At 41.4% G+C, this 72,089-nt stretch overlaps 1 long non-coding RNA gene across 1 annotated transcript; it reads left to right on the top strand.

Moving 5' to 3' along the window:
• Positions 1–27,502: 27,502 nt before the first annotated feature.
• LOC149870586 (uncharacterized) lies at positions 27,503–45,531 on the top strand. The gene is made up of 3 exons (XR_016440466.1): positions 27,503–27,632; positions 41,674–41,724; positions 44,828–45,531. It is a non-coding gene; the product is annotated as an uncharacterized LOC149870586 (long non-coding RNA).
• The last annotated feature ends 26,558 nt before the right edge of the window (positions 45,532–72,089 follow it).

The raw sequence follows: 72,089 nt of genomic DNA on the forward strand, positions 1-72,089 counted from the left end.
AAAATTGGATTAATTTCTTTTTTAAGTCAATTAATTTAAGTACTTTCTTTGATTTTATAGGAATTAATATCCTTTACCTTTGCCCATTAATAAAATATTATCTTACTCATGATAAACCAAGAGAAGTCACTGAAATCCTTTGTCCATGTATAAACAGTTTATTTTCTATGATGCACTAAACTATTTATAATATAATATAATATAATGGAATAATAATGCTATTATAAAATAATAATTATAGAATATCATTATAATATAGTATGTGATATATTATGATATCACATTATATAAACAACATAAATATTATATAATGTATTATATTGATCTTGATTTATATAAAAAAAAGAGTGCCTCCAGCAAGGTGGAGAAACCCTCAATGTATTATTTTGCTAACTGCCTTATATAGGAAGTTATATGAAAAAGGTTAGCTGAAATAACCAGTATTTTTTATTTCCTTTTTATTTTTCTTTGTTTTTATTTGCTTCTTCTTTCTTTAATAATGAAGTACTCATTTTAGTTAATATCTTTATCTTTAACCATGATGTACCCTAAGAAATGACAAAGAACCTTTCTGACTAAAATGACAAGAATAATGGGCATTAATGAAACATATTAAATTTTGGCCTGGCAATACTTCTTTCTCCTAACATGATGAACAATCATTAAAGCATTTCTTTCTACTATATGGGCATTTCCCGCATTCAGGGCACAAATACCAGTTCCATGTGTTTGTGCTGCTGCTTTGTGCTGCAGGGCACACCCCTGTATGCACACTCTGGTGTGTGCCAAATTATCCCAGGTGGGGTAGAGGAGGCTGGGGCCAGCACAATACAAGTGCTGGACCCATCAGTCTTACCTGGGACTTGAGAGGCCTCTCAGGGTAGCATCAACACTGATCCAGCTGCATGGAGTCTTCCTAGTGTGTTTCTGGTGGTGCCACTTTTTTTGGCAGATTTTTTTTTTTTACGGTGGGATGTCCCAGTGTCAAATGTTGGCACAGTGCTCTAAATTAGCAGCATGGGGAACAAAGCACATGTGCCACATGCTTTGAGGCATTACAAACCAGACATGCACACTCATCTGGATATGCCCTATATGTCCATTCCATTCACTGAATGAGTCCACAACTTTGTGGGATAATGATATATAATCATGTAATTAAAGGTTGTTTTATAATGGATATGCAGGGGAAGAGTTCTTCTCCTTATTTCTTTTATCCCACAATTATATCTTTTTCCAATATTGGGTGTGTGCTACACTTTGATTTCTGTGACCCAGGCCAAGTCTTCAGTATGCACATAGACTGTACAGATCAACAGGTATTCTATGATCTGTGTTTCTAATATTCACATTTATCTAATGCTATAGTTCTATTTCCATACATTATCCATTGTGCAGCCAATTCTTTTTCAGAGATATTTCAAATTCACTCAGGTTACCCCATCTGTTCCTATACCTGCAGGTAGGTGTTGAGCAACATTATTGTTTGTTGCTAATTCTTTACTGGTTATCTTGAGCCTTGAGTGCCACACTGCTGCTGTTAGCTGCATGGAATTTCAAAAGGCTCTCTTGCTGCAATGGAATTGCTAAAATAAATCTCACCAGTGGCTACGCATAATGAAGGGACTGACTGAAGTTTGCACAGGTAGGTTTAATTCTTGCATCTCATAAATGTTGTGTTTGATTTTGCAACATAAATAATCACTTTTTCATTTGTTTGCTTAGTAATTCCCTATGTTTAAAATAAAGTGTGATGAAAAGGGAATCGGATTGTGTGGCATCATGTTGATACCTATATGCACAGGACTGTAACCCTTAAATCCACCAGAGACCGCTGATACTTAACAGAACAGATGCTTATAGTATCACATTGTTATCCTCAGTGGTGGCTTGCAGAAGAGGGGATGGAGGCATTTTGTCATGGAGTTTTGCAGATAATTTCTCACAGCAGATCAGGAATTTTGAGTTTTATTTCAGGCCCAAAACAGATGTGTGCCTAAAACAGATTTTCTCCACGTTTGACCTTAATTGCATCACCTCCAAACTTTTTCTCTCCTAGCATTGTTAACCTTCCTGATGGCTCCTCCTACTGTCACTTTCACTAGCTAGCTAGTTGCAGGCTTCACTTCTCAACCTACACACCCTCACTCATTCCTTGCTCCAACATTCCTCCTAGTATTCCACTTTCTTGTCCACCCTCAGTCTCGTTTTCTAACATCTGATTTATGGTCCAAGCTCTTTATTCTTGTAGCCTCCATTCTTTATCCTGGAAGACCACCACAGTCTTCATCCCTGACAGTTTCCTTGGCCTCATATAGAAATTATATTTCTCCTGGGAGAGTGGCTCCTCCTTCAGGAGAAACACAAGCATTCAGCTATTCGGGCCATTTCTTCCAGAGTAAAACATGGCTGCTTCAAGAGAAAAATAACCTCGGAACAGCCAGGGTTATTCTTTTTCCCAGAGGGGCTCTTCTGGGAGACTGAATGACTGTACATGCTGCTTACCCTAATCAGCTTTTGTCCTTCTGCATCAGTCTACTCAACTTCCTCCTCTGTGTGCCTGGGCTAAGCTGGAATGGGGCAGGATGGAAACACTGACTGTGCAGACAGAAGTGTAGTTCCCTGCTGTAACTGAGGATGCTTTGCAGGAAGCATTCTGAGTTACAACAATCCCCTGGAATAAACAGAAGTTCATTGTTGGTTCCTGGGTGTAGGGTTATTTAGCTGGCTGTCAGGCTGCAGCCAATTTACCCTACCCTCCTCTCTCCCACTCTGTCCCTGCTTCAAAATGGGAAGTGGGGAAAGGGAGCAGAGGGAGCTTATTCTAGGTGTTCCCCATCTGGCTCTGGAGGAAGGGATGGGTAAATTGGAGCCCCCCCACCACAGGGGGACTCCAATATACCCACCTTACCCCTCAATGGGGGCTGAAAACACCCCCATACTGAACTCTCTCCACTCCCTTTCTTCCCCCCTCCCATTCTGAAAACAACTCCAGGCTGGCAGGCAGCACAGACAGAAGTTACAGAAGAAATGACATTTTGAAACACCTTCATGCAATGATGTAAACAGCCGTTTTTTGAAGCTGTCTTCAGTTGTGCAGCTGTGTATGGTCATGGCTATACATTGTGGCTAGATTGGGCAAAAATTGTCACTTCTGTTTGCACCCGGAAGTCCATGAAAGATAAACTTCCTGCTCTTCCTTCTAGTGCCTAGCCAAAAACTACACAGTCTGGAAGATATAGGAACTTCACTTGAAAAGAAAATGGTCCTCAAGCCTGGGTTAAAGCATCATTTCTGTACTAAAGGCCATTCCTCAAGAGTAATTTCAGATTCATGCTCCAAAAGCATGGGTTTAGAGAAAAGTTTACCAGTTTATTTTTAACAGAGCCAAAGTAATACAATATAATACACAGTAATAATTGTGTCTGAAATTTTCCAAAAATATTCCAAGGAAAGTAGATGCATGGCTTAGAAAATTTCAGCCCAACTCATTAAAATTTGGTGAAACTGTAGGCAGTTATAAAAAAGGTTTTATCATGGGGATTTCCAGAGCATTAATCCTACCTATTAAAAATCCTGCCCAAGTCCACTGAAGTGAATGGAAACGACGCCACAGTTTTATTTGTCTTTGCATCAGGCCTTAGATGCATAGGTCAGGTATGAAAAGGGTCAAAACAAATTTAGGCAAGGAAGAATGTGAGAATGAATGACAGAGTACTGCTCTTAGACTGTTATTTGAAATGAGATTTTTCTTGTATGAGTCTACTCATTTCTCAACTTTGCAGACATTGTTATTTATTTTAATGTCTTTTTTTGCTGTAATATTTGTTACAAATTATTTATAGACATTAATAAAGTTAATCCTTAATATTTTTTATTCTTGAATGCATTTGTGAATGTATTCTGAATACATTTGTTTCCTACCCATGACAGGACACTACTAACAGGAAAATCCTAGATTTCATTAAGTTTTGTTCACTCAGTTTTAAGCTCTTTTGTCCTATACACACTTCTTATAAAAATACAGTTTTGTAACTACATTTTGCCTCATGTTTTCTCTCCCACATACTCAGCAACAGAAATTACATGTTCCTAGATGTTATACAACAGATGTAATTACGGGTTAGTGATTATTTTTAAAGAAAACGTAATTTCTGGAGTGCTTCATCTCAAATTGCACTGAACACAAATGCTAATCTCAGCTAAAACAATAAGTATTTAAAATGATAGATTTCATTTTGTACATGTCCAGTATCTATATATATTGGAAAATTATTTACAATGAACAAATAGAAATAAATTAGAACTACCATACTTTTATTTCTATAATTGCATTCTGTTTTGAATTCACTTTCTAACCCAGTAAAAGGAATTTGTATCACTTTGCTAGTATTAACCAGGTGTAGAATTAACATGTGAAAAGATTCTGCTACTGAACTATAGTATAATGAATATATAGGAAATATGAACTTCCCTGAATTTATATGGGTAATATTTACATTTTTTTTACTTATCCAAATTAATCACAGTGAGTACTGGTTCAAATTATAATAAAATGAATTAATTCCACTAAATAACATTAAAGCTTCCAAGTGAAACACCCAGAAGTCTGAAAATGATATACTTACCACCACCCACACAAACATAACTCTGCCCCTAATGCTGATGTACTGTGACACAGTTTCCAATTACTATTAACTAGTATTGAAACACTTTTAGAACACAGGACCTCTGCCTTATTCAGCATCAAGGCTGAATAATATTTTTGTTCAATATTCAATTTTCATCCTCCCCATTGATTGTGTAGTTCTCTGCCTTCCTATGCCCCTTACATTCTTGAGTAATGCAGTATATGATCTGGCTTTTACAATAAATGAGGCAGTAAACTTTTTGCCACACAAACTACATTTGTAAAATTCTAGAAAACCAAGACTGAGAGACTATTTATTAAGAGATTATTTAGTCAAGCTCTGTGCTTAGTGTAGGTTCATCTTTGTCTAAAGTATTTAACTTGCACTTAAAAATATCCAGTGACAGAGATTCTGCAAATTCTGCTAGGTGATCAGATCCGTTACTTAACCAGTCCAGGTACAGTGCTTCTCAAGTTTTACTTAATATCTAACCTAAATTCCTTAATTCGATAAGATCGGTCACATCCCCAACTAATGCTTAATGCAGTGACCATCTCACAGAAGTATACTTCTAGTACAAGTGAAAAATAAATGTGTGTGTGATGCAGAAGGCACCACAATAGGTTGTTATGAAAGACAACTTAAGTGACATGGAAAGCTGATGAGGCTTGAATTCTTTAAATGACATTGAGAGTTGTTGAGCCCTTCACAGGGGCACACCAAACAGCTCCCATACATAGAGCAACCCCTTTTTCTGAGCCGGTCTTTTATCAGATTATTTAATTTGGATATAAATACCTGTGGATATTTTGTGTAATGTTTGATTGTGTTGGGAGAGGATAGTTTGGTAAGAAGCTGTGTAAGAAAAAGGATAATGAAAGAGACACCTTTGGGGAGCAGAGTGAGGATTAGAGCAGATAATCTGTGGCATATGAAATTTGTGTATTGTCAAAATACATGGCTGTGTATAGAGGGGTAGAAGATAAGTACTACTCTAAATGGTCTAGTACTGACAGAAGCCTTTAGCTAATTTGCTAAAGCTAAATGTGATCTGAAGATCTACCCAAATTCCCTCTAATAATTTTTTACTGAGGACTATGGTAGTGTTTTCAAACATACAATTAATTGATACAATTCTTTTGCCTATTTTGGCACCCTGTGATGTGGGAAATTTCACATCATGAGAGTTTATGTGAAATACTTAACATAGTAAAATGTTCACCAAAATTTTCTGAAGACCTCTATGACAATTGCTATGGAAATTAGGAAAACATGGAAGAACATAGTTCAGGTTCACGTCATCTGGAGGTCTTTTCTCCCTGAAATGAGCTGATTGCTTGAATTAGTATTACATGAATAGTTATAATGTCACTTCGTTTGTCTAGATGAAAGTTAACAAATTCTACATGCTGAAGGAACATCAAAACCAGTTTAACAAAAGTCAGGTGGTTATTATTATCCCATTACAATCCAACTTCAGGTCACACCATTTATGAGTGGAGGATCAAAACAAAAAAATACAACATATATATGGTGCCTGAAAATAGCATATCCAATAAAATACTTCTGGTTGCTGGCCATTGAGGCTAAGTACAGGCATTCAAGAACAAGAACCCTGTGGCAGAAGCATTTGAATTTTCAAGCTTTACTTTAAGCACCCCCATTTAGATGTGGAGGAACCAGAATATGTTAGGCCTGTGGGGGGGGGCAGTAGAGCAGGAGGAAGAGGAGGTTGGAGCCTGTCCTAGTGAAGTAGGTAGGGGGGACTCTCACATGTGCTTCCTAGCATGCCCTATTGGGCTCCCCAGGCTGCCAAAGACTCCTGAGGAGAGCTGAATGTCTGAGCCATCCCTAATTGACTGGCAGGGATGTCACAGCCATGCACCTGGACGTGATGCAGCTGTGGCTCATTATGGCCATGAGCCATCATCCAGCTGATAGATAGGATGTTTAAGAGCAGGCCCAAAGGCCTACAAGATGGGCTGAGCTTGCTGCCTGTGTGCTAGTAAACCACCATATAGATTTGAAATGAAAAAATACTGCTGAGAGGCCACAAACAGGATAATCATGAGCTGTATATGCAGTATGACAATTAGAATGTAAGCTGATAAACAGGGATGATACAAACTGAACCTACCTTGAACTCACTAGCATAAGTAACAGTGCTGAAAAGAAAAGTAGCATGCGTGATGATAAGGAAGATGCTTACGCATAAGAACTGCTCAAAGCCTCTTATTATGTAGCTAGGCATGCACACTAAAAGTTTCTAACTAACCATGGGGGTTGAGTCAATTAAGTGTAGAATCTGTGAACTTACTTACTATTAAGGAGGTGGGGGGCTGGTTCTTAGAGGAAACGGGCTGCTCTTTGTTGTTGTGTGCATGCTTCAATAAAGAGCTTTGAGATAAGACCTTGCTGATGTTGCCTGTCTCTTGCAGTCAGACAACAGACCTGAGAAGTCTGGGTTAGAGTCCCCGACACAGCCATCCCACATATGCCCCACCCAGTGGATCCTGAACCCACCGTGTGTGTGTGTTGGATGCCTGGGTCCTGTATGTGGGTGTGCATGTGCATGTTTCAGACACCTCGGTCCTTTGTGCGTGTCTTTCGGCTCCTATAGACATCCAGCAAGGCTGCTTTGAAGTGCTGTAAATTCAGTGCGTCAGAGCAGACTCAATTAATTGAGTCTGCTGGAACTTGGAAATTAACATTCTCCAGCAGCCTCAGCATCATGTGTATCAATGTCCCTGGGCTGAAAAATGGTGACAGGGCACTTTAAATTAAAACTTGTTTGATGAACATTAGTTCAAAGTATACCACCATCATTTTTCAGTGGGGATGCTGATGTATGTCATGCCTGAGTGCTTTTAATTAGCATGGCTCAGTAATTAAAGTGATGCCCTGCCCCCACCTCTTGGAATATATCTATAAATGTCCTTTTTGTATTGGCATCTATGTGTGTCCTGGATTCCTGGGTCATGTGTGAGTGTGTGGGTGTGTGTCCCACACACACATACGCATACACAAAGAACTCAGGCATCCGGGCACACTCACACACATGCAGACGCTCATGAATAGAACCCAAGCACCTGGGGCATGACTGGGCAACCAACTTTCATGTGGCTGATGAGGACAATGACTGTCTCTTGTGCAAATTTCTGTTCCTCATAACCTCCTAGAGTCCCTGGGCATGTGTAGATGAAATAGGGGCCCTAAATTGAAGTGCAGAAGTCCTGGGGCTGTGGGGGTATGGAGGGGCTGGTGCTTACCTCTGTGGTGGCAGTGCCCACCCCCAGGTGGCAGCTGGATTGGGGAGCACTGCTGCCAAAGAGGAAAGCACTGGGCCTCTGTGCAGCTCAGGCAGGAAGGTAGGCTGGGGGCAGGGGGTGGGGAATAAATCAGGCTCACCACTTTACTTTGGAGCCTGCCTTCTTGGGCTGTCTGCAGGGCTTCCTGCAGAGCTCCTGAGCTGCACGTTGCCCCTTGTTTCATCTACACATTGCCCCTGATTTCATCACTGGTGATGTCATTGCCTCCTCAATCTTCACTGGAGGCTCAGCCTACCCTCTCCTGCCCTGGCTTACGATGCCCTATAGAGGGCATCTGGATCTCTGGAAAGAGAACTTCAACTATGATCTGGGCCTGGCACCTTAATCACACATGGCACAACCATGGGGAAGAGGGCGAGCACCCTGCACTGATGTGTATGGCTCTGGTCCTGCACCGTGGCAGGCTGTCCAAATCTGCAATGCCCTGGCTGGCTGTCTTCTCGCCTACGTGGACCAGGAGCCCTCCCTGGGTAAGTAGGGCCAGAGGGCTTCAAGTGCCAACATCCTGGCACCTGGCCATGGATCTCCTGTCAAGGGTTCCTCTGGCTCTGCATCACAGGCACCACTGCCCACAATGCAGGGCGCTTGGCAATGCCCCCTTCCTCTCTCCTTTCCCAACCTTCCCCAGGGGCAGACTTCAGGATGTGGGGGAATGCAGTATAAGAAAGAGACATGCCTTAGTTTAAAATGTTTCAGTTGCAAAACTTTTAGTGCGTTTATTAAATAAAAACTGTGCAATGTTTCTTGCTCTGACAGGAGGGGAGTGGGCATCTGAGGGGTCAATAAGTGTAACTTCTGTACCTGGCCTGAATGCTTTTCATTGGCTGTTTTACCCACCTCCCCAGAATGATTCTAATGTATATTAAATCAATAATTTTTAAAATGGTCTCTTGAAGTATTTAACTAGCTGCCTAGCTGTTTGGACACCAATTAGTTGAATAAATTGTTCAAAAGGTAATAGCATCATTTGCTGAAAAATGTATGTGAGACACCCTCTTTTTGCAATCCTCACCAGGTCTGCTTAGATGACATAATATCACATTCACTTTAATAGATTTTCTTTTAATTTACAAAACAAAATAAAGTATTAATGGAGGATGCAATCCTGGTTCCCTCTGAGTCAGTGGAACTTTCCACCTTGACTTTATATATTCAACTTCCCCATAATATTTAAAAGACGGCTTTGAAATATGGCATAAAATGTCACTGTACATAAGTTTCTCTGCAGTTAAAGTACTGAATATATATCAGTTCCCTACAAGTGCTGGAAACAGTTGTGTAGTCTAGGAATCAAATTTTCTGTATGTGATTGATATAGAGGTAGACTAATTACCAACATGAACATTGCTGTCTGGCTTAAAGAGTCACAGCCATTAAAAGTGATTCTATGAACTCACATCAGTCTGTAAATCAGAGAAACTATGAAAATTACAGAATATGAGGAGAATGATGATTCTGGCACACTTTTTGAATAAGTAATAAATATATAAAGGAGAAACACTGCAAATGTTATATTGTTTCTCAGCTTCATAAGAAATCAGAGTCAGAGGTGACATACAATAAGCAGGTTTCCAGAAGCCTGTTTGCTGAGAATTCCCTGCATGCTGGAGATGAAGTGACAATGATGAAAGACCCATGCCTGTTGATTACATTAGACAAGACAGGACAAAATAGCACAAGATGTATTAAGGTTGAAGTTAAATTTAAGTCCAGGTATAAATGACTGCAGGCAGAATGAATAAAGCAAGAGAGAGAGAGAGAGAGCTTAAAAATAAAGAACTGTATGTTTGTATAAGATGAGGGGTATATCTGTACAGGGTAATATGAACAAACACATTTTAGCTATGAAGTTGGTAATAACAGTGCTTTGCAGTTCCTCTGCTTATACACTGATCATTTGATTTCTTTTAGCAATTTCACAGGGAACTCGCTATAAAAGACTGGGAGCTCATGTTCAGTTGTTTATATACTATGACCCTTAAGTCACTTTCAGAGGCACTGCTTTTTAAAATATTGTCTACCATCCACTATGTGTGACCTTTATGTTTTATTATAGCTATATCACCTTGCATTTGGCTGTATTAAAATTCATGCTCAAATGAACCCAGCTCACCACATGTTCCAGATCACAGGTCACTTTTTACATCATCCTTATCTACCATTCCACTGTTTTCTTTGTCTTTTTTGGGGGGAGGCGGGGGTGCTTATTAGCTTCCTTGAAATCTTTATATGCAGTGATTTTCTATTTTTCTTCAAATCATGGATAAAGATATTAAATTATTATACACTGAGAAGAGATCCTTGTTGGGCCTCTGACTGAGAATGGATTATGAGCGGTAAGGATTGCCAAAATCTGGAATGGGTTTCCAAGGGAAGTGGTGCTCTCTCCTATCTGGGGGGTCTTTAAGAGGAGGCTAGACATGCACCTTGTTGGGGTCATCTAACCCCAGCACTCTTTCCTGCCTAGGGCAGTGGGTCAGGCTCGATGATCTATTGAGGTTCCTTCCAGCTTTAACATCTATAATCTAAGAGCTTCCATTTACAGTAACTTTTATGATCTTTCAGCTGGCCAGTTATTAATTCATATATTATGTGGTACATTTAATGTATACTAAGTTTAAAAGAAAATGCATAATTTCTATTTAATTTTTCATAAAGTTTCTATTCTTCACTCTGGATCAGTGTAAGTAATGATAAAACAAGAAAGGAAATGATAATAGAAATAGTGAATGGTGGAATGGAAGTTGAAAAAATATGAATCACTTATATGCCTATTTAAAAATTGTCCTGATTTTATCACACCATATGAAGTATAAAAACATTGGCTTCCTTGGTCTTTTACTACTTTGGAACTTTTGCTGCTTTGTCTCATTGAAGACAATGGAAAATTATGCATTGTATTTAATGGAATAGATCCAAACAAATAAGACATGCCTATACCTCAATGGACCATGTTTAGTGCCACAATAAAAACACCCTTACCCACAAACTCCTGCAAAAGGAATGTAACTACCATTAAAATAGAGCTCAGGGTACTTTGTTAATGTGTTTACATGTGCAATTATTGCACCTGAATTTTCTGCTCAGAAAATACAGGCATATTAAACTGTGCCCAGGCATGCATCTCAATGTGCACCCATTAGGAGCAGTTCAATCCAGGGCTGCTCCTTCCCGGCTCTCCCCCCGCTGGGTGTCATCTCTGGAGCTGGCAGGGTACACGTGGGTGGTCCCAGTCTCCACAGGATAGGGAGAACTGTCCCAGCTCTGGGGGTAGCTGCCTCTCAGTCATGAAGACCAGGACTGGTCCCGATCTCCATATAGCTGGGAGGCAGCTGCCCCCAGAGCTGAGATAGCTTCCCCACCTGACAGATATTGGGGCTTAGCCAGGCAACAGTTGTGGCTCTCTAGTTAATGCACCATTTTTCTAGTACCTGCTTGTATTGATACTAGCAAATGGCATATTCAACTAATTTAATGTGCAATAATTGCTGTGCATATGTAAATGGTGATGCCTTACTGTGCATTAGATTAGTCTAATGCACAGTAAAGCAATTTGTGTAGATGCACCCTGTTTCACTTTTATGAACTTACCCATGACTGAGAGCTTGAGAGCAGCTCTGGGCATGCTCTGACATGACTTTTCTTTGTCATTCAGAAAGCTCAGTCCAGCACGCTATAAAATTGCCTTGAGGTTCAGTTTCAGGAAGAGCTGAATGTTCTCACTCACAATGTGAGCTGAGGATATTTTAGTTATTTGAAGAATGCACAAGGCAACGCATGGGATTGGAGTCTTATGATGATGCTTTCCTGTTCACTTTAGTCTAGGCAAATAGGTATTTAAAAAAAAAACATTCAGTATGAAAAATGGATGACTTTGAAGCTATAACTAGCAAAACTGATGTTGTTCAGTTTAAGATGCATCATTTGTTATAGCTGCACAGAGAACTTACCTCCATTTGTTAAAATTGTTTTGTGAAATGGTTGGCATACAAGCATTCTTAGTCCTTCAAAGCACCCACTCAAATGAGAAACTTTATTGCTTTTAAAAATAAAAGTTATTGTACTGGAGATAGAAACAGTGAGCCTGAGAAACCATAATAGAACTAAACTCAGTGGCCACAAGCTTTATGTAAAACACATTCTGTATGGATGCAAATGCATGGCTTCATATTCTACAACTAAATTAAATCTAATATGGGTGAAGCTAAAAAAACTTCGAACATGAGAAAGGGTAGGAAGGGAGAAAAGGGAGAGAGGAAAAGAAAAGGAGAGAGAGGACAGGAATATCATGCCTCAGAGATTCCTAATTAAAATCTCTCCCTCTCCACAGCCTGGATAGATAGGTTCATATTGTTTGTCATATTGTTGTCATATTGTTTCATTTTTTCCTGAGCTTTTTGCTTCTCTGACTATAATCCTATGGAATATTCCTTTGTTTCTGGCAGTCATGCTTCCTGATAAGTTGCCATTTTATGTGATTCTTTAGCTAGTTTTGTATTCCTCTCACTGTATTATTTCAACCTCTCACAACAGAATCATAACACAGGAGCTCAAAGTTTATATCTACCTCCCCACGCTGATAAGTTTTAGTTTTAATACCCTCGTGCCTGTTTAGCCATGTAAGTAGAACACTTACCTTATGGATAGGAATCCAGTATTTCAGTCAATATTTCAAGGACTGTATTTATGTAAAATGCATACAAAATTTGTAGAATTTTAGGCATTCAAGAAACATTAAGATTAAAAACTGAGCTGCAATTTTTCTCAAACAACATTTTCCTTGGGTTGCCAGTATAGCTAGAAAATATAGCTCCTCTCATTGCTATACACAGGCCATAGATGACAAATCTGTAAAGCATACTTAGGTCAGATAAAAGAGAGAAACAAAGACTTCTTCTGGTAGACTGTATCAGGCTAGCTTAAACACAGCATACATTGATGCTCTTTTGTTTGTCTTACGTAAAGGCAAAATGTGTCTTTTTCTCAGAGTAAGCAAATCAATCAATCAAGGGGCAAGTAAAGGAAAGGAATAAAGAAATTCAGAGTTGAGGTTACACACTGGAATAATCCAGGAATTAATTATTTTTTTTAGAAAGCAGTTAAGAGTTTATCTGTAACAACAATGTGGTAGACCTCCATAATTATCAGGCAAGTAAAAAAAAAAATGCTTTTTGCTTTTAGAAAGGAAATAACCCTCATTGGTTGAGGCAAGGCTTAATGAGAACCTACCAATGAGGTCTGGGGAGTGGGGGAGGCATTTTAGTTAGAGAGGCTCTTGGGAGCCACTCTAATTAAAACACCCACACACTCTCATGCATTCAGCATCCTACAGTTCAAAATGGTGGTGGGGATACTTTAACTAAACCTCGGTGAGCTTTTGTTAAAGCACTGCCACTGCCATTTTTAAAGGCGGGGACAATGAATAGATGAGACACTGAAGCATACTGGAGCATTCTGATTAAAACTCTCTGGGAAACTTGATCAATTGAGTCTGCTCTGACATATTCTAATCAGAATGTAATGTAGCATGTGTAAAAGTGCCCTATCAGTTTGGAAACCAATGTTGTGATATAGGTGAAACTCCTTTCTGGGGATACTTTTACATGGGTTTAGTTTATTTAAATTCCTTGTCCATGTTACCTAATTTGATGAAAGGCACTCTTTAACATTATTTGAGACTGCCCAAACAATATATTTTGTGCAGTATGTTTGGAAGGCATTCATAAACAAACAGACTTTTAAGGCTGTTAACTGGCTGTCTGCTAATCTCTTGGTCAAAGTTAAAATACTAGCTGTCACCTAAAGACTCCTAAGTAGCCTGAGACCTGCTTATCTGAAAAAACTGCATTTTCTTCAAGATAAAGTAGTGCTACTTTTTGCAGTTAGTACAGTTGATCTACTTATAAATCTCTTTATCACAGAGAGGTGAACTGCAGACAGAAGATAGTCACAGCCCTGGAACTTGATGTCTAACTTGGTCTGCCGTTGCCTAAACTTGACAACTTTCTTCAGGGCATGTAAAAAAGTAATTTTTTTTTAAAAGGATTGGAAAAAAGATTGAGAATATTAATCATTTTTGAGGGGTTAAGAGGCTTTTCTAATACTTTAATTTATTAGCTGAATGAGTTCTTCATTGCTTCTATTTGATTATGTTGGCCAATCTGATATGATGCTGAAGCTTAATTATTTGGGTGCCTGGAATTTTTTAGTATGGTAATATTTTTTGATTAAAACTAAATAATTAAGCCCAACTGAAGGACTCCATGTTGACTTAATTTAGCATCATTTTCAACTTATTTGAGAAATTCACACACTTAATCTAAGGAAACATTCAGAGTAGGTCATTGATTATTGTTAATGAGTTTCCAAATATTTTTTGCCGAGTGGGACATACTATTCCCAGAAGAATGCAAGAGAATAAGGAGTTTTTCTTTTCCCCCAAAGACCTAAAGCAATGGGATTATTAAGATATTCCACTATTATAACAGATGGCAGACTAAGGCTAACTGCACCTGCACCAACTACACATAGGTGTAATATTCATATTTTCCCCCACTTCACTATACTCTGCAGTTTGCAATAGTTGCAAAAAGTTCAGGAAATAAAAGCTTTGTCAAAGGAACAAAAACGTCCAAACCATGAGGCCACAAGCATAATACAACTTTAAAGAGAAGCATTTTCCCCCAAACATTTCAGTTTTTAAGTAAATGTTGGGAATTACAGAAACACACAAATGCAGACACACACAAATCTTTGTCAGATGTTTATAATGTTGTAGTTTAATCATTTTTTTTCTCTGCATCTGGAGCTTCTGAAACTACATTCTTCTGTCCAAATTCAGAAGCTATGAAAATGCTGATTTAGACATATGCATATGGTTAAAAATTTGATTCGTAACCTGCATTTTGAAGGAGCAGAAGAGGCTGTGCTAGTTGTATTAAATCTTTTCCATTTCTTAAGGCTGTACTCCTACACCTATTTTTACTCATCTGAGTAAACCCATACAAGTCAATAGGAATGTTCATGTCTGTAAAGTAAGCCTGTAAATTGGTAATAGCATGAAAAACTTGGTAGGAAAGTGTCACCATGTAACATCACCACTTAAATCATTCTGTAATTTGGCCCTTCATCGTTAAGTTCTTCACACAATGGGAAAACAAACAAAAAAGGAACAACACATCATGTGCTGACAACTGGATAGGCTGCCTCAAAAGGTCACACTCTTTTCCCTCTGACATTTTGCACTAGAGGTGTTGAATACATTAGCTATCTACTGTCCAGTGCTATCAATTAAGACCAGAGATATGCTCCGAGGAGCAAGAAACATTTTGCAGGTGAGAGCTGCAGAAGAATTACCACAATTCATATTCAAGTAAATGTGCAGTAGGAAGGCATCAATTATTTGAAAGAAATTCACAGCTTTCTATAGTTTTTATGTGGTATATATCATTAGGGTATCTAGATACTATAAATGGATCCAAGATTATCACTAACCAGATCCTACCCACGTCATTCTTTTTGCTAGCCTTTAGATTCTTACATTGTATTCTAGTAACTAATATGCTACAAAGGTGGGTATTTAATAAATCAGGCTGAAATTCTTTGAGACCCTTGAAGAAGATGGTTTCTTTGACAGATGACCTCTACACAGAATGACCTATAAATCCCAGAAATTTAATCTTAGGTAGTGTTTCCCCCAAACAGTAAAGCAGTAGTAGAAGTAGATGAGAGTAGAAAAATCTCATACTTACTAAGCTTTTTATGACCCTAAAAATTAGGACCAGGACTTTGAATTAAGTGCAGATTTATATTGGCAGACAGAAAAAAGTTATGTGCTCTAGTCTGATGAGATGAATGATTGTGTATTTTACTATTTCTGGTTGTCTGCTGCTGGATCTTGAGCCCTAGATAAAAGAATTACTGCAGTCCAGTCTAGAATTAATTAGTATTTAAACTGTAGTAATCAAACACTTTTCTCAAGAGAATGGACACAAGCTTTGGGATGAGATTTGAAGAGGTGTTTTAGGTACATCAAACTGAGGCACTGAGATACCTGAAACATAGGGCTGGGTATGGATATTACACTTTTACCAGTATAAGTGGGCAGAAGCCGGTATATATCCCTAATAGAACAGAAGTTCCACACTCAAGATCAGACTATACCAATAACAGAACAGAAGTTTAGCAAACATAACCTGGTTTTAAAATGGCAGAACCCAGTGTAAGATTTGTCCCCCCACAACAACAAAGGGCAAATGTATGTTATGTTCCCTGCTCATCTAAACTATGCTGCTTACAGAAAACTATGTAACATAGATTGATTCCACCTCAAGTTTTTTGAATGTCTATACTTAGCTTAGGTGTCTGACCTAAACAGCAATTAGGCATGTACGTAATCTGTACAGTCAAAGGGGAGAGAGAAGTGCTTTTAAAGGATGATGCACCACAAGAAAGTAAGCGCTGATCAGGGAGCAGCCTACTACTAGACAATAAGAAAAACTGAGCACAAGGATGTGTCCGAACAACAGTCACTACCTGGATCTTAGATGCCTAAATGAGGGATACATGTCCCTCCTCAGTTTTTTATTGTGGTGAGTGTTTAACTGAGAAGACCTTACTCTTAGAAAAGGGAGAGAAAGAAAGAAAGAAAAAAACTGTCAGATGGAAATAGAGAGGTAGCTAGTTATTTGTCTAAAGTCAGGTAGAAGGAAAAGCAGGGTGACACCTTACAGATTCAGTAGTTCAGAGTCATAAGCATTTGCAGGTAACAGCCTACTTCTGCAAATCCATTTATGGCACCTTGCAAAATAGGCTGTAGCCTAGAAATGTTTATGTTTCTTTGAACCAGTTAGTCTCCACAGTGCCACTTGGCCCTGTCACACAGCCTCAGCTAGTAATAGTGGTGCTTTAACGTAACAGTTAAATGGTTAGACCACTTACCCAGGAAGTGGATGGGAGGATTTTTTTGGTTTGTTTTCTTCAGCCTAAGATAATTGAAAAATATATCTCTAACCTTCCAGGAGAGAGACCTAACAAGCAGACTATAGGTGAACCTGTTTGGTGAAAGAGGAAGGGTTTTATTCCTCATACTGAATCTAAGCCATTGTGCAGCTAAGAATGCAGCGATCATCAGGCCAAAAAAAGAGTAACCAAGAGAAAGTCTGGCTCTGTTTCCTAATGGTTAAGGCACTCAGCTAAGGATAGAGAGTCCTGGGTTGTGGTTCTTGCACCCAGGATTACTTTTGTTTTTTTGTCTAGTGCAAAATACATAGCCAGCCAGTCCATTTTCAAGCTTGTGGATTAAGACACTTACCTAGGAGGTGTAAGATGTGGTCTTGAGCACTCTGACGTTGTGGAGGGTGAAAAGTCTGGGACTCCTATTTGGGTGAAATCCATAACAAGAAAGGAACTGTATAGACAGTCACCAGCATAATGTGTGTGAATGATAACAGTTGTGAAATTCAGTGCTATGTTGTAAGAATGCCTGGACTGGACTGGAGTTGGACTTCTGAATTGTTTTCCTTCATCTCTCCAAATTATTCACACCTTGCCCTGGCTAAACTTGATATTCCATTCAAATGTGTATCTATTTTTCATCTCTTGTAATAAAAAGTGTAGGACAGATGTTCTGGATTGGAGAAAATAAGGTGCTTAGAATAAAGCCCCAGTCACTGCGTACTAATCTGTACAACATTTAATTGAAAGAGTATCAGATGGGTTTACTTGAGTTGCAAGAGCAAGGCTAGAAAGTAAATGCAGAATGGAATGTTTTATGAGTGGAGTATTTTATAGGTCATGAAATGACTAAACTTTAGCTTGACATATTCAGAGCGTTCTGGCCAACTTACAGACCTAATTTGTCCTAAGCAATGATGCAATATGGCATACTTTGTTCAAAATCTTTAAGACAGAATTGTAGCCCACTCAAATCACAAATTCTGCCCTGCTGCTTGAAACATGCTAAGACAATATGAGCTCGAATGTTTAGTTTCTGAAAAAGATGTTAGAAGTCCTTGATCAAAATTTTCAAAATGAAAAGGCTACTGGGGTAGTTTACTTTTTGCCTGGCAAAAGTGATACATCTTAAAAGAGCCTAGTATTTAAAGAGGGTCCTCACTAATATCTAAGGAAAAGGACATGCAAGATCTCTCAAACTGAGACAACAAATTATCAAGTAATTCTGTAATTTTTTTTTTACCAAGATCTGCCCAATTTTCTTTTTTCTATTTTGCCTAATGAATAAAGGCTAAGAGCCATGGGACTCTTCAGCCTGGAAAAGTGCAGGCTCGGGCATGACTGGGTGGCAGCCCATTAGTATATAAGGGGTGTGCATCAGGATATGGGGGAACGCCTGTTCACCAGAGTGCCCCAAGGGATGACAAAGTGCAACAGTCAAAAAATCCTCCAAGACCATTTTAAGCTGCACATAAGGAAAAACTTTTTATTGTCTGAGCCCCCCAAGGCTTGGAATTCCCGCCAGAGATAATGCAAGCACTAGGGTTATGCAAAGCTTCAGGTGGTGATTTGATTTGGAGGAGATTTGGCCTGATTTGATGGATGACTCTATGAATCCAGATTGAATTACAGGATCTTTGGAAAAGATTCAGAGAGCTTTGATGATTTGGGCAGTCCCAGGTGGCTGCAGCAGGGAGCTGCATCTGGACTCTCACCTGGTAAGTAATAAGGTAGAGGAGGTGGGGGCTGGGGAAGGGGGGGGGAACCATGGGGAGACTCCTGCCAGGGCCCATCCCCTCCCTGCTCCCCCAGCCTGCATGGGGGGCTCTGCACAAGCCCTCTGATGCCCCTACACTCCCCCAGCTCCCTTGTGGTGCCCCCAAACTCCCCCACTCCACTTGCTCCACCTCTGGCCCTTTAAGAAAAAAAATGGAGAAAAGCCCCAGGACTCACAACTCCTGCAGCAGCCTTGGGGCTTTGGGGGACTTCTGGAAGAGCCCCTCCATGTGGTGTGCGGCAGTGGGGATCACTCACCGCCAGCAGGAATGGTGAGTGGGGTGTTTTTCTTGTTTTTTTTTTCTTAAAGGGCTGAAGCTGGGGCAGGCAGGGCAGCCATGGCAGGGATGGAGGAGCAAGAGGGAAGGGGTCAGGGGGCTTGTGCAGAGCCCCCTATGCAGTGTGGGTAGCAGGGATGCCCCCCACCCACCCAGCAGCACCCAGTGAGCTGGGGATTTTTTTTTCTAAGTGCCGGGAGCTGGGGTGGCCGGGGAAACCATTGACAGGCTAGGAGAGCAAGAGAATGGGACCTGGCTGATTCAGAGGTTCAGCTGAATCGATTTGGGGCAGTGATTTGAATCGCTGTTCCCCGAATTGGTTGAATCTGAATCCGAAGTGAATACCAGCTGCTTTGCATAGGCCTAGCAAGCACCTGCTCTGGACACTTTTAAGAAATGTTTGGACACTTATCTTGCTGGGATCCTTTGACCCTATCTGACTTCCTGCCCCTGCAGGAAGGTTGGGACAGTGGGTTGGACTAGATAATCTTCCGAGGTTCCTTCCAGCCCTAGTGTCTATGAAATCTATGAAATCTATTTGATGTAAATCAGGAAATAACCTTAGACTGACTTATGAATTTCTCTATGAATGTGCCTGAATTAAAATAATAGAAAATAAGTGTTGCAAGGGACCTCAGAAGCTGATCTAGTCCAACTCTCTGCTGAAAGCAGGACCACCCCCAACTAGATCATCCCAGCTAAGACTTTGTCTAGCCCGCTCTTAAAAACCTCAAAGAATGGAGATTCCACCACCTTTCTCCTTTTCCAGTGTTTTACTCCGATTCTAGTGAGAGAGTTTTTCCTAGTATCTAACCTAAACTTCCATTGCTGCAACTTGAGACCATTGCTCCTTGTCCTATCATCTGCTGCCACTAAGCATGGTCTAGCTCCATCCTCTTTGCAACCCCCCTTCAGGTAGTTGAAGGCTGCTATTAAATCCCCTTTCACTCTTCTCATCTCTAGACTAAATAAGCCCAGTTCCCTTAGCTTCCTCTCCCACATCATGTGCCTGAGCCCCTAAACATTATCGTTTCCCTCTACTGGACTCTCCAGTTTGTTCACATCCTTTCTGTAGTAGGGTGAACAAAGTAAAAGTCCTGTTGTCAGAAGTGGATTGAGGTCATAAAGTTATTTCACTTCACATGCCCAAATGGGTATTTCACCTTCTTTGTCTGTACCTGACTGCTGATTTTGGCTCTTATGTACACTTTATGATCCTATTCCACATGTAGTGTGGATTTGAACAGCTCCTGAGCATGCAGTGTAGGCTGCATTCTCATTTGGCAGGTACATGGCTCTGTACATGCCTAAGTCCCATATTTTAGATGAATAGTCTAGTGCTTAGGACACTCAGCAGTGGAGAGGCCCATTTCTGCTCTTCTTCCTCCTCTAAATGTTTTTGCCAAATAATATTTTCAGGACTTAAGCTCATGCACATATGCATATAAAAGACCACACACCTGCCCAGCCAGAGCACAGACTACTGAGCAACCCTGAGGAAAAGTCATAAATTGCACTTATATGGCTGGGTAAGTGATATTTTAATGCCTAAAGTGAACTAAGATTTGTCCATAAGTGTAACAGGTCCCAAGTCCCCTGTTACTTTAAGGGGAGAGCAACTGACTGCTGCAGCAGAGGAGAGTGGGCTGCTCATTAAGCCCAACTAGAAATCTCTGTGTGTAGCTGGGGAGCCACATGACAGAAAAGTGTGGGGCTTTGGGACACATAAGCCCAGTGCCTAACCCAAGGTGGCAGTCTGACCATGCATGCTGCAGGGAGAGGCGCTTCCAAGAGAGAAGGGCTGCTAGAAACAGGTAAACAGCCACCTAAGCCATCCAAGGGAGCTGAGATGAGAGGGCTCCAAAGAAAGTATGGCTTGTGGGTAATGTGAACCTAGAGTGGAGAAAACTTTTATTTTGTGAAGCAGCTTACTTATGTTTATGTTATGTTTTTGAGCTTAATACCAGAGTACTGGGTTATGGCTATGTGGGAGGGGTGGAAGTCATGGAGGGGTGCCTACACTGTGACAGGAAGCCCAGCAGGGACCCAGAGGCCTGAGAGTTGTTACAGAGAAAGAAGCCTTGCCTGGGGTTGTAGAACCAGAGGGCTGACAGCTGCTCCAGAGCATGAGAGCACACAATGAGGCCAGGAGCCCAGAGCATGAGGCAAGAGTAGGGCTGAAGGGTGAATCCAGAATAAAAGAGCCAAGGCTGGAAAGGCTGAAGTCTGGACAATGGTTTGGAGCCCAAGGGCCGAAAACTACACTGGGGCCAGGTGATCCCCTCCAAATGCACTTGGAGTAACAATTGTGAGGCATGGGCATGACTACAGGGTAGAAGGAGGCCATGAATATAGCCTGTAAGGCAGGTGATGTCCTGATAGAGGCAGGAGGGATATAATTTAGTTCCTGAGGGGCAAGACTGGGACTATCTCATTACAGGAGGTACCAGCTGGCTGGAGTGACCCTGGGGAAGCCTCCTTTAACACAGATATAGTTCCATCGAAACATGACAGGCAGGGAAAAGGGAGGGTACCCTAAGGTGCCAGAAGTAGTTTCATCACCGTTAGGAGATGTCTCGTCTGCCCCTGGAGGGTGGTCCTGCTACAAAAGTGTAGTGCCATCAGTTTTAAAGAAAATATTTTATCACATCAGTTTTGAATGATAGCTGTGTAAAGTGAAGATCGATAACTAGAAAAAAAATAAAGTAAAAGTCTGAATGGTTAACTGAGCAGTATTCAAAGGTGAAAACTCAATGGTTTCTGTTGCTAGATGCATTTACATAAATGGAGTAAGTTTAGAACTGTGTATGGCTATTCTAACAGAATGCAAGTCTGATAACATGACAAAATATACTTGTATCAGTACAGTTCCTGTAAAGTCAGTTGAAATGACAATAATTATAATATTAGCAATAATTAATTACAGTGTGCCATTAAATAAAATAACAGAACGTAATGCAATCTACGTAAACATTTTATTTTAAAGGGGGATCTTGATAATGAAGCAAATGGAATGGAAAACACTTGTATAATAGGTACATGACTTGCTAATCACTTGTCCTTTTCAGATATTTTTGTTTTGACAAAAGCATATTCTCTCCAAGCTTTTCAATCATGTTTCTACTTTAATTTAATGTAGTGGTACTGTTCTGTCCTTGGATGCTGCCACATAAATATTTTTTTGCCACAAATATTTTGGTATAAGTTTGGTAACAGATCAATGATTTGTTAAACACTTAAAACAAATCATCCTATTTGGTACTAATTGGCACTCTTGTTGAAGATTTTCTGTTAGAGACTAAATTATCTAAGGTGGGGTGATGGGGAACATACCTGACATCCTAAGACCCCTTAGGAAGGCTGGTTCTCATGAAAATTGCCCTTTGCCCATGGCTCATGAAGAATTAACAATCACAGGAGGAGTTTCTCTTTATAAAGGATAATCTTAACTTTTTTTACCTGGGTAGGGATGTCTCTAGTACTGACTATTAGAACTACCTGAAACCTATATAAGCACTCTTTTTACTTGAGTTGGTCCAATAATTCTAATCTGCATCTCCCTCTAGCCTTGTAAACCTTGCTGGATGCCTGCAGTTCTGCTTTTATTGACTTGACAAGCAAGAGTAATGCTCTGGATCTCAATATCACACTGTTAGGTAGGAGGGCATGACACAAAATTATATGCAACACACACGATGCACATACAAAAATTACTGATTCATATGCACACACAGGTGAACACCCACTCAGTTTACAGTGTGTTAATGCTTGGGGGTGTGTGGGGTGCTTCGTGACTAGGAGAGAGAGAGAGAGAAATTCTGGGAGTTGGTTGGGAGCAGGGGTTGGAGGTGGCAGAGAGGGAGCTGGGATGGGGGTCAGACAGAGAGAGACAGGATGAAGGTCAGAGGGACAGGGAGAAGAGATTGGAGCAGGGCCAGGGCTGCAGTAAGACAAAACCATCTCAGGGTTCCAAATAACAGTTTTATTAGCTAGAAAAAGGAATAACACAATATTTGGATTGCATATTATTGGCTCCTGCACACACACTTACACTCACGGTCTTACACAATGGTAGCAGGGGAGAAATGGCTTAGTAGAAAGACTGAAATCAAGGGGTATAGAAACAGAGCTAAGGTCCCTTGTTTGGAGGGAAGATGCAGATGATAGCTACCTATCCAGGCCATGAGTTGATTGTCAATGGCCAGTCGGGGTCTTCTCCAGCGAGGTGTTGTCCAGAGGGGGGTGCCAGCAGGGCCTCTGGGTGGATAGGTGGCATCTTGTAGTCCTGGTCTGAATGAAGAGGGTGTCCCAAGGAGGTTACACTCTACAACCCCTTTTATAGGGGTGGGATACCTGTGACTCCAATGGGGAGGACATGCCCAGGCAAGGGCCAGTCCTGCTCAGATGCGGATGTGCAATTCCAGGTGTCCTCATTGTCCGGTGTAGTACAATGGTGAAGTTGCTGATTTCTGTTCTGCCCATTGTTTCCATGTTGCTTGTTTCTCGGAGGGTCTTTATCTTTCAAAGGTTGGGTTTGGTCTCTGGTTCTGGGAGTAGGTCTGTGGTTTCAGGGGCAGTCAATGCAAGGTGGTGGTAGGGTCCTTAAGGTGATGGTCCGGTCATTCAGTAGGAGCTATTTTTAGGCCTGCTACCATTATGTCTCAAGCACTCTCATTCTCTCTCATTCATCCAGGGAACCAGTTTACATAGGAGAGGTAGGTATGAGTCACAGTTACAACACAGTTACAGTAGGGTCTGCCTGGGCATAGGACACAAAATGGAGACTTGACATTACTTTGGCTAACTTACAAAAACAGGCCTGAATCATATAATATCAACATAAGACAGCAAGAATCAATAGTAAGTATAGTGACCACATAATATAAAACAGTAAAAACCAATACCAAAATAACAGAACACTATTTACAGTGATACATGGACAGTATAAAGGGGGCTTGTTACAGTAATGGAATACAACAGCTTATCCTATGTTCTTAACTATGACTTATCAGAACTACTTATAAGGAATAGAGAAGGCAAAGAGAAAGTCAGAAATGGTTTGAGAAGGGAAGGGAATGTATTAAAAGTAAAAAAAAAGAAAAAGAAAGAAAATTTGGGGTTTTGCTACACTTTGGTGCTTGATAGGATTGTTAGTGCAAAACTATATTATTTTTACTGACAATCTGAAAACGGTTTATAAATAACAAAGCATTTTAAAGATACATGTTTTACATAATGTAAATGCAACCCTTCTGCCAGACCTTGGACAATGACTGGGTTTAAACTTAGGGCTTTAACACCAAGTATAGTAAACATATTAGATTGTCAGGAAAAAGTTTGCAGATGGTCAATAACTTTTTTTTGGGTTGCAGCCCTGCTTGACCACAGCAACTTTATACCATGCTTCTCTATTCCCTGTGGGTCCTCTACCTACCCCCAGATCCTGATGCCTCCCCCAACATGCTGCTCCCAGCCTTTCTCTGAGCAGTCCCTTTTTTGGTCCCCCACCATCCCAGCACAGATTTCCGTTGAAGGAATACTGTCTGCCTACCTGTCAGATGAGCAGTGTTACATATAAAGTGGATGCAACAATAGCATATGGGTTAGCTGGGGTGGGTGGAGCAGAGTATTACAGAGTTCTATGAACCAGAAAGCCCTGAAAAGAGCACTCTTCAGGTTGATGCAGGTCCACTCGGATACCTAATGGTGCTGTTGCACTCTGTCTGTGCTTCAACAGTGCCTCCAGCTGTTTTCTACTGAGGAATTTTATTGAAGATTCCCTGATGTCCTCTTTTTATGGATGGCACAACTTTCTTACAGATTTTAGACAGGCATTCAGGCATTTTTCAGCTTGCTTTTTATTTATTTATATATAAATAAATTTACAGACAGGTGGAAATCCTGATGCCCACCTATATTTTAAATCTAGGTGGAGTCATGTTTAAGATGCTAGGGAAGTTGCAGGCAGCCCCCGGGGAAAGGGTGTAATGTCCTAGCCCTGGCCAGGAGACAGCTGGCCCCAGTGCTCCCTGCCAGCCCCTGGGCTAGCACCCAGGGGGAACCTAGAGCTCACCATGGAGGTGGCAGGGGCCCATTGCAGGGCCTCAGGAAGTGGGAGCAGATTGCTACCATTAGCAACAATCTGTTCCTGCTTTCCAGCATGTGTATACCTGCCTGGGAGCATTTACTCACAAGTAGTTTACTCAAGAGTAAACTGGTCCCAGATCAAATGCATGTGTAAATGCACCGGTAGAGAAGTAGGGCTGGAAGGTACATCTAGAGGTCATGTAATCCAGCCCTCTAACTGGGCTAGGATCATCCCTATCCAAACCATCTAATACAATCCACAATCTCAACTCTACACAAGACTACAATCAACCCTAACACAACACAGACCTAACACTAACCTGCAACAGGTAGAGCAGAGGAGACATGGCATGTTTCGTAGTTTGTAGGGTCGGAAGGGACCTGAGCAGATCATCAAGTCTGACCCCCTGCTGTGGCAGGAAAGAGTACTAGGGTCAAACGACCCCAGCAAGGTGATTGTTAAGCCTGGTCCTAAAGACCCCCAGGGTAGGAGCCAGCACCACTTCGCTTGGAAGTTGGTTCCAGATCCTAGCCACTCTGACAGTGAAGTAGCGCCTCCTGATGTTTAATCTGAATTTACCCTCTGCCAGCTTGTGGCCATTATTTCTAGTCACTCCTGTCAGCTCTCGAGGGAACAGGGACTCCCCCAATGCTTGCTGGTCTCCTCTGACTAGTTTGTAACAGGCCACTAGATCTCCCCTCAGCCTTCTCTTGTGGAGGCTGAACAGGTTCAGGTCCCATAGCCTCTCCTCGTAGGGCCTGCCCTGCTGCGCCCTAATTATGCGTGTGGCCCTCCTCTGGACCCTCTCCATGTTGTCCACATCCCTCTTGAAGTGAGGCATCCAGAACTGTAATGTCCTGCTTCTATGAAATGGTGTTAATATAGTCTCAAGAGATCTTAGGGCCATGCTCCCTGTTACAGAGGAAGGCAGAAATCCCTACAATGTCCATACAAATCTGAACATGTATTAAAATTCCTTCCTCACCACAAATATGGTTATTGGTTTGAACCTGAGCAGAAGGGAAAGACGCTCTATCCAGGAACTTCTGACTGTCTTCCCAGAATAAGCATTGGCGCACCCCAGTCAAACTTCTCAGCTTTGGTTGTAGCCAACACCCAATGCCTCTGAGGGAGGCTTAAAAACACCCTGACACATGAAAAAGGTGAGGAGAGGTGAATTAACAAAGCCCGGAAGCATAAGAAATACCCACAGCAGAACATAGGCATAGCTATGCCTAGATCATCCCTGACCAGTGGCTGTCCAACTCTTCTTGAACACCTCCACAACTTCCCTGGGCAGGATATTCCACTGTCTCACTGTTCTAACAGTGAAGAAGTTTTTCTGGATATCCAATCTAAATTTACTTTGTTGCAATTTGAAGCCATTGATCTGCATCCTTCTCTCTGCAGCAAAAGAAAAAAAGGTGCTTTCCTTCTTTATGACAGGTCCTCAAAAAGTGTCTGAAGACTGCTATCGTGTCCCCTCGTAGTCTCATTTCCCCCATAAGTTCCTTTTCTAAAAACTCAACATGCCTATCTCCTTCAGCACCTCCTCATGATGACTTACTTTCCAAGCTCTTTATCATTTCCTGTGTATTGCACCTAACGCTTTTCTTGATGCATCCCAAAACTGCATTTGCCATTTATGAGGCTGCATCAATATTGAGTCTGTGACCTGCTAATTCTCCCAAGTCATTTCCATAGTGCTGCCATCCAGCCAGGTGATACCCATTTTATATTTGTGTTTTTGATTATTCCTCCCAAGGTGGAGGACCTTGTATTTGTCCACATTAAACTTCATGCTGTTAGCTCTAACCCAGCTTTCTAACTTATTGAGATCCTTCTGCGGTATGCTCATATCCTTCAATGTGTTCACAGTCTTTCCCAGTTTTTCGGTTATCTACAAACCTGCTCAAGAAACTTTCTGTGCCAGCATCCAAATTATTAATAAACATGTTGAACAGATGCCTATGGGACTCTACTTGAAACCTTCTCCATTCTGACATGGACCCATTAATAATTTCCCTTTTCTTTCAGATATTGAGCTAGTTATCTATTCACCTTAGTAGTTTTATCTAGCCCACACTTCTCCAGTTGCTTTATGAATCCTACTGTAAAGGACTGAAATCAGAATATTAGTTAAGAGTATGTTATTGCTGGGGGAGAAAATGGCTAATAGCATACCGTAGTGTATTTTCAGGTCAGTGACAAGTCATAGGAAATGATTCTTCTGTTCTCTTCAGCACTGGTTAGGTCACCTGAGGCACAGTTTCCAGTTCCAGGCATCATATTTCAAGGCCATGAGTCCTGGGAGTCTGATTACTGTACACACGGCATGTGCAGGCATTCCTTGCACTGCTAATTTGCAGCACTGGGGAGGGAGGGGGAGTTGCCTCAGGAAATTCCTGTGTCAAAAATCCCCCATGCCTTAAAAAGGAGGGGTGATGCACATGGCGATACCATGGGCCACTGGAAACCAGAGCCTAGCCAGCTGGAGACATGCTGCATCTGCCAGCCAGGCTCCATGCTGCCAGATTACCACAGCTGTAGCCCCTAGAGGCTCTCAGGATGCCAGGTAAGGCTGCTGGGGCTAGCCCGGGTGCTGGTTCTTGCCTCCTCTACCTGACCCAGGACAACATGCCTTGAGTCAGAGTGCATGTGTATGGGCATTTGCTAGAGACAAGCAGCAGTAGCACATACTGTGCATTTCTGCAGGGACAAAAAGCAATGACACATTGTGCCACTGGTGTTTGTACCCAGGGAAATGCAGGCTCCTGCTCATGGGGACTCACCCCTTGGAGCTGATCTGACCTAGAGAATTGTGTGTGGGGAGCCTGGTGGGCTGCTGATTGGAGGGTGGAGTGGAGGGGGAATTCCTGAGAGGCATTGGTGGGCTGAGCTTGCCCAAGAGAGAAAGGGAGAGAGAGAGAGAGACTGAGTAGTTCTTTTGGGGCTTAAGCCTTGTGATTTGAACATTGGGAGAGGGGTAGCTAAGGGTGCCCTGTGATGGAAACTAGAGCCTGTTCCTTTAATAATCCATAATGTGAAAAATCATAGCAGGCAAAGAACTGTTAGATCACTGAGAATTTGATGAGCAGGCAGATAAGGAATGACTAGCAGGGAGTGGCAGACAATCTCAGGACATGTGGGCCAGCTAAAGAGACTTAAACCGAAAAGTACTCCCTCTGTCAGGTAAAGAAGAAATACAAATTAAAAAAAAAACTAATTTGAATTATTTATCAGAGAATTGCCCTTACCACTGGACTACAGTTATTAGGAATGAGTATCCTTCTTTCTATCCTGCTGGTGTTGTTACATTTAGAGAGTGACAAGAATGACTTGGGGCACTCAGCCAAGGGGGTGGGACAAAGGGAACAAGAACAGAAGTAGAGGAATCCATCCTATAATACAATGGCAGAGCATTTTCATGGAAGGGATAAAATGAAGATTATTTTTTTTTAAAGGAAAGATTTGAAGCTGGTTATGCTATATTCCAGGTGTGAGCCCTGCCCTTTGTGGGGGAAAAAAACCCAAACTATTCCCATTGCTTGAGTTGAGCGCCCTATAACAAAATGCCCTAATTTTTTTTTTTAATATATATTTTGCTTGAAACAGAACAACACTGGTTGTTTGCTTGCTGAGAAGTTAAGAAAGAAATGAAAACAAAAACACTTATTTTGTGTCAATATAAATGTTTTTGTCTTTTTTTCCTAAGGTTTGTCAGCTGAAACACACACACGTACATGCACACAAGTCAAATATTCAACCAATGTTATTTAAGACTCCTGTGAAATGGGAAAACAGATTGCAGTTAAGTCACCCTCGACACTTATAAAGAAACCTTACATTATATTAATTCAGGTCACACATAATAAACACATGGTCAAAGCAAGAAACAGAAAAAAAAGTGTGACAATAAAATGAATTAAACAACTATTTATAATTTTATCTCTGCTGAAGTTTTCCATATTCTTACAGCAGTGTCACAACTTATTATACAAGAAATTGCACCTGCATCTTTACAGAGATACTGATAACCCTTTCCAAAGCTGACTTCCTCTCTCCCCCTCACAGGAGCTCTCAGCATGAGATTCCAAATTCTTTTTGATGTTTTGAACATAGAGCGACTTAAACTGTTTTTCATCTTATGTTAACACTCTGAGACATTTTATAATTCATATACTGCTCAAAGTGTGCTAGGCTTTTCAAGACGTGAAGGCAATAAGACAAGTTGCTGCCTAAAAAATTACAAACCCTATGGCTAAGTACAGACATTCAAAAAGCCAGAGGCAGAATCAGTCTAATCACCGTGGGTTTCTCTAAGTTGCGTAGATTGGATTGGGAGCAAATGGAACTTGAGTGTGTGGTGGGGCTGGGGGAGGGAGGGCAAGCAGATATGTGCACTGGATGAAGCCAAAAGGTGGGGGCACTCCTGCGTGCCTCCTAGTGTGCCAGAGATTGCTGAGAGAAGCCAATCAGGGGCCACTGTTGATTCGATGTCAGGCACATACCCCGAGCCAGCTGCTGTCACCACAGACTTTCTCCCACTCCCAGCCCTAGGCCTCTGGGAGAGTCCCAGAGGTGGTCTCCGCAGCCCCCTGCCAGCCTGCCTCCCTACCTTGCCACTGCCAACAGTGGCAGTGTGTAGGGAGTGCATGGGAGTGCATGTGCACCCCCTGAGAGCGCTGTTGCACTCCCGAGAGTGCTGTTACATCCCCTGACAGCCAGCATTACTGAGAACAAGGGGCAGGCAAGAGCACTGGTGTCCCCTCGTGAACACTGGCCAGGGAGTGGGGGTGCCAGCAGAAACAGTCACCCCGCAGCCAATCACACTCACCTAGACATCCCAGTGGCATGCCTGGAAGTCCCAGCGGCTCGCTGCTTCCACTTGTGGGTTGGCAGGATTGGCTGGGAGGGGACCCCCTCCTCCCGGTCTCTGACTATCCAGTTGGGGGGATGAGTCCCTCCACTGACTCAGGAGGCACCAGTTACCTATGACTTCCAACCTTGTCTGGGGCTCTCTTGGAAGCCTAGGGCTGGGCACAGGGAAAGGTTCTATTCTTTTATGGGTTTCAACCAGATTCTGATCACCTAAACCAAAAAAAAGTGTAGTGTCTGCACCTGACCTATTTCAACATGTGGACAAAGGAAAAAGCTTCAGTTTTCTTTTACGTTTTTTCCTATCCCTTTTTATTCCACCTTTGTCTATGTTGTTGTTTTTGACCCTGAGACCTCTGTTTATTGTATTTTGACATAGACTCCAGCCAGTTTTTATACAGCTTCATACCTTTTACTTTCTTGTAAAACTAGCCATTATTTCATAACTACCTGTCCTCATCCTCTTGAACGGTCACCTAAATTTATTTTGGCACATCTTTATGTATTTTCCCCCCTCTTATAACCCCACATTCAACTATCCTCTCCTACTAATAGTTCACTATGTGCTATTTTACTGATTCAGGGCACTCTAACTTGCTGCTCAGAGTTGAAACATTTTCTCATGATTTTTTTTTTAAATTCCCTGTGGTATCTTGGTTTCTCTTACATTAAAGTTGACCTGACAAGATAACTTTATGCCACTTTTCTCTAAAGAAGTATAAAAGATGGCATACTTTCAAAACTCTTTCTGTTTGTTTTGTTACTTCAAAATACCAAGAATGTAAAATCTTGTCTCATCTGATTTGATAGAAATTTGTCATCTCAATCAGACTTTTGGAAGTAAGCTCTTTTTAGCCCTAACCAAAAAGGGAATTGAATCCTGATACAACATTTCTCAATCTTATTTTGTATTGATTTAAAAAAGTAAAAAATATACTTTCTTTTAAGGAAAGTATCCTTATTGGGCCCTTTTATGTAAAGAACGATTAACAAGAAGAGCTCAAACTCAAGTCTTCTCTTTACATGGAAGCCTTAATTACTGTCAGTCAAGAAACTTTTTCATGAACTTACCTGTAGAAGATCTTTAGGTTGAGTAAATAGGGTTGCTATATTTTGTTGTGAAGTCAATAGAGGGAAGGTTGCCCTTTTGCCCATTTTCATAGAGTGCTCATCTTTTAATCTCCCTTTTTTTTATTTCCTTGGCTTTTCTTTTCATGATTTCTGATTTTAAAAGCATAGTAAAAAATGCTGTATGTATTAGCAGATGAATGGAAAAAAGATTTTTTTAAAGGACTATACAAATATCATGTAGGGCATAGTATTACAAATGCTTACTAATAAAACTAGTGCTTACTGCCACGAGTGGTCCCAGTGAAATAATATTAGAAAGGTAGTAAATGTTTGCAATATTACTTGTTCCAGGGAATAAGAATGCTGACCCACCTGAGAATTAATTAGTGCATGGCTGCATAGTGCTTTAAACAAATAAAGTACTAAAATTAAATGATACTCCAATGTGAAGTATTTTTACAGTGTAAGAAGCTTGCAATAAAGCTCTAATAACCCTTCAGTAAATTGAAGAAATAGCAGACTTTTTCCATCTTTGTACTTCTAAGGTAAAAGACAAACCAGAGAATAAATTATGCTTTCTCTTCTTGGAGAGATATCCATTATTCACTCCCATTTTATATAAAAATATATATAAACATAAAGTCAGAAGTCATTACTGAATTTGTTTTTCAAATACTTGTTAGGCTATCATTGCAAATGAGACCTGATTTGTAAATTGTGAAGGGAAATTAGCAAAAGCATAAGCGACTAGAGTGATACAGAGAAAATCATGTAGCTAATAAAAATAAAAGTTTAATCAAGATATAAACTCTAAGATTGAAAAGCTTGTTTTGGTTAATTTTTACTTTGCTTCTTGACAGATCTAATCCAAACAAATGGAAACAATTCCTATAGTGGACTGTTTATTGTACTGAAAATTCTTTGTCAGAGACTATTTTCTATTAATTATAGGAGACTTGATTATGTACTACATAACTCTATGATACAGAAGTTCTACTGAAAGTAATGGATCTACTCAGCTAAGTGAGTGTTACTTATCAAAGCAGAAACAAACCTAGAATAATTATTCTGGTGCTTACAAGCTGAAGGTTGAATGAAAGAGAATCACAGACTAAACTGTCTGAAGAAAAGAACTAGTAGTGAGGTACTAGTCATTCAACCAAAATATAGAACTTCAGTGTGTGTTTTTTTGTTTTTGTGAGGTTTTTTTTAAAATTAGTATAGTTAATACAGTAATACAATAAGAACTGATATAATTCTTTGAAAATAGGTAACGACTGACTACAAGGCTTGAATTTTTTTGCAAATGCAAGTATGAATAAAGTGGACAAATTGACTGCTGGTGTGATTCTGTTTCATCACACTGGATTTATATCAGGAACATATTTGTCCCTAAAACCTAAGCAATATTGAATAATAGCCCATTGCATGCTGCAATGAAGAATAAGAAACCAGGACCTGGAACAAAACTAAGGCATTGGCATGGCAGCTAGAGTCAAAGACCAGTAGCGTAACTATGCATAGATGTGTGGGTTACCAACTTTAGGCATTGATTTAGAGGCAATCCCTCTAAAGCCTGTGCCATGAGGTTGCTAGAACTGGTGTGTAGAGATCATCTACTGCAGCCACAGATGCCATCAGAATGAAGTGAGCTCATGCCACAGCAGGTAAGACTTTCTCCATACCTTCCCCTCTAACTTCTATTCTTTGGGGTCCAACATCCCTAAACTTGAACTACGACACTAAAAATAGCTAGCTGCACCTCTGGAAAAAATAGAATGCTGTAGAACCAAAGAAAATTAATGTCTAGGTCAGCTGAAATTATGTATAGCAATGAGGAATTCTTAGACTTAAGAAATTAGTGTGATATTAAAATTGGGAAAGAAATTAGGGAAAAGACCATGTGAAGCCAGAAATAATAGGCTATGGCTATAAAGTGTTTTTAAACAATGTATTTTCATAGGCCCCAAAAATGTGTTCGTCAATAGAAAGGAAGTTGAGGAGTTATTTGCAGACCCACACTGTTCTGCCTATTTGTGCACTTGTCAGAATTCCCATTCAAATGCACACAGTGTTTGAAGGTCGTGCTAAGCAACCACTCTAAATTCTATTGAAACCTGATCTGCTGGGGGGAAAGTGATATCAGCTACAACATAGAGAAAGGAGCTGATAACATCCCACTGAAAACAAGACAGACCAGAGCTACTTTTAATAGTTATGGGAATGAATAGAAACTGCAGATCTGGCTCTGAATTCAGAGCTTGATTTTGAAACTCCAAGCTGAGATCCTGCCCCAACCAACCCACATTTTTTAACCAGGGGGGGTGCTCTCTCCCAGGGGTTTATTTGGACCACTATTTTTTTAATTCACACTTTTCTTCCTGGACTGAAAGGAGAAAATCTGAAAAATCTATCTGTGTGTATCTATCTGTGTTGTGTAGACAGCTAAATATAAAGACTGATAGAAAGATATCTATTGATATATGTATGTATTTCCCTACACTGCCTCCTCCAGCACTATGTAAACTTCACTGAAAAATCAGTGATTTATAACACTCATACAAAGGAGGTCCTGCCATCATAATAAATTGCCTTCCCACCTATGCTATCACTGAAAACCTTGTATAGCTAATACTGGTCTCCTTCATTTGTGGATGGGAAGACTAAAAAATCTCCAGATATATTTAAATTAATACAGACCACCAAAGATACCCCAACTTAGTTAAAGATGTTCAGCAAGCTAAACGAGTCAGAGGTTCTCTGTCCCTAATCCAGCCCAAACAGCCCTGAGCAACCCAAAGATCCCTTTACAGTCTCTCCAGATTCCCAAAACTGCACTTCTCTCAGTCTCTTGACTCTTCCCATTAGGAGCTAATAGGCTGCTTGCCACAAGTCTGTTCTTTTAGTGTCACATATACCTCCAGCATTTCACCTTTGTTAATACCTGAGACTGTACTGATGCTGAAAGTCCAATGTATTTCTTACATCCCTGCATGTAGCCAGAATGAGCACTCAACCCTTCATTTTTCTGAGCACAGGCTAATGAGGTAAACTGTGTCACAGAATATTATAACAGCACGAACACATTAACGCAGACAAATCACAATAAAACCTGTAGTCTGTCACATTTACATACCTAACTCAGGGTTCTGGATTCTACTTCAAGCACATTTGAATACCTAAATTCTTTTTATGATCTAGACCTGAGAGAGAGAACTAAGAAATATAAGAAAACAGCTATTATATATGATTTAGCAAAGGCTATGTAGAGGAGAAAATGGGAAACAATATTTTATAGAAATGTAATGAATTTAAATATTAAAAATAGTTCCTCACTTGATTTTGACTTTCAAAGGTAGGGGGTTTTTCACCATGAGAAATGGGGTAACAGAAGGATGTTTGTGTAGGCATGTTTATTTTGATATGAATGAGCTGGAGAAAATATAGAAAACAAACTATTAAACACTTATTTTAATGACTGATAGCCAAAGGACGCAGAACATATGCAGAAGAGATATGAATCTTGGATAAGTCAGGGCCATGTATGTAAGTTTTGCCTTTTTCTTCTAAGCTAAACATGCTATGTAGATGTAGCCCAGGTGTACCCAGGATATGTACTCCCCTTTCTGATGGAAGGGGATTGCCAGCAGGCAGAGGTGCTGTGGGAGAGAACTGCAAGCCGAGGAGTCTCCCCACTTTCTATAGAGCCAGGCCAGGACAATATTAAACTATATACAATTTATTAATACAAACAAATAATAAAAGAAGCAGTTATAAATATGAACATATACCAATATATACAGATTTATTTAAATGTAAACATATATATGTGTGCGTATATATACTCTATATATACACAAACACACATATTATACACTTGAACCCTAAAGACGATGTCTACATGATCTTATACCACCACTTGTGATATAGGTGAGGCACAGCTAATAATAGAAAAGAATCCCAACCAGGGTCTTAGAAGGAACACTTAATAAGTAACTCTACAATCACAATTATCTCATAAACAAGAAAGTCAGTGAACAAAATATAAGGTGCTGTGTACATAATGTAAGGCACATGAACCTTAGCCACAACTTCATTCTCAATGGATGGGGGGGCACCCCAAAACCCCTCCCCTGTGGGAAACCTCATCCCCAGTAGCTCACAAGTCTGGGGTCAGGTAAGTGGTTCCTGCCCTTGGATGAATTGCTCCTGGCCTGCTGGAGCCTCTCAGACCTCTGGCTCTATTCTGGGCTGCCTTCCTGCTAGTAGCCCCTCCAGATACTGTCATGTGCCTCCCATGGACTCTGCCCTCTGCTCAGGGTTGGGGCCTGGGCTGCCTTGTGCAATGTCAGGGCCTTGGTTCTGCTTGAACCAGCCATGCAGCAAAGTCTGTACCAAGCCCCCTGGCCACATGCAGGGGTTGGAGATCTGAGCTGCCTTTAGTGGCTCCCAGAGTCTCACTCTGTGTGTTGATCCATGCACCATGTTCTTGGCTGCTTGCAAGGGGATGCAGACCTGAGCTGCCTTAAGTAGCTCCCAGGGTCTGGGCTTTGTGCACTGGTCTGTGTACCTCTGGACCTGGCACCAATGCCTGAGTTTCTCTGATAAAGGGAGATTTGGGGCTTCTTTTGGGCAGCTGGAAACTCCTGGTGGGCAGCTTTCCCCAGCTCTTTGTAGCTCTGCTCAATTCTTTGTCCCTTGACGCATCTCTTTGTGTGCTGGGCACACTGCTCCTTTTATTTTCTCCAGGGGCTCCACTCCCCAAGTCTGTCAGAATCTGAAAAGTGCAATTCACTATCAGGTTCAGACTCATGGGTAGACTCCTCCCCGTCCCTTCCTGATTGGTGGAAATGCTCCACCAATCACATTGGAGATTTCTCAAGCCTAACACACTGGGCTCTGTTGGCGAGTCCACTACATAGAAAAGACTCTCCTATATTGTTGCAAATATCTTCTGGTTGCCTAACTTCCAACAGGATGAGTCTCCAACACGGTACCATTTTGACTCTTTTGGGCTGAAAAAGTGATGCTGAACCCTTATGTTCATTTTTAAGGTAGTGGACTTGTGTGGCCTCTCCTAAAAGTTGGGGCCCCTAGTAGATGCTACCAATAAAAGGAACAAACCCCATAAAACAACTGTATATAAATTGCAGTCAAGCTCATACAGAGAAACCATATAGGAGTTATATAAATAATAATAAAACTTAGTATTTTACTAGAAATTATAAATCATAACAATTAGGATTTTGTTTATAAAACTAATGTGCTAATAAATTCAAAACTCAACTGGACATAAATAACTAGGTCTTAATAATAACTAGGTCTTAATTTTTCAGTGGGAAAAATAAGTTGGTAAAATTATTTATGTTTGTGATCAAGTACTGGGGAAGAACAATACAAGGAAAGAAGCTAACCTGAGTTCAAGTTGCATTTAGTATCTATTTTTCTTTTAAAAAGGCAGTATTTTGTAATTGGTAGGAGTCTGGCTCTTGGCAAATAAACTGTCAGAAAATTATTATATTAGCAGCTTGAAATTCACTTGAATTGGAATTTGTCCAGACCAAACAGCACATTAATGACACAGTCCTTTCCTCCAAGTTATAAATAATGGGGTAGCTCAGATAAATCCTGCTTAAACTGTACATTAGGCAGCTGAAGCTGTTCTGCAACTTTTTAAATACTCAACACAAATGGACATGTTTAAAAGCAAAACAGGCTGCAACATGTCAGTTTTCTCCCCTACCTTTTTCTTCATTCATTCAGAAAACTGGAGAACTAAGGTATTTTAGACCATTTAAAGCAATGACTACAGATTGCAAATTCCAGGAAACATAGTTTGCTAAAACTGAAAAAAAAAAATCTATTTTGTATGTTCAGTTATTTTATCTTTTTAGTTTTTGCTTATGTTGTTAAACTCTAGTGGAAAAAAAACCAAATATCTGTATCTACAACAGCACAGATAATGTATATACTAAAATAGAAAGTAACTTTATTATCTGTTTTAAAATATCTACCTAATGGGCATATGATGATTGAAAAGATATGCAATGAAAGAGGATGCATTAAGAAATGGTATTCATAGGTTGGCAAAGAAATTAATACAAGGAGGAGAATGCTCCTGGACACCCTACATGATTCTGAAATGTTTTGATCACTTAAAGTGGTGATGGCACCGTTTCCAGTCAGTGGAGAACTGAGCTGAGCCGGGAGCACAGGATCAAAGAGACACATGAGAGCAGACCATCAGAAGAACTATTGGCAGGGCTTACTGTTCCTGTGTTCCCTGGTTTCCTGTTTTTCTGACCATGCCTGGCTTTGTTCCTTGAGTTTGACTTTTTGGATTTTCTCTTGCATCTGGTAACTCGGTCTCTGACATCTAAACCTTGACTCAGCCTGTAATTCAGACTCTGTTTTGCTCCTGGATTCCCTGTTGCATCTGATAACTTGATATCTCACTCCTTGACTTAACCTGTGTTTTGGACTCTGCCTAAGGCTTCACCTCTTGGATCTGGTAACTTGGTCCCCATTTCCTGACTCCTGATTTGGCCTGTGTTTTACACTCCATCCCTGTCTCTGGTCCTCCTTTAGTGGCCTGTACCAGACCAACCTCAACTAAGTCTGGACCAGACCATCCACAACTAAGTCTTTATAGCATACATTGACTCCTTCACAGAGCTCTTGGCTAACCCAGTTACTTGCCCCAGTTCCTGAATATGAGAAGGCACCAGGATCCCCCCCTGCTTGGTGTCTTTGCTACAACAGGGGAAGCTCTGCACTGCCCCTAGCTAACCATAGGACTCAGGCACCAAGCATTGTATCTGGGTGGTGGGGTGAAGCAGGGTAAGAACAAGTTTCCCCTGGGGAACCTTTTCCAGAGCAGACAGCCATTCTCTGAGTATGTATGTACTGGGCATGGATGGGGAGACAGGGTAGGAAGGGAGTGAATGAGGCACCAGCATCCACTCCAAGAGCTGATACTATGGACAGAACCCAAGCAGGTAAGACTTTCCTTCCTCTCACCCATGCCACTGTGCCACTCCCTTAGATCTATTGTGATCAGCATACCCCTGCCTCTGCCTCCACCTCAAAAAACTTCCTGCAGACTTTTCTGCAGCCTGCAGCCATTGGTGGAACTAAATGGGGAAGCTGCTGTCCTCAGCATCCAACTAGGAGGCCCAGGAAGCAGCCAGCTGACTTATTAGCTGCCAGGCAGGGTTGCCAAGTAGCTTTGGCATTTTGTCCAGGCTGGGCTGTTAGGGATCATGACAGTAGAAGGTAGTCTTTAGCTCTGAGAGCATTCAGGATTCCTACTTCAGAGCCAAGCACCATACTTCTTTTAGGACCAGAGTTCCTGGCTGAATGGTAGGCAGCCTGGAAGTCTGGGCATTATTGTTTGCCTGTCCCCCACTGTGGGAATACCCATTCTAGGGGAGTCTATTTAGTAAGTGTGCTTTTGAGTTGCCTTGATTTCAATTAATGAAGCCTAACACTTCAAATAGAGCATGTGGGCCTCAACAAATGCTCATTTGCAATGAAAGAAGGAAAAATTGGGAGATTTTATCTAACTGTATAATTAGTACCAGATTACCAGACTTCAGTAATGTTGCCTTGTAGTACTCTTAAAAATATCCAATTAGCAAATAATGCATGCCGTTCCTTTAAAAAATAAGTTGTTTAATATTTTTAATTAATTAAATATGCTAATTAAAAAGCAGAACAGATGTAATTTACTGTTAGATTTTTTTTTTCTTGGAAAACAAGATAACTTATGGAAAAAGTTATGCCATTTTAACTAGATGTGGACTGGGTAACAATTAACCTAGACCCTTACCAGCTTCTGTTCTCAGCTACCTAATGCTTAGCTCCTAACTTGAAATATTAAGACACAATGCGAATGTACAACACATATGATAGGTGTCTAATCAGATATAGAAATGTCTGAATCAATCTTTAAAATATTTCTCTCTCTTCTCTGGAGGGAAATTTGGCTGAGCAGTCAGGGAATAAAAAAGAAACGTTGGTATTCTGGATTGAAAGGGAAAGTTTGCTGTTCTAGAGTCTCTCTCTCTCTTCCCTCTGCCCACAATGTATATGAAGGTCATGAGGAAAAGTGGGTTGGGAGAATCTATTGTTTGGTTGAGCTGTTAGAGCAAATGAAAAAAAAAAATGTTTGTCTCTTGAAATTCTTGCTTCTGGTATGGCCCTTATGGCATGCAGCACCTATTCTTTTGAGGTTGCTACCCTACTGTCCTGGCATTTAATGGATTTATAGTCTGAGCTGTGTTTTCAAGATACTAAGGATTTAACCAATCAGGGATCAGGATGTAATTTTACCCCAGGACAAGATTGGCACATTTTAGACTGAGATTCTAGTTGTTTTTTCATTCTATGTTAAATTCTTCTGAAGGGGACGGGCGTGCTACCTTCCTTGAAGGTAAATGAGATCTAAAAATGATGAATTCAGTAGTGTTTGTAACTTCATCACAACTTGCAGGTGATTTCCATAGTAGGTGAGAGGCTCAAAGAGACCAACTCCCAAAGGTAAATATGAATTTAGCCCTCCTATTAAAATGAAAAGTTTGTAAAGTTGCAATTTAAATCCATCCCTGTGTATCCTTAAAAAATATTTCTAAAATTAATGCTTATATTATTAAGCATATGTGAATAGTCCCATTGACTAAACATTTTGAATTGGGCCTTATACATTTCATCGCAATTTGAAATAAGAAATTTCAGACTTCAGATTGGTTTGATTGATCATATGTTTGCTTTGCTACTATATGGTATATCATTTCAAGAACATGTCAATTTGTTTCTTTTTCATCACTGGTTAAATAACATACTTTAAACAGGATTAGAAATAAATAAAATGTTTCTGTCATTATTTCTTAGGGAAAAATATTTATGTCATTATTTCCTAGGGAAATCATCTTTGTTGGAATTAATTAGACTCTCTTGGATTTATGGATACTTTACCAAATGTCTTGAAATTATTCACAAGTGTTTGGACAATAGATAACGCCCCTATAAATCAAAATGAAATCAAGTTGAGGCTGACTGTCACAAAATACTTATAAATCAGTACTTTACTATACACATTGCTCTCATGGCAAGTAATGCAAGGGTCCTCAAAATCAGAGGTTCCAAATAACTCAAAGATTACACAATGTAAGGTTTTAATCTCCTTTAATAACAAAGCAATTGATAGACACACTGCAAAGATTTTGCAAAAGCTTTTTGCTCTAAAGGCAGCCTACATTTATGCTCAGTTGAAATTTCATCAGCAAGACACAAGAATCACCCACCAAATGAACAAAGCTTTTTTCCTTTTTTTCTCTCTCTCTCTTGCTTGCTGTCTGTCCCTCCCCACCCCCCTTTAAATACATTATTTTTAAAGGTCAAATCTGGTTTCAACCAACAGGTATTCTCTTATCAAAATAAATTCCCTGAGTCATGGTGAATGTTTTTAGATTAAACTGTTGAACTTATGATAAAAAAAGTCAGTTTTCATCAACCATCAACCCCACTGCACAAAAAGACAGGGAAAAGAACATCTGCATCATCCTAACACACTTGGCAAATAACAGATTTTGGCAGGAACTTAAAAATACCACATGCTGCTTTTTTAAACTGAAACATATTATCAAGGCAGTATCTTTAAAGTGTTATGGGATAGACTGTATACATTAAACACATAACTTTAAGGATATAATTGTATTTTTTAAAAAATACCCTTTGGACGATAATGCAAAGTTTCAGAGAAAATGCAATACATATATTTCTACAGCAGACAAATGAATTTATTCCAGGTGGTCATAAAAGGTTCCTCTTCAGACTTCAGTGGTTTTACAGTATGTAAAGCAACACAATATTAAGTCCAAAAGCAAAGTGAATAAGAAACTTACTGAATTTCAGGGTCTGGGAACTGGCTTTAGTTTCTCTGAACTATAATTTACTCATTCTAATTTGTCTTTGATATCAAAATCACAGCTCAGTTTTCTTTTGAATGCAGAAAGTTCTGAGAATACCGTATAAAGTGTAAATATCCTTAGAGCAGCTAATTTCTTGCCATCATCATACTTTTTAGTATCCATCTTCAATAACAGTTATCAAGTTATGATATCACAAATTCCAAGATCAATCCTAACCAATTCATTGCAATATTTTGGGCCCAGAGCCACAATGGGGGCTAAGTGCCTGGCACTCAGTATTGCAATCCCGAAGTTGTAGGACCTGGACTGTGTAACAACTTCTACAACCCTCATTTTGGTGCTTGGGCTCCATATACAAAGCATGTGGTAAGCTAGGTGCCTTAGACTGTGATTTGCAATAGGCAACAATATTTTATAGTAGTAATTAGATAAAATATAGCAGCTAAAATAGGAGTTGAGAGGATCCAAATTTTGGACTATGTATCTATGACCTCTTGTCCGTTTGACTCTGGCTATTATTAAGTATGATCCTGTTCCTCTCCAGCCCTCCCTTTGAAGCTGCATTACTACAACCTTGTGTTTAATAGGTATTGAATGAAAATGGATGGAGAGCAGTGGGAAAGCTTTTGCCCCACTAGAGACAAGGCTCCAGGCAGGATCCATTTCACTGAACCAAACCCCCTGTCTTGTTTGCTGCCTCCAGGACCCATTGTTTCTATTTCTTGCTTGCCCCAGGGACCAGTTTCAAGATGAGAACTGAAGAGGAAACTGCATAGTGCCTAAACTGTAAGTTAGTGGTTAGACAATTATGCTGGGAAGCAGGACATATGAGTTTGACTTTGCTCTATGTGTGGGGGTGCCTAAAACCTGGATCTTGTATTTCCTAGGTGTACTCGCAGATGTTATATTTAGATAGCCCTAACTAAGTTTAGGGTTAATCTAAATTCTGATAGTTTCGTAGTTGGTAGGGTTGGAAGGGACTTGAACAGATTATCAAGTCTGACCCACTGCCCTGGGAAGGAACAGATGCTGAGATCATCATAGCCCAGGCAGATATCTATCCAACCTCCTCTTGAAGACCCCCAAGGTAGGGGAGAGCAGCATCTCCCTTGTGAGTCCATTTCAGAGTCGGGCAGCCCTAACCATAAAGTAATGCCTCCTGATATCAAGCCTGAACCTGCTCTCAATCAATTTGTGGCCATTATTCCTTGTTATCCCAGGTGGTGCCCAGGGGAACAGAACCACCTGGGATGTGGGGATAAGTGGGCATGCTAGAAGGGAGGGACAGGCTGCAATTGTATCTGGACAGGTTACAGGGGTGGGTGGTTGAGAATAAGATGGGATTCAATACTGACAAGTGCAGGGTACTGCACCTAGGGAGAAAGAATCAGCAGCATACCTACAGGCTGTAGAACTCCCTTCTCATCAGTGCAGAGACAGAAAAGGATCTTGGAGTCATTATAGACATATGACATTGGTCAGGTTGCAGCTGGAGTACTGTGTCCAGTTCTGGGCACTACACTTTAGGAGGGATGTGGATAATATCAAGAGGGGGACAGAAGAGGGCCACTCACATGATTGGGGGCAGCAGGGCAGGCCCTACGAGGAGAGGCTATGGGACCTGAACCTGTTCAGCCTCTACAAGAGAAGGCTGAGAGGGGATCTGGCAGCCGTCTATAAACTGGCCAAAGGAAACCAGCAGGCAATGGGAGAGTCCCTGTTCCCCCAAACACTACTGAGAGTAACAAGGAATAATGCCCAGAAGTTGCCGGAGAGTAGATTCAGGCTAGATATCAGGAGGCACTACTTCACAGTGAGGGAGGTTAGGATTTGGAACCAACTTCCAATGGAAGTGGTGCTTGCTCCGACCCTGGGGGTCTTCAAAAGGAGGCTAGATAGACACCTTGCTGGGGTCATTTGACCCCAGCATTCTTTCCTGCCTGTGGCATGGGGTTGGACTTCATGATCTGCTTGGGTCCCTTCTGAACCCACCAACTATGAAACTACGAAGCCTCACCTATTTTCTGCTGGTCCCCCCAGTGAGTTTATAGACAGCCATCAGATCCCCTCTAAGTCTTCTCTTGTGAAGGCTGAATAGATTCAAGTCATTTAGTCTATCTTCATAGGGCCTGGCCTGCTGCCCCCTGACCATGCGAGTGGCCCTCCTCTGGACCTTCTCAAGGTTAGCCACATTCCTCTTGAAGTGTGACCCCCAGAACTGGATGCAGTACTCCAACTGTGGCCTGACCAGCACCGTGTACAAGGGAAGGATCACCTCCCTAGAGCTGCTTGTGATGCATCTGTAGATGCACGACAAGTTGCAGTTAGCCTTACTGACCACTTCCTCACATTGGTGGCTCATATTCATTCTGGAGTCAACAATGACTCCAAGATGCCTTTCAGCCACTGTGTTGTTGAGAAGGGTGTTCTTCAACCTAAAGGTGTGTTGCTGGTTCGTTCTCCCTAGATGCAGCACCTTCCACTTGTCTGTGTTGAATTCCATTCTAGTCTCATCCACCCACCTCTGTAACCTGTCTAGATCTAGTTGGGTTCTGTTCCTCCCCTCCAGTGTGCCTACTTCTCCCCCTTTGTGTCATCAGCAAATTTGGTGATCTATGTAGGTGTTCAGGGAAGTTACATTGGGTGTGGGAGGGGTGGAGTTGGGGGAAATGGCAGTTCTGATCTAAATTAATTCACCTGAGGAAGTGAACTAACTTAGATTGGGAACAGATTAATTTGCACACATTACAAGCACAACCCTAGGGCTGAGAAAGTCAAGCTGCTCACATCAGCCCTAGGGTTGCATTCTTGCTACCCCTTCCCCCCAACTCATCTATATTTGTCCCCCATACTCCCCACTGCAAATAGACAATCACCTGTGGACCTACCACCACCCCCTCCACAGAACTTTTTAATGCAAAAGTTAAGTGCCATTTGGGTACATAGAGTGAAACAGGTTCTAGCCCAAAGTCTCTATCCCAAACTCCTTTCAAGTTTAATGTTACCTTGTGTACTGTGTGCACATCCACTCCTTCACTAAATCTTTGAATAGCAATCTGCCTATGTCATTCTTAATGCCAGATGAAGACATTATTAAGAATATAAAATTGTACTATTTTCCCACATGGAGAATTGAGGAATAGAATGATAAAGTCATCTGTCCAGAGCCACAGAGGGAAAGTGGTGGCAGAGCCAGGAATTACACAATTGTATTTTAAATCCTAGTCCATTACCTTAATTCCAAGACTACTATGTTCTGTATCAATCAATTTTCACTTTTAAGTGTCAGCTACTTTAATGGGATAGTTATTATGCTGTCTGTCAAAGTAAATTTTTAGATATGTATGCTTCCAATACAAGGAGTTAAGTTTGACATGCGCAGACAGCTCAAGGAAGTAGAAAATTCCACAGTGCAGTCAGTTGGAGCTTGCCCCCTGCTCGACCCTTGGGACTGTCAATCAGGTATGACCTACTTTTCAGCCCTGCACATGCTCAATTACCACACAAAGCTTGATCTGACGCATGCTTAGTCCTCTAAGGGCATGACATCATTGAACCAGAAAATTCTAACAGCCAAGCACCCTGATTGGCCAAGGGGTTGCTTAAAAAGCTTATGAGCCCCCACCTTGGTGTGGGCATTTGGAGTTGTGGGTGTTGTTTGGAGTCGTTGGTGTGAGTGTTGTGAGAGACCGTGCTCAATCTGCGAGCAGAGGCTGCTTACGGCAGGGACTGTGAGGCAGAGAGAGAGATCGGGATTCGATCCCCCTGGTTCTCTTCATAACCTCACGCAGCGATTTACCTCCTCAATTTCATTTTCCTCGTGTTGATTCTTTGGATCACCAAACTGTTTTGGCTTCGACCTCAACCTTGATTTCGATCATCCCTACAGCTTCAACTTTGATTCCGGTTTCTGCTTACCTGGCTTTTGACTGACTTCGGCACCGATCATCGTCCATGATTCGGCTCATCCGTACTCACCTCGATTGTATCTCCGCTGCATCCCATCCCGGCTCTTGACCTCGGCTTCGTCTATTGACCACCCGTTGTCCATCACTGGACTGGCGTCACGATGCGTTACAGTTGTTGTTTGTCTGTTGATCCTTATATGAACTGTTGACCAGCCCTGGGACTTAAGGCGTGGGCAGCCGCCCCTATCCCTCGCGGGGTAGAACGCAAGGGCTCACTCTGGAACCCTGTGGGCCAACAGACCCCTTTGTTGTTGTTTATTCGTTCCACCTACTGTAACTGAAGAAGCATCATTGCCTACGCCTCAAAGCATAACTTAATAAAATCCAGTTTGTTTTTGAAACCATATAAGTCTCAGAGCTCCACGCCAATAATCCCACCTGTTTCATTCCAAGCCATCGCCCGGCCCACCGTGACCTTGGGGCCTTCGTTCGGCACTGACACTGTCAACTATTGAAGGAAGACTACTGAAGTTTCAATTGCTACCAGGGACCTGACCAAAATAAAAACCCCCCGAAAGAAATCCCTAAACACTTTTTCCGGAGATCCATTATATACACTTGCTCATTTTGCTGCAGTTTAAAATATATCACTTTAAAAAGAGTTTTAGCAATTCCCTCCATTAGGATCCCATGCTTTCTTTTTTAAATAAATCATAATTTATAGCATGTTACCATAAACAATTACAAGAAGAAACATTCACCTGAAAAAACTAGAAGTTATATCAGCTATATCATGTATTTTATCTAATTACATTACTGTGGAACTTAAAAATTCAGAGAGAAACTATATTGTAAACTTTTTAGTACTTTCCTAAAGATATTTTACTCTCTTGACAGTAGATGTAAATGGCACTAAATGTCAGGTCATAACAACAAAGAAAAAGCAAATACCCTATAATTGTGTATAATAAGTGATATTTCACATCCAAAAGTAGTTTATCTGGAAGTATAAATTGCTGGTACAAAAATAGATCATGTGGAAGAATAGGAGGAAACTATATCAGTGAGGCTAATAACGAGAGATGTATTAGCCCTCACTTTTTAATAAGAGAGAAATAATGGGGAGAAACATGAAAGAAAGGAATACATAGAGGAGCAGGTGGTACAAGAGATAATTGAGAACAAGGGTTAAAAAAGTGTCAAACTGGGTATATCACAGAGACTGACAGGACTAAATGAATATTTTATAATTAACTCATATATTTGAAAATATTTGAAGGGATGATTGAAAACATTCTCTACCTTCCTACAATGCTGAAGCATATGGTAATTGTTCTTACCTCACATTTTGAATCCCCCAAAAGAAAAGAGGGTGAATTAATTAAAACAAACTACAGTATATGCTGTAGAATAGTATTTGAAGTTGTGCTGTTTTTGCTTTGAATACTGAAAGACAGAAGAGCAGTTAATATTAAAAACTATTTTTAAAAATATGAACAGTATTGATTCAGTCTACTCTGTAAACATCTTTTGTAGAAGGCTGAAGTGCCTCCTTGTTTGCATGTAGATGCACACATACATACCTAACCACCTCTTTGGATATTGCACATTTAGGGCATCTTTACACATGTTCTAGGGATGAGGAGGGGGCACTTTAATTAGTGCAGCTCCAAGAGCCATTGTATTCAAAGTGCCTGTCTAGTCTCGTGTATTCAGTGTCCCACACTTCAAAATGGCAGCAGGGGCATTTTTAAGTTAAGTGCCCCCTGTCACCATTTTGAAGCTTGGGGATGCTGAATACATGAGACATGGAGGCTGCTGGAGCACGTTGATTAGAATTAACAATTAATCGATTCTGCTCTGATATGCTGTAATTACAGTGTGTCAGAACAGTGTCCCCACATGTCTACAGGCACCCTTAATGGTTATTGTTACCTTCTGAGTCATCCTCTTTTTTCTGAAAAAATGAAAGGCTCCTCTAAAGAAAAAGAACAACTGTTTTCCCTTACTGCAGAGGACAGAACAGAAAGCAATGGGTTTAACTCATAGTAAAGCAGATTTAGATCAAATCTCAAGGAAAAATACAGACAGATGTTCTCATTTTCAGAAAAGTAGGATGATGGAACAAGCTGCCTAGGGATGTTTTAGAATGTTCCACACTAGAAATTTTAATAAAAGGCTTGATATGCATTTTACAGTGAATGTTTAAGAATAATATATTTTTCCTTTCTGCAGGTGGTTGACTAGAAGCCCCTGTGGGTGTCTATACACGTGCTTCAGAGTGGGAGTGGCCATGCTAATTAGCACACCCCAGAAGACTTGATTAATTGAGTTTGCCCTGACACACGCTAATCAGCACATGTTGGAGCAGAGTTCCATCATGCGTGTAGGTGCCCTATGATTCTGTGTGTTGGTGATCTCTAATGGTGACCATTATTACCTAAACCCTGTTATGGTCAATATTAAAGTAAATTTAAGTTCTTGTGTAAAGGGAGGGAAAATGGCCTGGAGCTCAGTGATTTGCTAACAAGTGTTAAAGGTGGCTTTGAAGTCTATCTTGATGTGAAGTAATAGAAGTGAAAAAAGAAATATGCAGAAAAGAGCCCTCCTATTTAGCTGCTTCTCAGTAAGAATGCAGACACCCATGTACGAAGGCTGGAGTGCAGGCCTGAAGCTCTAGAGACCTGAGTTTTAGTTCTTGTTTTGCCTGGTTTTTGATTTTTTCCACATGGTTAAAGGTATTTCCCAGCTATATAGTAAGGATAATACTCTTTTCTGACTGATAAGCCATAAGTAACTCCCATGTGTGAGAGAGAAATTTAAAAAAAAAGGATTAACTGTAAACACCTTTAACTCTTAATAAGGTCAATTTCCAGTCTCTTAAATATTAGAGAGTACTCTAGTTTATTTTTTTCCTAATAACATGCGTAAAAAGTGTTTGCTCTTATTTTTTTGATAAACAAATCTAATGCTTCAATGTTTACCAAGTCACTTGAAATATATTTCTTGGGGGTAATTTGGCATGATTTCATCATTATTCCATTTTTAGCAGCTGCTTCTATACAGTTCTATAGATTAATCATATTTTAGGTATTCTTATTCTAATTTAAATTATTAACTGTAATAGATTTGCAACTGTAAACCAATATTATTATTTTACAAGATTAGTAGTTGTAATGTCAGCATGGTTAATATTTAGAAATGCTGAAAAGTTTTCCCTCCTTTTTAATTTTCTTTTTTCCCTGTACATATATTAACAAAGCTGCTGAGTGGACAGATTTATGAATTATCTAGGAGGGAATTGGCTCACAGATTTAATTTTCATATGATGTGTTATTTTCACTTTCTCTTTTTTCCTGTTTTATTGTTTTTTATCCTCTTTCATAGTCAGTTTATTTGTATCCATTCTCATCAGATCTTATGTGAATGATTCCTGACTTTATAAGCAACATCTTATAGTTTTCTGGGACAATAAAAATATAAATTATTTAACCAAGTCATGTTTAGCAGAGAAGGAATTTTGTCTGAAAAGGACTTTTTAAACAGTTTATTGATTAAATTGCAATACCATTGGCTTAACGTTCTTTCATACTTTTGTCTTTTGAGTGTAATTCCCATATTATTTATGATCATTATTTGGCATTTGAGCATTCTCTTCATATTCACAACAGTAACAGTATGTGAGAAACAATTCTAACAAGAGATTGCTCTCTACAAGATAATAATTTCACTGCTTTGTTTGTCTTCTGGGATCTGTATTCTCAGTGTTAAGGTCCATATTTTGTCACTGTATGACATTAAAGAGCTTATATTGATTTTAATAGCAACTCTTCAAGTCTATCACCCAGGCATTTTAAGTTGCATTGGGTTTTATTTTATGCGTTATGATTTTTATCTTGCTACACATTGTATATTGTTTGCCTTGTGTTATCATTTATGCTCTTTTTGCTTTCTGTGAGCACTTGATAGAATGGCATTTGAAGCTCAAATTGATGTTAACAATTAAATTACACCTGCTTGAATTCAAACTTCCTTAACAGCCATCTTAGAATTTAAATGTGACATTAGTAGAGGAGGTAAAGAAAAGTGAGATTGAAAAGAGAGGCAACGTAGCAGGACCTATGTAGCTTCTCATATCTTCCTGCTACATTGGCTCCCTTTTCAATCTCACTTTTCTTTACCTCCTCTACTAATGTTACATTTATAGTAGAACCTACCTAGATGGAGGGAAGGACAACCATTTAACACTTCTGTAGACTTTGTGCAAAGGGCCAAGACTTCGGTGAACTGCAACCTCTGTGACAGACAGATGAACCAAAGGACTGAAGTAGATATTGTAGAACTATATTTTCCCCAGAGAGATGGTATAGAAAATATTACCCATCTCCTCTTCTGTAGTAGTTGTGGTAGCTATTGCAAAATCAGTCACTCAGTCATTCTTTGGTCTTTGGCATACTTATTTCTCCTTTGCTTTTGTCTTATCTGCAATGCAAAAATAAACATATGTTCTTAATTTGAATGAATTAAGTCACAGTATAATTCTAGTGAAGTGAAGCCATATGTAGATTTGACATGAGCTGGTCAAGAACTTCTCCACAAAATATTTTTTCTGCAAATTAATTTCAATTATTTGTTAATTGAAATAAAAACAATGATAATGATGATGATGATGATAACATTCTTAAGCAGATGTGTCAGTGTGAACAGAGCTTTCAACTGAAAGATACCTCTGGTTCAGAGCAGAACTTCTGATCAAACTTGGAGACTGAAGGTCCTTACTCTATAGTCCAACTCATTTAGTTATTAGGATATTCTGCTGAGAGACGGGAACACTAATTTATTCAGGTTGGAATGCTTTGAATATGGATTTCTCTATTATGGGTGAGTGACCTAACCACAGATCTCTTTGGATAGTTCTTCCAGGTCAGGAAAAGGAGAGGGGGTTTGTTTTTAAAGTATACTGGCTATGTACAGATATTAAAAATAAATGGAGGTAGAAATCAATCTAAGTTATATGGTTTTCTCTAAGTGACCTAGTTTAGATCAATCACAAACAGTATACACATTCATCCTTGTAGGAAGGGAACACAGGCAGCCTGCACTGGCCAAGGCCCATAGGCAAAACACTACTCCTGCATGCCTCCCAGCATGACTTGCAGGCTCCCCGGGCTGCCAGAGACTGTCGAGGACAACCTAGAGCCCAGGCCACTCCTGTTCAGCTGCCAGGCATGGGCAACCTCAGCCCAACCTCCTGCTGCCTCACTGCAGACTGTCTCCCATGCCCCACACAGAAACTTCCAGAAGAGCACCAGAGCAAGTGCCCTCCATGCCTGTACCCTGCCATGGTGCCCCACTGCCCACACACAAGTGTGAAGACACAAGAGCTGCAGGATGCCCTGTTTGTCACCCTGTGTGACTCTTACTGGAGGCTGCAGCACATCATTTGTGTCCATCTGTACATGATGTGGCAGCTGGTCCTCATAGGATGCAGCTTCCTGCCCTCATAAGCCAGCAGCTGGCTGGCTGGCACATGGCCAATTACTGTACCCTGTGTCTACCAAGCATCCTGAACTGGGGCACCTACTTTTAAATGGCTAATGAGGAACAAAGTCACCCAGCATGCCATGGATGCCTTAGTGCTCTGGCACCACCTCCAAGGTGTTGAGCACCAGTTCTGGGCCTGTTTCACCATCAGTGACTGGTGGGAATGGATTGCCCTGGACACTCGGAAAATCACATTTGGGTCTAGATCTTCTTCGTGTGCTGGGCCACCTTTATGGACATTGTCACTCAGCTGTCCCCCTATATTGTACACCAGGTGAACCGCTGAAAGGAGCACTTCAACTACTGCCTGAGCAGGTGCCACATGACTGTGGACTACACCTTCATTCACCTCAAGGTATGCTGGCATGCTCTCAGTACACCCCTCAGAGTGGAGAAGAACCTACTGATACTCATTGTCACTACTTGCATCCTCCACAACATCTGTAAAACCATGGGGGAGGTCTTTCACAAAGCCTGGGCATAGGAAGCATGGTGCCCAGCTTAGGGTGGCTGGAGAGAGAGTGTCCCCAACTAGTTCTAGAGGCACTGACCCCATATACTGGCAGGGAGCCTGGGTCCATGAAGCCCTAGCTGACTACCTCCCAGCCCATGGGTACAGGGATCACTCCCTGGAGAAGTAGGGCAAGAGGGTTCATAGATTTCATAGACATTAGGGCTGGACTGGACCTCGGAAGAAATTCTTCCTTATGTCCAGCCTGAAATGGTCTTGCAGTAGTTTATAACTGTTCGACCTCATCATCCCTTGGGGTGCTCTGGTGAGCAAACGTTCCCCCAGGTACTGGTGGTCATCCCTGATAAACTTATAGGTGGCCATCAGATCACCCCTAAGCCTGCACTTTTCCAGGCTAAAGAGCCTCATAGATCTCAGCCTGTTGTCATAAGGTCTGTTTTTCTGACCTCTGATCATCTGTGTGGATCTTCTCTGGACTCTCTCAAGCTTCTCCAAATACTTTTTGAATTGTGGGGTCCAAAATTGGACTCAGTACTCCAGCTGTGGCCTCACCAAGGCTGAGTACAAGGGAAGGCTGACATCCCAGGATTTGTTTGAAAAGCATCTATGGATGCTTGCCAGCGTTTTGGTTGCTTTACTAGCGGCATCATTGCATTTCAGGCTCATGTTCATCTTGTGGTCAATGATGACCCCCAAGTCTCTTTCTTCCGTAGTACTAGCCAGCATAGCACTGCCAAGCCTAGCCTATGAGGATGCTGCAGATTTTTCATCCCAAGGTGGAGAACCTTGCATTTTTCAGTGTTAAACACCATCAGGTTCTCATCCACCCATTTTCTGAGCCTCTCCAGGTCAGCCTGGATCGTCCTCCTGTCTTCAGGCGTGGATGCTTTGCCCCAAAGTTTGGTGTCATCGGTGAACTTGGCCAGTCCGCTTCTGACTCCAATGTCCACATCATTAATGACGATGTTGAACAATATGGGTCCAAGGACAGAGCCTTGGGGGACCCCACTAGTCACAGGGCACCATGATGATTGACTTTCATCAATTACCACCCTCTGGATCTGACCACAGAGCTAATTTCCCAGCCAGCAGATTGTGGTGGACCCAAGGCCACCATTGGCCAGTTTCGCCAAGAGGTGATCATGGGATACCAGATCAAAGGCTTTTTTGAAGTCAAGATATATGACATCAATCTCTTCTCCCTTATCCAGGTGATAGGTCACCTGGTCATAGAAGGAAATGAGATTGGTCAAGTAAGACCTACCCGCAACAAACCCGTGCTGGCTATCCCTTAGGATGTTAGCCTGGGCCAGTCCATCAAAGATGGCCTCCTTAATAAACTTTTCTAAGATCTTCCCCAGGATAGAAGTCAGGCTGATGGGCCTATAGTTTGCTGGATCCACTTTTCTCCCTTTCTTGAAGACAGACACCACATTGGCCTTCTTACAGTCTTCAGGCGCTACACCAGAGTGCCAGGAGTTCTCAAAGATCTGTGCCAGAGGCTGGGGTACGATGCTCACCAGCTCCTTGAGTACCCTGGCATGTAGATTGTCAGGGCCAGCTGACTTGAAGGTATCCAGCCTCTCAAGGTGTTCCTTTATGAGGTCAGCATTGATGGAGGGCAGGGGATCTCCCTCACCTGGACCTCCCTGTCCTGTAGCAGGCATGGGCATCCCTTGGGACTACTGAAAGACCGACGCAAAGTACCCATTTAATAGATTGGCTTTTTCCTGGGTGTCAGTTGTCAGTTGCCCCATCTGGTTCAGCGGGGGTCCACATATCTGAAAAAGGACTTTTTATTGTCCTTGATGTTCAAAGCTAGTTGGAGTTCAGTTACAGCCTTGGCTTTCCTGGTTTGCTTCCTGCAGGACCAGACCAGTGCAGAATATTCCTCCTTTGAGGTAAATCCCAACGTCCATCCTTTGTAGGCCTTTCTTTTTAGCTTCAGGAGGTCTGCTAGATCCCTAGAGAGCCAGGGAGGCTGCTGTGCCCTCCTGCTGCCTTTCCTCTGAGATGGAATAGAATTAGCTTGTGCATTGAGGATCACTTCCTTGAGGAGCAACCGCTCTTCTTAGACTCCCCTCTCCCTGGGTCCATGGTCCCTTAGGGCCTCACTGACAAGCCTCCTGAGCTTGTCAAAGTCAGCTTTCCTGAAGTCAAGGACTTCTGTGTTGCTGACTGAATTGCAACAGGGGTTTTGAGTCTTTGAGTGTCCTTACCCTGGAACCAGATGATGACTGTCTTGCTATGGGCTCTCTGCAGAAGGCAGTGCTGATGCCAGTCAGGGGTGATATAGGTGTCCACAAAGCAGTCCAGGCCATGTCCATAAACTCCCCATTCCTGACTCTGGGACTCTTCCAGCTTTGCAAAGGTATGGGTTTCTTCCTCAAAACAGTGGCTGGCCAGGTTGAGCCCCCATTTCTGCCCCTCAGCATCCAGGGTTTTATACATCCCCCAGCCTGAGGATGTCCCCTCTTCAAATCCAGGTCTTACCTCATGCCAGTCCCACAGCTCCTGGCATTAGGAGTCAACTGTGTGTGCCTGTAGCACAGAGGCAGTGACCAAGGCCTGAAGCATCTTCTTCAATGCTTCCTACAGACATCCTACATGAACTCTGCAACTGTGCAGCCTCCTTGTTCTTTGGCTGGCATTGCATTCTCTATTCACTGTCCTCCCTCACACAGATGATGTTTCTGCAGTTCTGAGACAGAGTTTATGTATGAAGTACCTGCCAGCAGTACCTGAAACACAGGGATCACAGGGTCATCTCCATGAAGAATCAGTCCTGATATTCTGTCTTTTGCATCCCAACCCACCAGAGGTGAGCTGCTTGTACCAGCTCCTGTCTATGGTGGCACCCAGGTTGCAGGGTGCCTGGCTCCAGCATCTGAGATGTGATGTGCAATTGCCAGGGTCAGGGTCCATGGGGCTATGCCCAAGTGCAGGGCCATGGGGGTCCCTGACTGTGGGTGTGATTCCCAGAGTCAGGGTTTGTGGGGCTATGCCCAGTCACAGGGCATGGGGGTCCCTGGCTGGGTGTGCAGGCGCCAGGGTTGGGGTCTATAGGAGTGCAGGAGTGTGGATGTTCTTTTTGGCTCTGCATGTACATTGTGGGGTGCATAACAGGGTGTTGGGTATGCAGGGACACAGGCCAGGGACTTGGGTGCCCAGGTTCCAGGGTTCACGTGAGGGGCACAGACACCTCACTGCCTGAGAGGTGGCTGCAGGCAGGATGCAAGGCTTGTGGGAGGGGATAGCACTGAGACAGCCCAGGAGTGGTGCCTACTGGGCACTTAGCTGAGGCAGCTGAGTGCAGGCTGAATGCTGGTGCACCTCCCTGTGAGGGAAGAGTAGGGAAGCCCACAAAGCAGGTTGGGATGCTGGAGAACAGTGATCTAACTTGAATCGATAGGGGGACAGTACAGAAATTCAATACATTGGTCTGACCTGAATTGATCTCAGTTAGATGTATCTTGCTCAAGGTCTATCATAGGACACATGTACAATTTTTACACCAGTCTATGTACACTAAACTTCTGTATGGTTATGGGTTTGGATTGATTTACGTTCACTTACACTGATCAGAATGTATTGTCTGTATATGCCCACTATGTCCAAAATTGCCAAATCATATTGAAAACACTTTAAATATTAGAAATTGTCCTTGTCACCTTCACAGGCCATGAGATGAGATATATAATTCCTTTTATTATTCTAGACTCTACCATTTGTCAGTTGTCTCCAGACTTCCAATAGGAGATGTTATCCATCTTGAGGTGTTTGTGCCCTAAGGAAACAAGTAGAAGATAAAGAATGAAATAGGTAAGGGATAACGTTTTGCATTAACTATCTTCAAATATCTTCATATATTCAAATTCTATTCCAGACATCCATTTTCTTTTATTCTTTTTTTTAAAGAAGTATTCATAAACTCAGACACAATACCTGTAACAATACCTACAACAGAAGTGAAAAAAAAAACACTTAGCATTGAGTGTTTAGGCATTGCTTATTTAAAGTTTATCGGCCGATAGCTGCTTGTGTGGGGAACTCACTAAATTATTATGACTGATATATTTTATAAAAATCAAAATTAGTGTACAAAGAATGTATAGATATCAAAGAAATGGCCTATGCATTATTTTAGCTCTTTTAATTGGTGTTGTGCATGTTGATATCATTTCAGTCTCCCATAGACTTAACATACTTGGGAAGCAGACATCTCAGTTTTACCCTAACTCTTGCCATCATATTCTAAAAGTGGTTATTTGAATGAAATGCCTAGTTTACCATGTTTGGTTCCTCACATTCCGTACCCTTGTTTTGTTGCAGCTGTGCTCCTAGAGCAAGGAGGATGGTTGGGTTTTTTCAATTGTTTCAGCTTTCCTTTTTAAAATCTTGCACTATGAGTGCATTCTTTTCTTTTGAAAGCACATGAAAAATCTTTTTATGACATTGACTCAGTAGGTCAAAAAAGTACTTCCATTTTTGTGTATCATAAAGTGTACAGTGACACTGAATCACAAAATATGACAAGTGAGGAACACTAAAATGTGGTGACAGTAAGTGCCTGGCTTATTATGAAGCAGAAAGTGATAAAGCAACAGGTTAAAGTTTGGAGGGTTTTTTTTGGATCATATGCAATTTAAACCCTGTCAGTATTATCACTGTCATCTCAGCACTACAGCATTGTGGAAATAGAGATTTGCCAGCTGTTATAACTAATTAGGCAGACACCATGGCTGTTGATAACATCTAGCTCTTTTAACTGACAATTGCTTTTCTGCCCCTCCCTGCTTTCTCATTCCTTTGACCTAACCTCTAATCTCCAAAGGAGGAAGCAGCAGGGATGATTCCACCAACAAATCAATCTTATTAATGCTAAGTTTATTTAGCAGCCTCATAGCTGCATGGACAATACAAACAACTTTATTTAATACTATCATTGAATGCATGAGGATTTCAAGAAAAAACATAGAAAATGTATTTTTACAGAAAATGAAACAATTGTTTTAAAGCATACGTTGTCATTCTGACTCTTTAGCTTTGTGGGTAAGTCAGCTCCTTGTTCACACAGTAGCTATTGTACAGGTGAGAGCAGTACAAGCTTTCATGTATCACATTGTTAATGTGCCATAACCTAGAGGGTGAACATGTATGTGAGTTGTCATTTCCAGTGGATGTCATAGCTACTAAGAAGATAAGAAAGCTGCCAATTAATAGTAAGTATGATGTATTTCTGTGAAGTGAGCATGTGTCTCTTAAGGCAGTAATGAAAATAGCCGATGTATATATGTATACCCACTAAATACTGTGAGTGCCCCCCCCCGACATCTGACACTGATGCACTTGGTAGGGCTGCCCCGCCCCTTCCCTGGCCCAACAGGGCCACCCCACCATTGGCGGCTTCTGTGGATGACCCCTAGATTTAGGAGGCACCAGTCACTCATGATCATATGTGCCAAAAGTGGCTTGGACAGCCTCTGTGTGTAGCACATGGTAGATTAGGGAGGGAATAAGCAGAATAGTGGCAGATAGGACAGAAAACAAAGCAGCAAAAGGGGCATGAATCACAGAGCAGAAAGCTGAGTAGCAGATCAATCAGGAAAAAGGGATCAGAGTGGCACTTGGGGAGGGTGTAGGGAAAACTTGTGGCACACCTGATTAAAAGCTTACTCACCACTGCTTCAGAGTGTAGAAAATTGAGATTCAGTGGGAAAATCTCAGTTCTGTCATTATCTATGTATCAATTTTTTAGATTTGTATTTGTCGTATCTCCCAGGTACCTCAGTCTCCCCATGGGTAAAATGAGGAAAAGGTGCTGACTTTAAAAATACTTTCATGTCTATGAAAGAAAATTTATGGTATTTTTTCCCCCTTGATTGGAATTATGTGGATCAAATGGAAAAACACAGTCCATATTACATATCCTTTTCAAGGTCAGTTCAGCTACACAACAAGAAAAATTTTTAAAAAATGTTTATATATACTAATGCTCAATTCCTGTAGGGAAGAGGGTTCTCTGGGCCTTACAGAAGATTTCTTTAGAGAAGGGATAATTTTCACTTTTCCAGGTATTGCCCTGTGGGGTCAGGCCAACTCCTAACAGATCTCAATATTGCGCTGTTAGACAGGAGGGTGTGACACAATTGCACGTATACAAACACACAAAGCAATTAGGTGCATACACACACACACTACCATGTCAGGCACATGCAAACCTATCACCAATTCAAGCACATACACACTACACACTAAAAATTAGACAAAAATCAATTGTCAATACCCACACACTCAGTACACATACAGAAATCACTAATTCGTATATCATGCACACAATGATACACACACACATACACACACACACACACACACACACACACTAGTTCACATGCATACAACCCACCTATACATAGGTAAGTTCCTAACTTGGATGGTACGCATGTGCTTGGGGTACTTGGGATACTTGGGGGAAGGTTACAGTGAGAGAGAGAGAGAGACTTAGTGTAGGGAGTGAAAGTTGCCAAAACCAGGGTTAAAACCGGTGGACTACAGAGAAGCTGGCTGAGAAATTGAGACTTGGGTTTACTTAAGACCAAGTGGCCCCAGGGTTACTCCAGGTCACTGGTGCATGGGAGCGGGGTAGAAAAAAGAAGCTTGGTGGAAAGGAGGAAACAGCCAGGAAATAAATTGAGGCAGAAACATGGTTACTCAGGGGAAAAGGCAGTGGGGATAAGACAGTGGCAAAGAAACAGGGGGTTGGAGGCAGAGGGGAGCTCAGGACAGGTGTTGGATGGAGGTGGCAGTGAGTCAGAAGCCAGAGAGGGAGAAATGAGACAGAAGTTAGAGGGGTGAGGAGCAGAGATTGGGTCAGGGCTGAACCATAGTAAAGCAAAATCCAACTCAGGGGTCCAAATAACAGGTTTATTAAACAGACAATATGCTACACAGCCCCATGAAGTTATTGGTTCACACACACACAAGCACTCACAATGGCAGCAGGAGAAAGAGACTCAGTGGAAAGGATTGAGTCCAGGTAGGGAAGAGAAACAATCCAAGTCCTTGGTTGAAGAGGGATTGGAGGGTGATAGCTACCTATCCAGGCTGGAAAGGGGTCTTTGTCCAGCAGGTGTTGTCCAGAGGGGGGTCACCAGCAGGGCCTCTGGGTGGATAGGTGTTGTGGCATGGTGCTGGTCCAGATGGAGAAGGTGTCCCAAGGATTCAGTCTTCACTACCCCTTTTATGGGACAGACTACCTCTGATCTCCTATGGGGAGGGCCTGTCCAGGCAAGGTTAGTCCTGTCCCAGAGGGCTCCAGGTGTTCTTACTGACCATGTCCAGCCTTGGCACAAGGTGGGTTGCCTCATCTTTTTTTTCTTGAATGCTGAGGGTGGTTCCAAGGGCTGGGTCGTTGGTTCATGTATTGGTGTTGATGGTTTGATCATTCAGAGGGAGCTATTTTTAGACCTACTGCCATTGTCTCTCGAGCACCCTCGTTCATCCCCATTCACTGAGGACCCAAGTTACATAGGAGGGGTAGGTGTGAGTCATGGGTTACACAATCAGGCCTGGGGACAGGATAGAGACTTGACAAACAAAATAGGAACTTCACATGACTTATGCTAACTTACATATGCAGGCCAAAATCATATAGTACCATTAAAACAGCAATATAGAACAGTAAAAATCAATATAAACATAATAATTATACAATATAAAGAGGGAGAAAAAACAAAACAAATACAACTTGCTACCAAAATAAAATGATGAAGCTTATCCTATGTCTTAGCTCAGTTATATTTATCTATAGGGAATAGAGAGGGAGAGATAAAGTCAGAAATGCTTGGGGAAGGGGAGGGAATGCATTTTAAAAAAAAGAAAATGAAAAACTGGGGGTTTTGCAACACAGGTGAGTGCTCAGACCATTAGTCTTGTGCTTTCTCTGATCAGTGAATCTTGGAACATTAGAGAGATAGAAAGTAGCCTCACCCAGAATATCCTAAAGCCCTATAGTTAGGACACCCCTTTGAGAAGTGTGTTTGAAACCTGTTTGGCTGGGAATACAACTTATTTTCTTGGAGAGCATCATAACCATTGGACTATTTAAGAAAAGTACCCACGACTGCACTTTGGAGAGAACTGTGGCATGATCATGGGATCCTGGGCTGTCATACCCAGCACTTTACCCAGAGGAATGGAAAAGCTGAATGGGCAGTGCAGACTCTGAAATCTGTCTATATAAATCCAGAGATCAACATTTGGCACTCCCGACACATCTGTCTACATCACTTGCATCAGGACTTCCTTCAGCTGTACTGCTCATGGGAAGATGACATAGGATGCTGTTACCTATGACAGCAACACATCTTAAACCTAAATAGTCCAACATGCAAGAATTCAAAAAATGAGATGCTGATCTATAACTTCAGCAGCAAAAAATCTTCAAAACTAAACATAGAGTATAAACACTATCAGAGCTCTTGCCAAGCTACAATGCTTGAATCAAAAGTTCTCAAATATTTGGCACTGGTTCAGATATGATACACATTTCTGGAGCTTATTTAGTGGAGACTCTAAAGGGCCATCTGCGGAGAAATAGCATTCATCTTCCATATCTTCTGATTCAACAAAAAAAGGATCAGAAACCAGTAATCACAAATGTGTACCATCGGAAAATGAAAATAAATCCCCTCTTTAAGAAAGTCAGCACAATAGCTCAGTTAGGGAAGCTGTACAGACATTAGAACAGTTATAAAGACTGAAAAGGCCTCCTCACAGACTTCACTTTTGGATATTTATTTATCATTTTATATTTATATTGTTATGCTTGTATATCAATCTAGATAATTTTATGAGTTATAGTTTATTGTCAGTTATTTATAATGAGTTGTATTCTGAATTTATTCTTCATACAGAAATGGGAATGTAGAGTGATCATGGAGTCCTGGTCCACTACAGTGGGCTAGGAGGCTGTACTAGGAGAAGAATAAAAATGTTGGACAGCTTATGCAGAGAGATCCAGATTGCAAACCACACTACACTACTACAGTCTCATCGAGTTGGTATCTGCTAGGGTGCTTTTAGAATGACAACTAGATTGGGCTCATCAGAGCATTTGGGCAAAGGAACAATTAGTTTCTTGATCCTGATGTGGCTTGGGCATTAGGTGCTGGGCTGCTCAGCTCTGTGAAGACAATTATGGTTATGCACAGTAATACAAGCTTAGGCACCTGGAAAGTAAAGTAAAAAAGTAAGGTACCTGGCAACATCATAATTTTACATAGGTAGAAACTAGAAAGTTTATTTTGTAATTTAAATTTTGAATGTAGAAGTCTAATTGTGCTAAGTCCCATATTAGATATCTAAATAGATATTATTAGACCTAAAAAACTGTATACACATTTAAATAATCTGGAAGAAGTATCCCATCTTTTTCATCTTGTTATAAAAATGTACCCAGACCTGTGCGTACAGACTTTTGAATTCTGAGCTCCTGAAGAGTGGATAGATTTCAGTGCTGACACTGTACAGCTATGGGAGGCAGAGGGGGAGGTCTGTGTACACATTTTGGCATGCTTTATAGGCTCCCTTAAACTCCCTGGTGACAGATAGCAGCAGTGCATAGGGTTACCCTGATTGACTGACCCAGACTGCCCATTGTCAGCTGTTATCCTGCAGCACAATGTGGGGATTGTTAAGGGGGAATGTTGAGCTCCCTACAGCAACAGCAGAGTAAGCAAAACAGTGTCTCCCGAGTGGGCAGTAGTAGGAAATGCTGAAGGACTCTCTTCTAAGAGAAGCCACAGCATGTGCAGGCATTTGCTTTCCCAGGAGAAACTTTTCTGGTAATGATTTAATCTTGGCTGTTGCCAAGTTATTTTTTTTCTGAAGTGGCCATTTTTACTCTGGGAGAAAAAAGCCCAAATATATCTCTAAACACATGGTTTCTACACCCATGGTTTCTGCTGGAAAAACAGTGACTCTCCCAGGAAAAAACTGAATATATGTGCATATAATATATGTTCCTTAAATCTATGTCTACACAGCACACTGCAGTGCCATGCAAAGATATCCAAACCAAAAGCACTAAAACCATGCTAGCATGGCTTTGTTCCTGGGTTAATCAGCTGTGCTGCCCCCTAAAACATGATGGCCCATGAAAAGTACAACATTAATGCAGTTATTCTACTTGCTGTTCCACATCTAACATAGGCAAAATTAGTTTGGTCTTTTTGGGGTGATGTTTTAATTTGGGTAGTAAATTTTGGAGACTTTCTAAGTTGGGAATTTGGGCTACCATCCACAGCAGACATTCTCCATTGTGGGCCTCTGTAATGATATTTAAGCACAGAGTTGCCGTACAGTTTTCTCTGTTTCTCCCAGTGAATGGTAACTGTCGTCAGCACTGCAGCAGATACCATTTCAACTTTTAAGTGCTTTCTGAGCAAGTCAGTAAATAACGTTGCACTGATGACTGGTGGCATCTGTATAAGTTTATTATCATCTGTACTGAAACAAAATGTAAGATGAAAACATGGGGGACTCCAAAGAAAGAGTCTAATAAATTTACATGAATTAACATTAAATTTAATTTGCCACATGCCAACCAAATTGCACAGCAGGTCTAAATCCTTTAAAATATATTAGTTTCTCTGTTGAACTACTCCCCAGACCCAGTTATGTGTTAATTTCAAGATTTCACTCTATTTGAGAAGGAAATGCTTTCAAGCATGATAATTGATATCTACAGATATTTTTATTCTTTCTACCAGACCTTCTGAGCTATACATTTCTATCATTTAACCAGTTTTTCAACCACTAAGTTGCCCATTCTCAAATCCAGCTAGTAAAGAGACTAAATTATTGTAGTCCTCCTTTTAAACCCAGACATTTGTGATCTAAAAATCCAGCGTAAGTGGATGTGAAGCAAGCGTTCATCAATTTCAATTCAGTATTAAAAGCAAAGAAAAATTCAGACTAGATAGCAAAATGAACTTTAACCACAGTCTAAGACAAGTATTGTCCTAACTTGATCTATAATAGTCCTAGGAGCACAAAAAAAGACTGGCAATTTTTAAAGAACAAAACTCACTTCTTTTATGTTTCTAACATTATTACCACAGTCTCACTGTACGTTCTGACAAAAGAAACCCTGCTCCAAAATAAAATAAAGTTCTTGGAGAATAACGGACAGGCAAAAAGAGGGATGCTAATGAACGTGTACAGGTAATCCTTTGCAAGATAATAAAAATAAACAAATATTGCCTTGTGACCCATCCTTTTACCAACAAGAACCTCAGAGCTTAAGGACTCGATTCAGCTCTCACTGTAGTCAATCAATGGTAGTCACAGAAGAATTTCCAGGGCTTCTGACTACAACTATTCAGAAATTTTCTGATGAAACAACATTTCATAAAAAATACTGGTTTATTTAGCTTATTATGTTTGGTTGGAATTATCCCAGGACTGAAAACCTTCAGACAAATCGAAGGCAGGGATCCTTACAACCCTATGATGGTTCCTGTTTCATCTTTCTTCAGGTGCAGCTTGCTTAAAATTGTGTGGTCCATACTTCTGGGTCAGGTGTGCCTGGTGGGTTTACCTTGGGGCTAGGGAACCAGAAAACTGTGGCACCTCAGACCCCCAACAATACATCTTGTAGGTCTGCCTCTGAGTGGAGACCCTGCAAGCCCCTACAGCTGCTCGGTGAAATTCACTTTCCTATCATGTTCACTGCTGATGGTAGCTATATAACAACAAGACCACTATTTTCACTGAGTAGGTGTAGAATTCAGGGAGGTTCTTGTTCACTAGAAATGGAGAAAAGCAATTGTTTTAATCTGATCCAGACCAAAAATAATTTTGAAAATGGAGTTTCCTGTGAACTGGAAAGTGTACTTTCAACCAGCTCTACTTATGACTTCTAGTCCTTTGCTTTAACCGAAAGACCATAGTTTACCTCTTATAATTAAGGAGAGAGTGAATTTAAGTGGTCTGTTCCAGATTAGCATTGCTATGTGATCATTTTGTAGCAGTAGAATGAAAGTGGTGGTAGATGTAGGAAACAAAAACATGATAGAAAATATTTTCAAAATCATGGTCATGTATCATTTAAACTGCTACCCTCTATCCATCAAGCTAATGAAACCTCTGAAACATTACAGATCTCTGGCAGTTGCCAGGTTTAGAACAAAATCTCTTAACAGGATTCTGGTCCTAGCATGTTGGAGAAAGTGCCACAAGATAAGGTACTATTTTGTACTGATCATATCTATATCTGTCCTTCATTAGGTCTATCCTTCACCCTTGCTGAGCCATTTAGGGTAAAGGCAAATCAGTTACTGCATGCCACCATAGATCACATCAAGAAGAAGACAGTTGCTGTCAAACAGAGAGTATTTAGAGAGTAACCCCACATTAGATTTTCAACCTGAGAAATTTGATAGAACAAATCAAAAATTTAATTAGCTGCTCTGTATTGTTTATGAGGACTTCTATCTTACTTTAAAATAATGCCAAGTGGAAAAAGTACAGACTTTCTTCAGTTTACCTGAATTATTACAGAATTTCTTAATAAAGAACTGAAAACAAATTACAAACTGGCCTGAAATTAAGGCTAGATTGCTTTTTCTTAACATGATATTTTTAATTTAGTGAAAGAAAGGAATGGTATAACACAGAGAAGATTCTTCACAAGTGATAAGCTGTTAGTCATGCACCACCAAACCCAAATTTCTGCAACCTGTGGGTGCTTTCTTGTTTTGTTTTTTGCATGAATGTAATATCTCACATTTTGTTTGTCATTTCAATAGAACTGTAAAACATATTATTCTTCTAAACTATATATGCACAATACCATTTAACAGAGCTAATTCTGGATATAGGAGAAAGAAAGAAATTTTAGCTGAATGTCACAAGACATTTTTTCTGGTGAATTCTGTGTCTAATTTGCAAACAAAGGACTTAAATTTTCAGGTTTCATTTGAAAGTCCCATTCACAGAAAATTTTATAGTTGAATCTCAGGTTTTTGAGAGTGTAGGTGTTTCTAGACCAATACTTAGATCAATAAGTGAACTATTCTAGCTGTGTAGTGAACTATTCTATTGTAGAATTTTAACACTGTAGGAGTTTTAACATTACAAATATCACAGCAGCCTGGCTGAGTTGTTGTGAATTAAACAAAGAAAACTATTGCTGAAATTCTGCAATGCTAGATGTGAACGATGATAGTGCTTGATTGTAATACCTAAATACAACAGCATGCCATAAATGTGTGCATGTTACATAATTTTCACAAGTATTAGGACCAGAAGTGTCCATACTAAAGTTTTATAAGTTGATACATGTTCTTTCATCTGTGTTTTAATTTTTTCAATCCAGGAATTAGTCTTAGAAAAAATGATTTGTTCTCAGTGTTGAACCTCTCCCCACCCCCCCAAACAGCTAATTACAAGAGTACTACGGGTTTTCTAAAAACTGAGTATGGGTAATATCTGGATTGTTGCTGGTTTATTTAATTTCATTTTTAAGGTTAATTGCTCTACTGTTTTAGTAAACATGCACCCACACAGCATAAGGAAGAGAGGGACATTATGCAATGTGAATGAACCTGGACTACAGACATGCTGAAGTAGACAAGCACTTAGTGCATGCTCATTACTCTTTTTTAAGCAAGTAGGCAGGAAAAAATACTGAAGTGCAACTCAAACAGTGGTTCCCTGGCTTGAATGGGGGTGAAAGGGAGGCAAGTGCTTACCTCCCTGCACAGGGGCTATTTTAGTTTTGTCTGCAGCATGGGCTGTGACTACCTCAGTGAAACCTCCCTGAGCAATGGCTGTTGCAGTGGCAGTTCAAGTTCCTTGGGGGATGAAATTCTGGTACCCACACTGGTCTAGTCCCCTGCCCGTAAGCAAGTTATGCTACTGGAAGGACAGAGAATAAATTGTCTCTATCTACCTAACATGCTTCATACTGCAGATGAGACAATTAGGGAGGTTGCTATAAGGACCTTGTTGCACCTTATGCTTTAAGCCAAACAAATGATAATCGGCTTAGTGTTGTTTGGTTTAGTGGCATAGTCGCACCTCAGGGCAAAAATCCTTCAGAGATCAGAGCGCTTCACCTGCACAGAAGTGAGTTGCCACTACAGTAAAGCTCAGTGAGCAGAGGCAGGACTAGGAGCTAGGGGCAGGAGCAGGTCACTGCTTGAGCTCTGAGGAGCCCAATCCCTTTTTACACCAGACCCCACCCCCTGCATTCTGCCTCTTCCTGGGCTGCCTGTTGTCCCGGTACTGCCTGAGCTCCAAAAAGCACTGGGGTCCCTTGGGCTTAGGCAGTGCCCAACTAGCCAGCAGCCCAGCTGGCAGTGGTGCAGGGGGAATGAATTTCAGTAAAAAGGATCAGGCTCCCAGAAACTGGTAGCTGGAGCAAGGCTGAGCTCAGTGTCTGCAGTGCAGCAGCCTGAGGATGGTTCTTCCTGACCTTGTGCTCCCCTGGGCTGTGCAGGGTATGGTTAGTGGCTCCCCTTGCTTGGCTTTCCCAGCAGAGGCCATAGTTGGCAGTCATCTGAACCCCTTGAACTCCCCCATAGCATCCAGGTGGTTTCAGGCAGAGAGCACAGTGCTATGTGCTGCTCATCCATGCTGGGGTTGCACAGAGTCAGGGAGGGTATGCCACTCACAGCTGCCTCCCAAATCTGGTGGGGTAGGAAATGTGTAGGAAGCCACATTCCCAGACTGGTGGGCTCAAGCAGAATGAATGAGCTCTAGGGCTGCAGTACTGACTCTGCTCAATGCAAGCAGTAGGGCACAGGTGCCATTCCCAGCCCAATTCTGCTGGTGTCCCCACTTACCCTCACTCATGAGGGGCCACTGCATTCTGGGATGCTGGAGGACTTAAATTTGGGAGAATAACTGTCTGGAGTGGTCACACCTAAATGGAACAGAAGCAAAATGCAGCAGATTAGAGAGAATCTTGCTCTGGAATGACATAAATTTAAGCCAAATAATGAGTGCTTTAAGCCACTTAAAAGGGGTTAATGTGCAGCCAATCCAGGGGTTAAGAGTTCCAGAAGATACCTAGAATTACTGTATAACAAAGCCGTAATTTCCTGCTGTGGAGATTATCAAAAATATTTTACTCCCCTTCTCTTCATGTCCACAAGAGTGGAGTATCTTTAGCACTTCTGGGTAAGACTACTTTGTGAATGAGAAATGTAGCATCCCTTGAGAATAGGAACTTTGGGTATTCAGTAGAGTTAGAGACAGTATAATATAGTCTTGCTTTATTTACTTTAAATTTTTAATCTGACCACATAATGGACCAACATCCAACTTTAATATTTTCTAAAGGTCAGATGCCTGAAAAGAGAAAACTATTTATGGGTTACTGTTGAACAAATGAATGTGTACTTTATGGCTGGGTGAGGGAGAGGCTATAAATGGTTTGGGTGAGATCTGCAAAGGGAATTAGGTGATGAGACATTTGGAGTCAGTATGCAGGACTTATGTGCCTGGCCTACAGAGTAGAATTCACAGCCCTGAATGAGAAATATAGGTTTCTTGTCTGATGCCTGCATACAGTTAAGTGCCTCAGGATGAGATTCATAACAATCAGTATACTAACCAGATAGCCACTTAGGCCATGTCCAGATCAGCAGGGGCACAGTTTATGGTGCCATGAACATCTTTGTGGCACCACAAACTGCATGTGGTAAGAATGAAAATATGTGTCTAGCCGCAGAATTGCAGCATGGTGGCAATATTTGCTACCAGGATTTCCCAGTAGCAACCCCCTCCCCGGGAACAAAAAACATCTCAAAGCACACAAAACAAGCATGCCAAAGAGAGGATTGTTACAGACCACTGAATCAAACCAGAGAACAGGATGTATCTGTCTTTAATGCATCTTAAATTCTTGCATAGGAAGGGAAACCATGCTGTTATGGAGGGCTCCATTTGGCATACATATACTGAAGTTTCAATGAAGTAAGGAGCAAAAAAGTAATTTGTTTCCAAACATGTTAATTATTTTTGGAAAATGAAGGTAAATTTAACATAATTGTTAAATTTCCAGGTGATACCATATTATTCCAGGCAGTTGAGTCCCAAATGGATGGAAAGGAGCTGAAAAAAAAGTTCACATCAAGCTATATGAGCAGGGAAAAATGGTAGATGAACATCTGTGTTGCCAAATGAGAGTAGAGAACATATACATACACAGTACTGGGTTCTAAACTAGCTTTCGCCACTTAGAAAAGGGATCTTGGAGTCATTGCAGATAGTTCGCTAAAAATGTCAGTTCAATTTGCAGTGGTGACCAAAAAAGGCAATAAAATGTTGGGCATCATTAATAAGGAAATTGAAAACAAAACAGAAAACATCACCATGCTATTATACAGATTCACGGTGTAGTCATATGTTGAAAACTGTGTGCAGTTCTTGTTTCCACATCTGAAAAAGGATGTAGAAGAATTAGAAAAGGCACAGAGAAAGACAAGCAAAATTATGAGGGGCGTGAAACAGTTGCCATACCAGAAGAGACAACAAAGTTAGGGCTATTCAAGTTGAAAAGGAGAAGGCTTGTGGGGTGGGATTTGATAGATGTTTAGAAAATCATGAAGGGTGTGGACCAAGTGAACAGGGACTTGTTCCCGAGTCTCAGAATACTACAACTAGGGAGTACACACTGAAATTAGGAGACAGATTTAAAACTAACAGGAGACAATGCTTTTTATGCAATATATATGTAGTTAACTTGTGGAATTCCTTGCCACAGAAGGTGGTAGAGGCAGACAGCAGAACCAGGTTCAAAAAGGGACTAGACAAAATCATGAATGTTAATCTACTAATAGAACAGAATGGTAGGAGATGTTTCCTTTGGCATCTCTTAGCCAATAATGGTGGATACCAGTGAGGCTAATTGAGAGAATGGATCACTCTAGATATATCCATTGCTATGCTCTCCCTCTAACATCCACTTTTGCCACTATTGGAAAGAGGATACTATGCAAAATGGAATGGCTTCAGCAAGAAGAAAGACTAAAAAAACCCAAGTCCTGAAAATCCTATTGTCTAGTGATTAAAGCATTATCTTGGAGCTATGTCCCTCAAGTAAAGGAAGAATTTTAATTGGGGGTGTCTTGCACAACAGACTCTATTAACTGAATGAGGTAAGGTAGGTGCAGGAAAGCACTGCCACTTCTTCTGCCCACTTTATTGCATAGAATTAGATGTACAAACATGGTCAGGGTCTGTAATGCCTCATTAGCTTAGCCTAGCTGCTCAGTGTTATCAAGATTTCAGTATTTATGCATTTCTGTGCATAGTGAGCACTGGACATGTAGGGAGTCTTTACATGTGTTCTGGGGGTGGGGGCAGGAAGCTTAGTTAAAGTGAAAAGTGAAAAGACATTGGGAAGAAATCTTAGCTATCAGGGCTAAGGACAGAAGGGGGATATTTTTGTGTAAGTATATAATGAGCAAGACTCCCAAATTGTTTAAACTTATTAGATGGAGATGAAGTAATGACTTACTTTTCAGACAATGGTTAATGAAGAAAAGTTTTTAAATAACACACACAATTTAAACTCAACAAGTCATGTTAATTTTCATCCAGAAGCCCTGAATAGTTTGGAGTGGATGGTAAATAGTAAAACAGTCATACAGGATGATCTGTATTGTTTGATAAAGTAGACCAAATAAACACAATGCATTTTAATGTAGCCTGAAGCAAAGCTATTCATCTAGGAATATAGGTCAGACCTTTGGAACAGGAGATTGTATTCTAAAAATTGGTGACCCTGGAAAGAATCTAGAAGTCATAGGGGACAAGCAGTTCAACATGAGCTCCCAGCAGGTTGCTCTATGTGGCAAAAAAGGCTATTGAAATCCTTGAATGTATAAACAAGGGAATAGAGAGTAGGAGTAAGTAATTTAACCTCTACAAACAACTCCATATAGTTTTAATGTCACATTTAAAATAGAAGTATTTGAAATAGTAGAGATACTGCAAAAAATCACAAAACATATTCAGGGGCTGAAAAAAATGCTTTACCATAACAGACTTAAAGAGCTCAGTCTGAAAAGATGGAAAAGGTGACAATTACAGTGCTTAAGTACCTCCATGGGGAGAAAATACTACGTACTAAAAGGCTGTTAAATCTACCCGGGGAAGGCAGAACAAGAACTAACTGAGGCAAATTCAAATGGGAAGTAAGGCACTGATTCCCAGGGCACTCTTTATATTCATACAATTTTACATAACACATACAAAGTACATATTAGCCCCATATTGCCATACCTACATTTACATATATGCATATTTTTTCACATATAAGTAATTCTCTTATTTTAACAGGATTGCCTGGATATACTGCATAACATTTGTTGTGTTAGTTACAGCAGTATCAAACTGAAGGCTGGATCTGGACTGCAAGGATTCATGTGGGCTAGAAGGTATATGAGTGGTAACACCACCGTGAATTTCCATATCCCCTCTTTTCCCCTGTGACTGACTTAGTTACCAACAGTGACTAAAACCTCCAAACATAATGGTGGGTAAGAGGAAGGAGGAGTGATTGCATCTTTAAACCACTAGATTCCAGAGCCATGCTGATGCAATGGCTCCAGTATCTTCTCTGATAGCCCCATGGGCCCAAACCAGCCTATGGGGTTCACTCATCCTGTCCACAAGAAGCCGTGTGTTTGTCACCTATGTTAGGGCTTAAGGGGTTAGAAAAATAGGCTGTTTATAGACATCATGTTTTTCTAGGTTTAATCTGGACTACATCAGTTGCTATATACACATGGACATCTGTAGTTAGAATTAAAATTGGCTCCAGTCCAAATTCACTAATCCTCATTGAACGAGGATTAAATTTAATGCAGACTAGGCATTCCAAGATAGATAATTTAAACTGTGTTAATTAGTATGTATATATGGTGTTGCTTTTAGGAAAAACAGTCCTTAGGAATTCAGTAGATAAGTATTGCAAGTATCAGTCCCTGCAAGTGAAATTCAACTAGGTTTTTGCAACACAACTGAAATTATCATCAGGCACACAGTAAAACCTTTACAAAGTCAAATATGCCAACAATACCTTATCATGACTGAATATCAGTAGTTTGAACTAAGTCCCCAGTACTGCCCCTGGCCAAACACATGGGCTACTGGTCTGTGAAGAAGGTGGCAAACCCATTTGCCACCCCTGGGCCCCCACAAGATATTGGCTGAGATGGTCATCAGCACTCAGGTCAATTACACCCATTATGGTTTCTGAAAACAGCAGTTTAGTAGCTCTAACCCCCAGCCCAATGCCACATGGGGAGCTCTTACCATGACCCCCCTGACCCCTCTCCACTGTCCCAGCCCCCCCACCCCATGGCTACCCCACCTGCCTCAGCTCTTGACCCTTTAAAAAGACAGCACTGTCAGTAGGTCTGCAACAATGTAGCAGTCCTTAAAAAGTAGGGCTGTGTGAAGCTTTGGGTGCTGATTTGATTTGGAGAAGATTCAGCCTGATTTGGTGGCTGAATGTCCGAATCCAAATTGAATCAGGGGTCCAATTAAAAGGTTTGAATCAATTTGAAACTCTCTGAAACAAATTGGAAAAGATTCAAAGAGCTTTGGAGATTTGGGCAGTCCCCACTGGCTGTAGCAGGGAGCTGGACCCAGACTCCACGCTGGTAAGTAGGAGGTGGGGGAGGGAAAGCTAGGATAGGGGGGAGGGGACCATGGGGGGACAATATACAAACCTACAGACTCACAGGCTGCTGCAGTGGCCTTAGGGCTTCTGGGGGGCTCATGGCAGAGCTCCCCATGCAGCATGGGGCAGTAGGGGGCAGCAGGGATTCCCCCCTCCAGCAGGCAGGAGCTGGTGAGTCAGGGGGTGTTTTTTTTAAAAGGTTAGGAGCTGGCATGGGTGGGGGGAGCCATGGGGGGCCTGGAAGAGTGGGCAGGAGTTAGGGGGCTCATGGCAGAGCCCCACACACAGCATGGGACAGTGGGAGGTAGCAGGGATTGCCCCCCAACCTGGCAGCACCTGGTCAGTGGGGGCTTTTTAAAAAAAAAACTGGGAGCTGGTGCCAGGCAGGGCAGCCATGGTTGAGGGGTGGGAGAGCATGCAGGGGTCAGTGGCCCTCAGGGGGGCTAGGGCTGGGGGGATTCATGGCAAAGCCCCCACATGTGGTGTTGGGCAGTGGGGGACAACATGGAGTGCCCCCCATGCAGCAGGAGCTGGTGAGTGCAGGCTTATTTTTTCAAAGAGCTGGGGTCGGGTGGGGTAGCCGCTGAGAGTGGGTAGAAGATGGGGCCTGTGTAATTCAGAGATTTGGCTGACTCGGCTGAATCAATTTTGGACAATGATTTGAATCAATAAATTGAATCACTGTCCCCCGAATTGGCCCAATCCAAATCTGAAGTGAATATTAGCCACTTCACACAGGCCTATTAAAAGGTGTATTAAGGTCTCCTAATTACTTTCAACTGCAAGTGGAAGTAAATACACACACAGGCTGTGAATTGGGTCTGTTAAAGAGCTGATGGTCAATGACCTGGGAGAGAGAGAGAACGGACCCTGGCCGGACCTGAGAAGGGAAGAAACCCTCACTGTGGGCACCACCAAATCCAGCGGACCACTGGGAGCTGGAGGCTGGAAGGCATCAGGTGGCAGGGACCCCAGAACCAAACAAGGATCCAGGAGCAGGCAGGAGGCTCAGCAAGATCCCAGGTGGGAGAGGCCGAGTGACCAGGGCGAGCCAGTGGGAGGGACTCCAAGAGGGACCATGGAGTGACTGCTGTTGAGGTGGGCATCGCCACCCTTCCTGGCCAGGAGGGTGGAGGGTGAAGATCTTCAAGGGTGCGGGAGGATTTAAAAGGCACCCAGAGATAATATAGCAGGGCAGGAGCCTGGCATATTTTAGCCTAGGAGCAGGCTCAGGCATAGGGTTGCTAGGACGACCAGTTTCCTTTTGTTTTTCCCTGGTTGAGAAGGGGCTAAGGAGGGGAAGGCCTTGTGAGCTACCCGGAGTATCAGGGCTGAGGGGAACACCTTGGAGGTTTTCCTCTTTTTTTGTTTCCCTGAGAGAAGGGGCAAGAGGGGAGGAGGAAGGCAGAGTGAACACAGAGCTGAGAAGACGGATTTTCCATTGTCTGGCAGTCTCTCTGGGCGGCCATCAGAAGGGATACAACTCCATGGATGGGCCAAGGTCAACAAGGATCAATCATGC

This window comes from Crocodylus siamensis, chromosome 2 (genome assembly GCF_052110815.1).
Source record: "Crocodylus siamensis isolate JL-2025a chromosome 2, ASM5211081v1, whole genome shotgun sequence".
Classification (NCBI taxonomy): Eukaryota; Metazoa; Chordata; order Crocodylia; family Crocodylidae; genus Crocodylus; species Crocodylus siamensis.